Source organism: Antennarius striatus, chromosome 14 (assembly GCF_040054535.1).
Source record: "Antennarius striatus isolate MH-2024 chromosome 14, ASM4005453v1, whole genome shotgun sequence".
NCBI lineage: Eukaryota > Metazoa > Chordata > Actinopteri > Lophiiformes > Antennariidae > Antennarius > Antennarius striatus.
Window position 1 is genome coordinate 11,984,984 of NC_090789.1, and position 72,089 is coordinate 12,057,072.

At 43.4% G+C, this 72,089-nt stretch overlaps 2 protein-coding genes across 2 annotated transcripts; one reads left to right on the top strand and one right to left on the bottom strand.

The window, feature by feature from the left end:
• The first annotated feature begins 400 nt into the window (after positions 1-400).
• On the top strand, positions 401-2,057 carry LOC137607765 (uncharacterized). Its single transcript, XM_068333723.1, has 4 exons — positions 401-423; positions 500-558; positions 633-1,835; positions 1,900-2,057. Exons 1-4 carry the CDS (start codon positions 401-403, stop codon positions 1,923-1,925), a joined length of 1,311 nt encoding a protein of 436 aa, XP_068189824.1. The 3' UTR covers positions 1,926-2,057.
• A 1,651-nt stretch (positions 2,058-3,708) lies between these two features.
• arid1ab (AT-rich interactive domain 1Ab) lies at positions 3,709-54,290 on the bottom strand. The gene is made up of 20 exons (XM_068332636.1): positions 53,033-54,290; positions 35,240-35,461; positions 28,662-29,300; positions 28,035-28,151; positions 16,434-16,674; positions 15,812-15,901; positions 15,171-15,341; positions 14,444-14,744; positions 13,432-13,583; positions 13,213-13,310; positions 12,910-13,119; positions 12,586-12,790; positions 10,749-10,881; positions 9,718-9,893; positions 9,508-9,637; positions 9,162-9,281; positions 8,914-9,010; positions 7,522-8,329; positions 7,176-7,306; positions 3,709-7,090 (listed from the first exon to the last, which is right to left on the bottom strand). The coding sequence occupies exons 1-20, from the start codon at positions 53,930-53,932 to the stop codon at positions 5,174-5,176; spliced, it is 6,858 nt and encodes a 2,285-aa protein (XP_068188737.1). The 5' UTR covers positions 53,933-54,290; the 3' UTR covers positions 3,709-5,173.
• Positions 54,291-72,089: the final 17,799 nt, after the last annotated feature.

The following is a 72,089-nucleotide window of genomic DNA, read 5'->3' on the forward strand; positions in this document are numbered from 1 at the left end:
TCAGGAGATCCAGGAGGCACCATTAATAATATTAACAAGGCTATCAAGACAAACATGATCCTTCTCAAGGGCAAACTTTGTGAAGAGACAAAATTTTTACATAACAAAGCCAACAAATGATGTTAACTTGTGAGAAAAAAGCTCTTTCAAACAAAATAAAAAGCTTTTACCCTCCAGGTCTGACAAGCACAACACAGGGAAACGTGGAATCAGAAAATAGGCAGAACTGTTTTTCTCAGACTCACCCTGAATGCACCACAGCAAGCACCTGTAGACCATCAGGTCATCAAGCAAAAAGGCTACATTAAATGCTAGCGGCAGGCTAGTAGCCAGTAGTGAGTAGCTTCAGAGCAGATGGGCTACTGTTGCTTGGACTAGCTGCATGCTTTGGTACACAGGAATGGCTTGTGGAGTTCATTTGGGGTGAGATTTGTGCAAGTGTTGAGTTGCTGTCAGCTGGCCCATTTTTTTCTGACCTTGATTTCTTCTGTTTGTGCAGGAACGTGTTCATTTGCTTAGTTCTAGCAGAGCATGTGTGCTGTTTATGGGCTACACAAGGTGAGCAGAGCACAAATGAAAGCTATTTATCTTGATAAATTGTCAAGCTTCATTTGCTCTCATTTCTCTCCCAGCTTACAGCTCCCAGAGACAAAACAGCAGAGACTTCTCCCAGCAGAATAGTGGACAAGGAGGATATACCCAGAATCAACTCAGACAGTCCAACACAGAGGCTACGTTTAGCAGAGGTTCTGGCCACAGAATTTCCAGTGTCGGTTACAAATTGGTGCGGAGCAGCTCATCGCCAAAACCTAACTGGGGACTGAAGGAGACAAATGCACAAAAGGTGTCAAAAGGGACATTAGACCTTTCTGCTAACATTGTTGGTTCAAGTTCTTTCAGTCAGCACAATAGGAACCAGAACTACTACACTGGTATCACAAGAAAATTTCCTGTTCTGTTGAGTCCTTTAAGTAAAAAGGAAACTACAGCAGAGAGAAGCCACAGTGCTGCTGTTGTGACTCCAAGCAGTGGTGGACAAAGACTCCATTCTCCCAAGGAGTCTTTCCCGTCTAGTGCAGTTCCTTCCAATTCTGTACAGACTCAAACATCGGCCACTGTCCAAGGTAGAAGAGTGTCCCCGCATCGTCGCACTAAACCTCATTTCTCAAATTTTCTGAATGAGGCTAGAGAACTACACCACAGCAAACAGGCCTCTAGCCATCAATGGCATGCCCAGTCTCTCCCAGTATATGGACAAAACTCTTACATTAACCTTCAGCCGCACGGTTTGGAGAAACCCACAAGGCAGGTCTTGAGTTACAAACCGGGCTCCACTGGTGGCAACTCTGTCCAAACATCCTGGGATGGCAGAAACCCAACCAAGGGAGCTTATTACCCCCCTGCCGATGGTGACTACGGAAATGGAACTGCTGTGCAGCTCTTTGCACCAACAAAAATGTACAGCATCCCTGAACACCTTGGTGGGTTTGCCATCAGGCGGCTTGCAGAGCCTGCTGACCGGAAAGAAGTCGGTGTCACAAAACTACAGCAGGCCTTCGTGGGCCCATCGCTGCAGGCCTCCACGGGGCCCTTGCAGCAGGCCTTCGTGGGCCCATCGCTGCAGGCCTTCGTGGGCCCATCGCTGCAGGCCTCCACGGGGCCCTTGCAGCAGGTCTACGCAGGCCCCTCTCTGCAGGACTACACGTCCCACAAAGACTCTTCACGGCAGACCTACACGGTACCTTTACAGAAGGATGTGATCATCAAGCCACAGGTCCAGAAGGTTCATCCAGAAGCCAAATGGAAGAGATTCAGACCAGCTTCATCTCTCAAAGGTATGTCATTTCTTGCTGTTCTGTTTTTATACCTTGTCACTAATGTGCAAACTTCCTCTTCCAGTACGTCCAGAGGATGTCCGTGGATGAAGAAACGGAATCACTTCAAATCTGGCTCCTTCCTGAAACTTTAATCTTGAGCATATTGATGAGCGTTTGGCGCCATCTAGTGTGAAATATGTGTTGCAAATCTATAGCGCTGAACTAGATTTGTAAATGGGCAGGGCTGTGAAACTTTGTTTAAAACACTTTTGCTTGTCAAACTTGCAAAAAATAAAAAGATCCCTATAAAATAAATTCAATAGAGCTTGTTGTGCTTTAATTAGGTTGGAGAACATCTTCAGAGTGGGATTGGGAGCCCTGAACAAGATTTCCTTTTCAGCTAACATAAACTGACTTAAAAAAAATTGTCTAAAGCTGAGATGACTGGGGTATGGGATATATATAAATCGGGGTGCAATTTTAATGGATTTAAGACCTTGGGTAGATTTGTTGGCTCCAGAGTTTGGATGTGAAGTGAAGGCATTATGTGATGTAGATTCCACTTGCTTTCAGCTGCAGCTCCTGGACGGTCTTTCATCCTGACATTCATTGTCTTGCTTTTCCTTGAAAAGCAGTTTAACCACTGAAGCGTATTGTCCAAGAATTGCATCGATTCTTCATTTTTTTCTACATTTTTTCTGCTAACACTGAATTGGAATTCCCTGTAGGTTCAAGTTTAAAATTGCAACAGATTCAACCATCAGAATTGGATGGCAAACTGTTTTTGGTTACATAGTTGGAATAATTCTATCATCCATTTATACTGACATGTATTTCTATGGCTGCCATTGTTCTTATTGGGCTTGGGGATGGAAATTGTTCGATTGGGTATGGATCACTTCAACATTCAAATACACCAATCAAAATAAACATACCTAGGCATGACGTTCCACCACTAGCCCTACTTCTAACAAAGGAATTAAGACATAACAAAACGGCTATAATAAACAGTTTATACCCAATATGGTAATGACATTAACTATATAATGTTAAGGTTTTATGGAATGAATTCTTCACTTTCTACTTTAATAATCTTGTCGCATGGAAGTGCAGCTGGCCGCCTTTACAACTGTACCATTAGCCCCTATTGTCCTCTAGAGAGTGCCATGGGACAAACAATGAAAACATTACCGTTGCCAGGGGTGATAGAAGAAATTAAAGCTACTGTTTAGAAGAACACGATCTAACGTGAGACATGAAAACAAAGCCACAGAGCTCATCTATCCAACATGTGACTGAGTCTCTAAGGACTGTGATGCAGCTGCTCATTCGTCTCTGTTCCCACAACTAACGTTTAGTTTAAATAGAATCAGATATTTTTACATTTTATTACATACACTTTGATTACGTGTGTGTTTTACCACTCTGCCCGTGGCAAAGTTCAGCCTCTGGTACATGCTGTACGTGTGTGTGTGTGTGTGTGTGTCTGCACACATAAGCATTAGCTGTACTTTGTTGAACATGACAGGGACACCGACATTGAAACATCACATCAGGGCTTTAACAGCTTCCTGTTTGAATTCCTGTAGATAAAATCCACAACGTCAAAGCAACGCAAGTCTCCCCCAAACACAAACTCTGGCGCACAAGTTGACTTGTTCTGAATCCAATTATTGGGTAACTATTGGGAAAACACAGCAACATCACATGACATGTTGATCAATGCACAAAGGAAAATGCTGGGCGTCCCTTAACTTTCTGCACCTGTGTGTTAACATGAGAACATCAGCAGAACATTTCGTTTCTTACTTCAGACACACTGGAACATCTCTGCTGGTGGAGAACGAACTTCTGCCTCAACTGTACAAGAAGGGAGTAATAAAGAAATACACAGCAAACATCTTACGAAGATTTAATGTACATTTATTCTTAACACGTGGAACATATAGTATAAAGATTTCATACTGAATAAATGATATTCATTAAGCCAAAAAAAGGAAAAAAGAGGAATTTACATCAAGTTTTTAGCTACATCATCTGAAATACAAATATGCAGAATCCGCATCACTGGAAAAAAAAAAAAACAAAACAATTAAAATGGTTTCTTCATCAAAGTCTTATTTGTCATTTATGAAGGAGCTCAAATGGAACCGCAGACGTGATTTTTATGATATTCTCTACACCCAGACCAGAGACAAACTGAAACTTGAAGTTGTGTTTGTTGGGGTGGGGGTGGGGGTGGCGTTGGACAGCAGCTAAACTTCCCCCGGAGCGCGATGCGAGCAGGATGAGGCGCCTAAGGAACGGAGAGGGTGGGCGTCAAGTAATCACGTGGCGTACTTGATGCGAGGAAACTTGTCAAAGATTAAAAATGGTGAAGAGCAACAGAAGTTGAGAAAGAGAGAGAAGTGTAATGTACAACATCATATATACACTGCAGCTTGGACTGCATCTAGAGTTGAGGACCAGTCCTAAAGAGGTGACTTTTTAATATAAGGGTCAAGTCATACAATCAAGGGGCAAGAGAAGAGGTCGGGGTGTTGTAGGTTCACCATACTTTGGGGGGAAAGCCGTTTTCTCTCTCGACATTAACTAAAACTGTTTTTAAAAACTACAGTTTGCTGCCAAGCCAGCGTATCTCAGTGTGAAACAGTATTATTACAGTATGTTTACAGTTTTTAAGGTGTACAGTACAGAAAAAGTCCTACAATCTACTGCACAGGCCTCTGTTCACAGCCAATAATGTGGTTCCCGTGGGGCTGAGTATATAGCATCCAAAGTTACAGCAATTATACCACACCACAGTCCATGAAGCCTCCAAACATGAACCATAATATTGTTTAGTCCGTGCCCTCCTCCCCTCCCCCTGCCGACCCCGCGAGGGGGGGAACGTGGGCACATGTAACCCCCAAACTCACTGTAAAAGAGACAGCAACTTTGGTTACAGTTTCTTCTTTTTTTTTTTCTGGAGGTTTTTTTTTCTTTTCATTAAAAAACAAGTTCTTTTTCCGCAGGGAGCGCACTCTGTCCTATGCCTGGGTCCCGATCTGCATCTTGGCTGTCAGCATCTTTCCATTTCAGACGTTTTGAAATCCACAGCTACTTCATGATATTCCTTCCTTTAGTGAGAAGCAGGGGGTAAGAAAGACAGTGGAATCCGAGGTGATTTTGCATAAATTAAAAAAAGGAAAAAAATAAGGAAAAAAGAAAGAGGACAGTCAGTTTTTGCTCTTCTCACTCACACTCGACACGTACGCGCGCATACAAACAAAACAAAAAAAAAGTTAGGGTGTGTGTGGGTGGGTGGGGGGTGATTGGGAACGGAAAGAGGCGGAGCTGAAACCTCCCCACGGCTGTCATGACTGGCCGATCAGAAACAGTACGTCACAGATCACCTGGGACACCAGAGAGTTCATAAGCGGAGACACTGAGATGTCCAGTAGCCGCGACTCGTACAAAGTGAACTCTGAGTGGTTTTCCTCCACCTTGGCCAGGGCGTGCAGCGCCCGGGCCGCCCGCCGCATCATGTCCACACTGGTGGGTTCGAACTGAGGTGCGCCCTGCATTTGCAGCAGAGAGCTCTGGCTCTGCTGGTACTGCGTGGCGGCTAGGCTGTCCTCCAGGAAGCCCAGGAGGTTACCCACACTGCCTTTCTGCACGGCGATGGCTCGCGCCGCCAGGCTGTCACCCTGGGCTAGGTTAGCCAACAGGACGACGGCCATTTCCCGGCAGACGGCCACCTTGCGTTCGCCGACCAGACGCACCAGCGAGCCGTAGAGCTTCTCTAAGCGACTGAACGGAGGCGTGGCCAAAATGAGGTCGACGTTGTTGTCCTGGATGCTGAGCTTGCTGAGGGTCTCGAGGACCAGTCTCTGGGGGGAAAGCGAGCCGTGGGGTCCCAGTGTGGGGAAGGGGTCCAGGGCTTCTGCCGAAGGGCAGACGGCCCAGTGGAGCAGGCCGTCCAGCAGCGGCAGGCATATGCTCTCTGGGTAGATGGAAAGGTCCAGCTGGCCTGAGATGTTGGCCAGAGTCACCAAGCAGTTCTCCCTCAACACCTCCAGGCAGTCCCACCACCACTCGTCTCTCTCGCAGCTCACGCCCTCGTCTTCCTCTTCCTCTTTCTCGTAGGTTACCGGCGCCTGTTTGCGTTCGGGGTGCCTATGGTGGAGCAGCACCAGGCGGCCCAGGAGCAGCAGGAGTCCCGGGTGTTTCGACATCTCCAGGTCATTCCCAGGAACGAAGGAGAGGCTGCGGACTATGTTGGAAATGCAGATGCAGCGTCGAGCTAACGAGTCCTGCCAGTCCGACAGAGTGCTGAGCGGCGTTTCGTCTTTGCTGTGAGGCTCGTCCTCAAGGATCTTGACGTTACGTCGGCTCTGGGCGTCGGGGTTTATACTGAACAGGTACTTGCCGTTCTCTTTCTGCTCTTCGACACCGCCGCGAACCACTTCCTCCGTGACCGACCCGGGGCGAGCAGATAACACGTCGTCGATGGTGGCAGTGACAGGTGCACCAACGGGAAGCGTAGGAGTGGTCTTCTCCCCCAGACACTTCTGAGGTTCCGAGGACTGAGGCTGCTGTCGGGGTTTGCCGTCCCCCCCGTTGGACTTGTATTTCTCGGAGTTTTCCGTCACAGTTGCGATCTGAACCTTCTTGCGGCTCTCAGTGGCGATCGGCGTGTGTTTCCTCTGCTTGAGAAGTTCCATCCGGCTCTCAAAGTGTGTCTGGATGTGTTCGGTTGTGTCCCCACCGCCGATGCTCCAGTGTACCAGGCCGCTGTCGAAGCTCTGCCGCTGCCCATACTTGGACGAGTGGTTCATCAAGAAAGGATTCTTCTTCCTCACCACCTTGATAGGGAGTTTATCAAACTTACTCGCCTGCTTGGGCTTCTCCAAGTGGAGGTTGAGGTCCTGGGAAGACCCTGAGGTAGAGGTATTGGGTTCTTTAGCAGAAGACTCCCTTTCATGCTCCTCTTCCTCATCCTCTGAAAACTTGTGTTTATGTACGCTCTCCTCCTCCTGCTTCACGTGGACCAGTGAGGCGTCGAGATTGGTCTTTGTTTCCTCAACCTCCTCGTCCTCTTCATCCTCTTCATCCACGTCCATGTCCTCGCCCTCGGGCATGGGGATTTCATCGTCGGAGTCGTCGGCAGCGTTGGGGTCTATGAGTGTGCGCTGCCCAGGCTCACCCACTTCGTACTCCTTTAAGATGCCAAAGATCTCAATGAGGCAGCGTCTGAAGTACTCTACCACCAACTCCAGGAATCCAGGGAGCTGAAACAGGAAGAAGAATGAAGGAATCAGACTCATTCACCATGTGACAAGATTTATTCGACTAAAGTGAACAGATATTTCTTACCTGGCACAAGTTAAAAGTAGAAATGCTATTGTCATCATACAATAAAATATTAATGGTGTCCAAGGCCCAGGTGCTTTCAGCTAGTAAACCCGACTTAAGTGACATCATCACTCTCCAGGCCTCAGGAGTGCCTGAAAAAACAATTTATAGTAATTTTTAAAAAAACAAAAAAACTCAAGGGGTCATGATGAGGCATAAAAGCTATTAAATAATTTCATTTCAAATACAGAAAGATACTTGCAGACACACAGCTTTCTGGATTCTGATCTCTTCAAGCTGTTTTTATGTATTTTACTTTCTGTGTTCACAGAAATACAGAATAGGGAATGAAACATCAGTTCCTTACCGATGTCTTTCATGGTGAGCCGTCTGCGGGGCTTCAGGTGGGGTTGGGAGGCCTCCACCGAACCGGGAGGGAAGGCCACATCTCGCCTGATCATGGGCTGCTGTACAGGGGCCTGGCCAATGTGGGAGGCGGGTACTGGGGGCCCGGCTTTCTGCACTTTAATTCCCGGGTGCATGTAGGGAGACTTGCTGGGTGACGTCCTGCTTTCCATGGGGCGGGGCATGGGCGCCGGGCTCGACACCTGAGGAATGTGGTTCTGGGAAGTCTGGTAGGTGGATGGTAGGGGTCTGGTCATGGGAGGGCCCGAACCGCCGGGGCCAAATGGCGGTTGCCGTTGGTTGACGTGGCCGGGCCATTGACCCTCGTGGTTCATGCGCTGGTCTGACGACATAATTTCCTCAGAGCGGTTCATGCCATGGTAGCCGGGCCCCTGGCCCGGCACTGGAGGCCCCTGTCGGTTGGGATAGTTTGGGTAGCCCATCTCATTGCGACCTTGCCAAATTGGGCCCTGGGGGCCATCGGGACCTGAAGGCATGGCACTTCCCATCATCTGGGGAGGCATTGGCGACTGGGAGTTGGGGCCTGCAGAAGATGGGCCCCGTTCCCGACCGAAGGGGAAAGGGAACTGGTTCTGAGGGCCCGGTGGTCTGCGGTCCCCTCCAGGGTAGGCATTATATTGGTTATACATGTCCTGTTGTCCTGAGGACTGTGGGCCCGGCTGCTGACCGGCGTAGGGTACACTATACATTTCTCCTTCGTGGCGTTTGGCTGGAGGACCGTATGCTCCATCGACAGGACGTTTGTAGTTCTGGCAGGAGATGACAGTGAACATGTAAGTGACGGTATCCTAAAAACATAATTCTTAGAACAAATGCTGACACCTGTGAATAACCTTGGCTCCTCTTTATAAAGCCTTTCCTTTATGTTCTATCCAGATCACTTCAGTTTCTTTTTGATGTTCCTCATGAGTTCCATAAAGAAATATCAGACCGAGTACCTTCTGTTTATCAGCAAATGAACTATGGATCTCACGGATGCTTAAATTAGGATGGTAAAATCAGTTTTAAGAACTAGTATAAGACTTGTTCCTTTTCATTTTTATTTTATTTGTTTTAAAGTTTCAATCTTTTCTGATGATTAATTTCACTGACCGTCATTGATGTTCACACCTTAATATTTGCACACAGCAATGTGTGGACCAACTTAATCCGGTATTTTTTGAGGTGGTGGAATTCTGTCTGGGCTCTTTCTGTATTACTAATAGAATCACCTTCGGCTGCGTGATTTACTAAGGATCATTTTAAGCATCCTAAGTCAAGTAAATTCTTCAAAACATGAAGGGAGAATCAAGTTGCTTAACAGGATCAGCAATCCTGAACACAATGTTCTCACCGGTTGCTGCTGTGGATACATTCCTGGCTGCTGATTTGGGAATGGCCCACCAGGGGGAGCTCCTTGGCCAGGAAACTGATTGGTGTAGGAGTCATGTCTGAATAAAACAGAAGTTCACACTGTTACATCTCTTCTTCTCTGCATCACATGGAGTTGTAGCATGAAACTCTGAAGCTGATTCTCTTTTTACGCGAACAAAATGCCTCTAAACAGCGGCCCTCTTTAACGTAACATCAAATGGTACTGACCGCTGCTGTGGTGGAGGGCGGCTAGGTGAGTACATCCCTGTGTCGGCTCCAGAAGGCATCATGTTTGGCTGAGGAGCTCCTGGTCCCATACCACCATCGGGGCCCAAGCCTGGCTCCTGTCTGTAAACCCAACAAACAACACTCATCAACTCTGTGGACCCGGTCACAGTAAACCTCCGAGTGGAATTAAGTCAACTGGACTTATAACAGAATTTTGAAGATCTTCAGATTATTCTTCAATGGATTTGTCTTTGGTGGAATTGAAAGATGGCAACAATACACAACCTTATGACATGTTTCACAGACATACATAATCATTAATCAAAGAGAATAGCATCACATTAACCTTCGGTCATATCCGTAAGGGTACTGTTGTCTCTGGCCCATCTGCATGTTGCTCATAGGGCCTGGGGGGCCTCTGTTGTACTGTTCTCCCATTCCACTGTTAGGGCCAGGCTGCATGAACTGCTCTCCAGCTTAAAAATCAAAATAAAAAAAACATCATTATGTTCAGTTCTAACAGATTTCTACAGCATCCAATTTGGTTGTTGCTCACCTTTTCTCATGCCTCCAAAGGGGTCCTTGTTAGACTCGTAGGGACCCATCCGTGCGATCATCTCAGGGCCACCGATCCCAGGCTGATAGCCTTGTGAGTTGGGAGTCATGGCATTCCTTCTTGAAAATGCTGGGTCCCCACCATCAGCAAAGGGGTCCTGCAGATTGACGCTACTCCTATCGAAGCAAGTAAGACGGTTAGTGATTCAGGGATTGAATTTACAGTTGATTTACAGTATTTTCTTCACTTTAAGACGCACTGGACAATAAGGCGCACCTTCAATGACAGGCCTATTTCAAAACGTTTTTCATATGAAAGGCACACGGGATTATTAGGCGCACTGTCAGTTTTTGAGAAAATTAAAGGCCTTTCGGCGGCCTTATAGTGCAGAAAATACTGTACTGTAAATTGTTGTCTTTTAATTGGAGGATTTTGCCGGCTTGTAAAAGATGTGTAGATTTAATAATAAAAAGTTAAATTTAAGGTATCACGCTCCAACATTTTAAATGTCTGATATAAAGGAACTCTCGTGGTTTTCCTTTTCTATGACATACAAGAAAAGCTTGTCTCATAGTCTATCAGAAATAACTTGTGTTTGACTGAGACATTTTATTTTATTTCATTGTTATTTGACAGATCTGTTTCTGAGTAGCAGCCATTTGCATTTCAGTCATACTCACTACAAAATAAATATTCTCCGACGATTAATTCGGAATAGATAATATCAAGTCATCTGGTGAAAATGTTAATTTATAAATTTGTTTCTTGTATCGCAATAGATAAAGTAATATGACAAATACTGCACTGTCGGTGAGTGTACCTTTAGTTATAACATTTTTCCTGATTTCTTTCTATTTAAAACTGTGAATGAGCTGACTGTCTGGATATCAATCAATAGATGATCAATAATTTAAAGCGTCTTTTGCTGTGTGCTACTTCCTGATGCAATGATCCAACATCTCTGCAGGGATCTTTTTTATTTCACTGTTTTGACATCACAGAAAAGCAATATTGTGACTTTTAACTCATACCTGACGCCAGGCATTGGAGGCATTTGCGTGTGAGGGGTGGACGCCGGGGTGGGGGGCTTTAGGTCTCCTCCCTCAGCCATCGAACTACTGGTGGACTGAGGAGTCTGGGGGCCTTGCAGGGATCCAGAACCAGCTGTAAAACAAGGATACACGTTGAGAACGGGGTAATGACAAAAAAAGTGTTAAAAAAACCCCCAATCTTTTATTCAATTCTGGAGAATTCAAAGTACATCATCATCATCCTCTCTTTTCTCCAGGTAACAGGTGAAAGTTGATAGCTAATAGAAAATCAAGATTGTCTCCTGGATGGGCCTGAGCTCTGCTGGGGCGTTTTCAGGAACACATGCTGCTTTTGGCAATCCTAAATCCCATTAAGAATTTCTGCACAGAGCAACACAGTTTGTGTCGAGCTGACTGGCTTTTGAGCGCACAACTAGCTAGAATGTTGAATCTTCCAGGACATCACAGCATGACCCCCCCCAAACCCCCCCACAATCACCTTTCCTCAACTACCACCGGCTCTCGGAGGCAGCAGGAAACAACGATCTACAGCCGGACTCTGACAGATTACTGTCTGACCCATAGAGACAGCAAGTTGTGTGTGTGTGTGTGTGTGTGTGTGTGTGTGTGTGTGTGTGTGTGTGTGTGTGTGTGTGTGTGTGTGTGTGTGTGTGTGTGTGTGTGTGTGTGTGTGTGTGTGTGCGTGAGAGTGATTGTTTGTGTGACATCACACTGCTCATCCTTAACTTCAGCTTCTTACTATTAGCAAGTCAGACTGATGAGTCACAGGTTTCCATTCATTAAACTGGCACGCACACGCGCACACACACACACACACACACACACACACACGCACACACACACACACACACAACGCCGGGTCACTGGCAGGTCACATTTATTCACATTTTCTCACATCACCCTCTCGCCTCTCTAGCTCTCTCTCTCACACACACACACACCCATTAAAGGCTTCCCCTCCCCCTCCTCCCTCTGGGCAGGGATTTCCCTCTACTAAAGATGAAGGGAGGAAAGGGGAGGGGGTGGGTCTTGTGTGGATGGGGGGGGGGCATGGTAGAGCAGAGTGAGAGAGAGGATCATGTGATTTTTACCCACACACATTCGAGCCTCTTCCCTTCATTCATCATTTCTGGCTCGGTGCTAATCTCCAGGGAGCGACGCCTTGCCTCTGCAGCCCCAGGCCAGGCACCAGGCAGTGAGGACATGCCACTGATGGGGCGCCGCTATCGCCCAATCACCTTTCCCCATGCCTCCCCTCTCTTTCTAATCCCTTCCTTCCTACTAACTAGAGGGCTGACGCCAGCTGACACCCGCATGTCTCCTGTAACAACACCCCGGCGCTGACTCAGCACCCCGTGTCTGACAGCCTGGGCCTCGGCCAGACTGAGGCGACACGTGGTCACTTCCTGGGGCGGTTTGCTCCCGGCACAGAAAGCCCTCCAAAACAAGTAACTTCCAGGCGACACATTGTCAACATACCCCTGGTTTCTGTCTCTGACTGCCGGTTCACACACCGACTTTTACCAAACAGACAGTTCACAGAAAGATTTTGGCGTGCAGGTAGCCTCCCTGTTCAGGGGGAGTCAAGCCTTGTGTCATGTCCTGTGCAAATAGAAAGAAGAGTTTCCAAAAAAAAAGATGTGTTCATGGAAAAGTCCAGAAAATGGGGCCCACTTCTGTGATTTACAGCGATACCGCTGTGACTTAAATCAGCACAAAAATCACACTGCTCCCCAAAAAGAGAAGGAATTAGCTTCCTGTCATTGGTAATAAGGACAAACACAGCGGTGGGGTGGACGAGGATGCTGGCACTCACCTGGGCTTGGAGGCTGGATCTTCGGCTGGTTCTTTTTAGTGTCCGTATTGAAGAAGTCTGGGGGCGGGTCCTCGCCACGCTCGATCTTACACTCGAAGGCATACAAACATTGGATGTATTGTTTCTTGAGCGAACTGGCAGCGCTGCTCGACGTGCCTACGTTCAGGTTGGTGGCCAGCTCCCTCCACTTCTTGTTCTTGTTCACCTAGTGGGCGACGGAAGATGGAGGAGGCTCAGAAATCTGAACACAACAACCTTACAGGAATTCCAGTTGGGTCTGTTTGCCTGATATTCGTATCGTACGCAGGTGAAATCCAGCAATACCTGGGTGAGGCCGCCGATCTCTTTGACAGATATATAAAGTCTGAAGAGATCAAGAGGTTTACGTCCCACCGCGGGCAAGTTGTTCATGCCCATAGCCTTTTCCTCAGCAAACGCCAAATATCGATCTACCCACATCTTCCTCTCTGGCTCTGGGCCAAGTTCGTACAGACGAGTGATTTTCTCGTTGGTGATGGTGGAGGAGCTCGACTTCTACAAACAAATGATGGGATGAAATTATGAGATAGAGAAAAAAAAGGCTTTGATGACTGTACAAAATTTCATCACGTGGGTCTAGAGTTGTACCTTTTTGGATTCAGGCTTGGGAGTCCCATCAACTTTATTGTTCATCTTTTGAGCAGGGTTCATTTTATCCATACCAAACTCTGAACCGGGAGCCATTCCTGGGTAATTAGAAGTAAAATAGCATGCAACATACAAATTACAAGATTATAAGGACATATAATGACAAAGCCGGCATTACTACAGTCACCTGACTAGGATTTCTGGGAAGTTTTTACTCACCAGGGGTGTTGTTGGGCATATTTGCTCCCATTGGGTACGGCCCTGGACCCGGTCCACCCTGGTTCATCATTCCATGCATGCTGTTCATGCCAGGGCCGTATGGAGAGCCTGCTCCCATCATGCCCTGTGACATATTAGGGTAGCCAGGTGGCCTGTAGAAGAAAATGCTTGTTTAGATAGATAGATAGATAGATACTTTATTAATCCCGGAGGAAATTGCATATATCCACTGCTCAGGCATTAAATAACAAATAATACTGGATAAACACCAGGAGAAAAGGAAACATTGACATCACAGGACATACCACAAGACATACATTACACTAACAGACAGACACATGCAGCACTAACAGGACTTATATACTAAACTATAACTAAAATATAAACAGTATAAAATTTAAAAATATTACAGTATTAAAATATAAACAGTATAAAATAAAATCTAAACAGTATAAAATTGAATTAAAATATAAAACAGTAAACTTGTTTAGAAGGAACACAAGCCAATTAGCTGAACAAACTTTTATCATTTGCACCTTTAACATGAACTAAGGTGTCGAATTAAGAACCATGCTTTCCTGTCTTTCTGTTTGGATTCTATTCATAACAGTTCATATCATATGTTTAATCTGCAAGAAATGTCAATTTACATCATGATCCCAACAACTGCAAAACTTAGAAGTCCCTCCCTGGAGGCTGAGCCTGTGTTCTCACTGGGGAAAGATGTGTTTCACTTAGGTTATAGAACATCTCCCGCTGTTTTATTCTATCCTCTTCTTTTGCTCAAAGGTAAGTTTTCTACTCTAAAGGACACTCAGATACCAAAGCACACAAGAAATCGGCTGCCATGTGGAAAAAAAAACAATCTTTTCATGGTCATCCCACCGATGCATGTAAGAAAAAACACACACAAAAAAAACAAAATCGCCACAACAAAATCATCCGTTCTGTCCCTCACAAGTCGATGGCTGTCTTAAGCTTCGCTGAGACTCTAGTGAGTACAACGACCCACCTGTTGTGTATAGAGTTTGCGGGTCCATGGTGCATGGAGGGGCCACCGTCCTTCCTGTTCATACCCGGAGGGGGACCCATTCCGGAGCCCATCTGAGGAGGCATTCCACCCATGTTTGAAGCGATCCCTGGGCCGTAGGGCCGAGAACCCATCTGTCCTGGGCCGATCCTCCCCGGTGGGATGCCACCATAGGGGGCGCCACCGCCCTGACTAGGGATGGGGTTCATGGTACCAGCCATGCCTGGGCCACTGGGATAGTTGGCATTGGGCATCCCTGTGTAGCCAGGCTGCCTGGGGTAACCTGAAAGGTCGCAGATGGAAACATTTATTTTATACCCACAACCATCACACACTCCTGCATTGTTTATGGATGGCTTCATGGCCTCCTACACACCTCTTCCTCTCGTACTAAACAGTTTGAGCAGTCTGACTCTTTATTTCCTGTTCTGACAAGCAGGCGCCCTAAGCTGGCCTTCGCTGTTCACTGCTATGACTCATAGCAGAACTTCTTCAAAGCTCACAGAAACCATCTGAGAATTCCAAGATTTGTGATATTATTTCATAAATTTAAAAGATGAAAGGAAACTTAAAGTTTTCTTTGAAAGTTTGAGATTCATTCTTGTGTAATACAAGAAAACAGTCCACTACAGAATGCTGGACTAATTGTTCTTATTTTGTGTCAAGGCCTTAGAACAACACCAATAACTCTTCTGCTCTTAGCTCTCACCTTGCGGGCCATACTGCCCCCCCTGAGGCCCGTAGTTTCCCATGGAGTTGTTCTGGGGGTAGGGTCCCATTCCACTATGCAGCTGGCCACCTGAAGACTGGCGCGGAGATAAGGCGGAGCCAGGTTGTCCAGGGGACCCGTAAGGGGGTATCTGAGGGTTCCGCATGTACACTGGAGGGACAATAGAGGTGATATTAGATAGAAATGACTTACAGTATTGTCCGCACTATAAGGCCTTTAATTTTCTCAAAAACCAACAGTGCGCCTTATAATCCAGTGCACCTTAAAACGTTTTTAAAATTCGTTGAGGGTGCGCCTTATGGTGTGAAAAATGCTGTACTTTGCATGATATCACTTGAAATCTCTTCATGCTCTTAAATACTACACAAGACATTATGAACCAGAGTGAGGGACCTAGTTCTTCCTCATAACATGTATAGTGTGTCTTTCTGATGTTACTGTCATTTGACGTGTTTCATGGAGAAGGAACGCAGACAAATGCACGCCGTCAGATCTACAGTATAAGCTCTTAAGAATTTGGCACACATTCTTGCACTAATATCAACCAAGCTGAGGAAGGGTTAGATCATTCCTTATTAACACACTCCGTGTACAAAAAGGACTTCTGTATGTATGTTTACCCCTGTCCTGTCCCATGGCTGACTGGTTCAACGACGAGTGCATGATGCTGTCCGACTGGACGCTGGGCGGCCTGGGAGGCATCTGATTACCTGCAGGACGGCAACAACACAGTGGATCAGGAACTCCAAAAGAGATTTGGTGTCTTAATCGTTAACTATCAACTGATAATGAGCCAATTTAATCCAAATATAAAATACAATCAAACAAGGAAAAGCTATGACAGTGGCCCATTGGATGCCTGTTAAACTGCTCTCCACAATGAGTTGTTTGTGGCATCATTGTTTATTCCTCTGGTGTTTGGTTGATTCATTAACATTATTTTAGGAGAAAATGTTCCCATCTGGCAACTCGCTTCATGAAATTCAAATTTGATGGATTGCATCTGTAAACAAGCAAGTTTGGGATTAAAATCCTTCTCTCCTGTTCACAGCATTTTACATAGCATTCAACCACAATAAAATAAATGATCCCCTGGTTAAGCAATATAATGTCCAGATGTATTAGGAATTATGTTTTAGTGGCATTTTGATAGTTTAAAACTGCTTTGTCCTTTCAGACATGCTGTACATCACTAATATCTAGTGCTTCCACACACTTGTTAATGTTTATAACAGTATTTACCTGGCACAGCAGCAGGGGACAGAGGGCCGGTACGGGAGGGGGTGACACTAGCAGGCGAGCCCACAGGTGACGGCGATGGTCCGCGTATGCCTGGCAGGTGGGGTGAAGTGTGTGGAGAAAAGGGCGACTGAGCAGGATTGCTCTGCTCGCCCTGACTGCTGGACACCCCAGAGGTGCTCACACCCGGGCTCAGAGCCCCCTCCGTACCGGTGGGCAGGTCGTCGATGGAGCCCGACAGATCCTGGAACAAGATGAAAGTCAAGTTGGAAGCTTTTTGAACTACTCATTTGAGTGAAAACAATAAATATGTTTAACTTTGCTAAAGTCAAATGCTTTACATTTTTTGCAGTTTGCATCACAAATTACTCATTCACACTACAGTAGCTAATTGAAGCTATTTTATGGACCGTCATTAATGAGATTGGTGAGATGGGACTATGATGGAGAAGTCCAATGGAAGAACAAAAATCTAAGAACACAATAACAAAGACGCACCATGTGTGAGCAGGAAAGTAAACACTACAACCCGATTGGCCTCAGAATCGACATGAAGGGGGTGGGGAAGAAATCTGCTGCATCTAGAGGAAGGTGAGCCCTCTTTATGTTTTGTTTTTTTGCACACACTTTAATCCATGAGGTGAGAGCATTTCATTTCACAGTCAAGCCAAAGCGAGTGAGAGGCAATCATAACTACTGACATCTAGCAGCGATCTTTGCCTTCACCTTAGTGTGTTATTCTCACACAACAATGTCAGCACAGCTATAGTACAAACCCAATCTTTCTCCACCTTTTTAAAAATACCCTTAAAATCACTCCCATGATGCTGATAATGATCCATCTTGGCAAGGAGAACTCTGAGTGGTTTGCAAAGAAAAATAGTGGGGGGAAATACTGAAGGCAAATCATCTCTGGAGGCAGTTGAAATAATTGGTGCTGGGCACCGGCTCTGGTGCCATGTGGTGTTGTTATTGAGCCACGCTGGCGGCGACACAAAGGCAACTAGGAAGGCAAGGAGGTAGGAAGGCAGCCGACAACGATTATGTTTGTGGGAAGGTGAGTGTTTACATGCTGGCCACTCACGTGGAGCCCATGTGCTTCCTCAGAAATGCAAGCTCATCTGCCAGTCACATTGAGGAGGGAAAAAAATGGGAGGGAGGGAGGAGGAGGAGGGAAAATAAGCACATATTGGAAGGTGGCCAACTACTCCCATAGAAATCTCACACTCACACAGACTGGCTGCAGACCCAAAGCCGGCGGTTTTTCACTTGAAACGGCGCCCGTTGCTATTTTTGGGACGTGACCTGATGGAGGAACCCCAGAGGGAGTGACAGGAGCAGAACGCTGATTCAGAATCCAGCCCCCCCACCACCCCCACCCCCACCCCCCTGTTCCCTCTGCCCTCCCTCCATCTTTTCCTCTCACTTCAGTGACAGCATAAACACAGGCCTATCTGACCCACACATAAGATCCAGCAACAACACAATAATCCAAAACTGAGCAGAAAGGTTTAATAAACGAGAATCACAAGAGGGGGATTCACTATTAACTCACTAGTGTAGAAACGGGTCAGAGTGTGTGAATGACGGAGCCTGGGGATCTCAATGCTCTGGAGATCAAACAGCATGACATTCCTCACCAAAACAACCATGACGGGATTCTTTTTCCAGCAGCCAGCAGGATCAGCTGACCTACACCCCGCCCCCCCCTTCTTCCCAAACAGCCCCCCCACCCCCCTACACACACCACTCAGGCATCACAAGACCGGTCATCTGACAGAGAGTTGGGCCTTAAGCTGGATCGCCACCTCAGTCCAATGAATGATCAGAGCTCACTAAAAAGAGCCGCCGCCACCCCACCCCACCCCCCCCAAGATGTCACCCCAACTCAGAGGTCAGTCGTCATAGTTATGCCCATCATCCGTCACGCCTCAATAGAAGATCTGTGACGGTACAGGACGTGCGCTAAAGAGACAGAGGCACGGGGTTCTCCAGGAAAAAGCAAACAAAAATCAGATAAACTACACAATACAAACACTACACACACACACACTACACACTACACACACACACACCATTTATGATAGAGTATTAATGTCATTTAATGTATGTTTACTTCTGTTACAGGAGCACATGCCCCTAATGAGGAACAAAGATTTGACCAGAGATTCCAAAGGACACAGTGGGAACTGTATCCACAATCTAATAATAATGTTTTCATTCTTAGAATTTCTGGAGTTGAGAAGCCAAACAGATTAGGAGTTCTCTGGGAACACACACAAAAAACACACACAAAAAAACAGCCATTGGCGTGAAGATTGAGAACAAGAACCTGAATCAGTTACTGGAATAAGAAGCTGGCTGCTCCTGCAATGAACCCAAATGAATGGATTGTGTGTTGCTTTACATCTTTAAAGCATGGGTTAAACTTGTTAAATGGATGAAGTGACGTTTGTATAGAAAATGCACACTTCAACATTCCATCAACAGAAAATCCATCACTGAATGTGGCAGCTTAATAACAGGATCTGATCAAAATGATGATTTCTTCTTACATCTGATTAGAAATTGGTTAAAAAAAAAGTCAAATACCAATTTGCCTCTATATCTGCCAAACGGAGACGTACGCAGCACAAAGGTGGAGCTCTCCTGTATGTATCTGACAGCTCTGATCCATCAGCCTGGATGGGCAGACACACACACACACACACACACACACACACACACACACACACACACACACACACACTACCAATTCCACTCTGCAGTCATTGATTTTTCCCGGCTCAATACTGCACAGCACCAGCCTGTTCTGCTGACTGCACAAGCCGGACAGCGAGTGAAGGGGGGTGGGGGGTAAGAGAGAGAGAGAGGGGGGGGTGATACTGATGCTGCTGTGGCGTTGCTATCCAACATGCTCATTATCAGAAGTCAAACTACGAGGAGAAGGAGGATGGGGTGCAGGGAGGAATTGAGGGACGGTGGAGCGCCCAGGTAGACGGTTGGGGTTTAGGAGCTCGAACATAAAGTTGCAGCATCCATCTGTGAGAAAAAAACAACTGATAAATGAAAACATTGAAGAAGGTGCTATTTTTATGCATGCAGAAATCGGGTATGACATGGGAGCCGTGTGGTGGAGAGGAGGAGAGAGCAGCCAGCTCTTTCTGTGGGGCTTCAAGCTCCTCTCTACGGCAGCCATTTTGTGTTTTTCCCAGCACTGCCTAACATGGGACTCCAGAGCAGAGAACTGCACAGCAGTGTTCACAATGTTTGCGGCTTGAAAACAGGCAAAAAAGATAGATGAGAACAAAGAGTGGTGTTAAAAACTCAATAAAAAAAATTCCGTGATGAGGTAATTTCTCGTCCATAAATGAAGGAAATTGCAGAAAAGTCTTCACTGGTCCCATTATTCCCATCGTCTTCACAGCTCTTCGGTGTGTCGGAGCTGTCTCAGAGTCTGCTCTGCTCTCCGCTGTGCTAATGTATTCCATTTGCAGATTACTTCACAGAATCAATCAAGCCCAACCAGAGCCATTAGTCTGCCAAGCCAGCCAATTTCTCCTTTTCTTTTTGTAGGTTATGAGAAACCAAGAAAAGGACAGAAAAAAAAAAAACAGAAAAGGCAAAGCTTTGCAGAGCGGCCCTGTGATAATCAAACATATCTGGATTGTGTGACCCTGGCCAGGAGTTTGTAACCAGATCTGGCGGAGGTGGCGAGGGTGTGTGTGTGTGTGTGTGTGAGGGGGCAGAGTTCATGCCTCAGTCACACACTCTGCCTGACCCACACTCTTCTGTCATTCTCAGACCTCAGGGTTTCACCTACCGCCTAGTTGGCAGACTTCCTTGTTCTCAGGCCTCCAGATGCTGAACACAATATACTTTAAGGGAGGAAAGAAAAAAAACAAAACACACACACACACACACACTCCAGACACGTGCTCACACACGCTCTGTGGCGAGGCAGCAGCCCTAGAGGAGGGAGGAGACTGGGAAGAAAGGTAAAAAAAAAAAAAAATAATGACTGCATCTCAAGTGCTGCCATGGTTACTGCGATCCACGTGGTTGACACATTAGAGTCAACTCAGTTATTTCTCCCTCCCCCTCCCCCCTCCCCTCCACCGCCGGTCGCTGCCATCCCTCTCTCTCTCTCTCTCCCAGCAGCCTCCCCGTTCGCCTGGCGGGGGTCACGGTGCAGTCACCGACCACAACAGAAGCAGCCCATCGTTGTTACAGAAAACGCAGACGCACGAAAGCCATGTTCCTACCCCCTCCCATCCACCCCTCCCCCTCCACTCCTGCCCCACCGCTTTAATTACACACACAGCCTCTGGGCCTTTAGCGCCGTGGACGACACGTACACATCCACACGTGGAAAGTGGACACACAGGGGAAGAAGAACCCTCGAACTCTTTGCCGTCTCTCCTGAGTCCCGGTGTTGATGGTGATGTGACGACCTTGTAGGTGAGAACCCCCAGCGCTGCGCATTTACCACATAGTCAGGGCAAAGTAGACTTTTGATATCCAAAGGGGGGGTCATGGGAAAAGTCATCTTTTCTCTTTTAAGCTCAATATCAAGAGAAAATTGAGCACATGTTTTCTAAAAGGGGGGCTTCTCTTCCTCTTTTCTCGGCTCAGCCCCTGAACTTCCCTCGTCCATCCCCCACACCGCTGCTACTGTCCTCAAACACCGATAAGAAGCACACTGCATGCAAGCCTTTCTGACACGTGAAACCACCTGGAACGACAAATGCTGCCACGCCCCAAGGTGACGCCGTTAAATGTTCACGTGTTAAACCAAGAAAAGGACGGACAGGTGGCTGCTGCTGATGCCTCGGTGTCCCGCCCATAATCGTCCCACCTGCAAACAGGAGCCGTGAAGAGCCGTGAGAAGCTTCTAGGAGGTCCACAAAAGGCTTGAAGAGAGGAAGCTCCAGCCCCTGATCATGGTTTGCAGGGCTAAGCTCAACCATAAGGGGGCACTCCCATCCCACTATGAGGAAAACGCTGGAGAAAGGAGGAGAAGCGAGGCCCCTGCCTCACAAAGCAGCAGCAGCCATTACAGGGTTTCTCATCCAGCAGGGCCGACAACAAACTCCACATACAGTAGAACACTGAAGCAGCGGACAAACGCGGATGACACCGCTGTCATCCAATCCACGTCCAATTACACGGCTAGAAGTGAGCAGGATCCATCGAAACGGGGGCGACATTAACATGGATGAGTTTAGTTCTTCCAGAGGACAGTAAACACAACAGGACAAAGCTGAGGGCTCGGTAACACCCTGCCAGGGGCTCCAGATCCCATCTGCAGTATCACTTTCAAACACCTCTACTACCAAACTACATCCGGCTCCCCTGAGATCACCGTCACATCGCTACCTCATCACCAGCAGCCACGTGGGAAGGATAATAACACACGCTGAAAAGCACAGGATGAAAGAGCAAAAGCGGGATTTATTCACAATAACAGTCTCTAAATGTTCGGCGTAAAAATAAAGTCGTAAATATGAAAACAAAACCAAAACAAAAAAACATTTGATGATGAGCAGCACTGTTCTGCTTCAACATTCCTGTGAGGTGGACTCGCAATCAAACAGGAAAATAAAGGCCAAACATGAATCTTCATCAACGAGAGGGGAGTCCTTTTTTTTTTTTTAAAACAGTTCACATTTGCCTAATTGAGCTTCTCTGTAGGGGTAACAAAAAAGGGGGGCGTGCAATGCACACAAAAAACTGCAGCGGTCTGTGTGTAGCTAACAGAGTGGATGAAGGGAGGTGGGAAGCGGGGGGGGGGTCTGATTGCTGTGAATAATGGAGAGATGGTGTGTGCGTGGGGGGCCTTTTGTAGCGATCACAATAGTAGTGGGGAGTCCCAGGGCAGCACACAGATGCCCGAGTGAGACAGGCAGCTGCCCAGCCCGAGGTGAGGGCTGCTGGGATACGGAGGGCGAGGGGGCTGGCGGGGCCTTGGGGTGAGAGTGGGGGGGTTCCAGTCTCCTAAAAACCAGTATGCCTGCTCTCCAAAAGCAGCAATGCCCCTCCCCAACTGTCACCTACACATGAATTGTGTGTACAGGGGAGGGGGGGGCACCACTACAGAAACTGATACCAGTGGAGAATTATCTGGGGACAGGGGGGGGGGGGAATAATATAGAGGTTATTTCAGAGTGAACGTTAATTTCATTGTGGAGTGGGTTTCATCCATCTGTGCTCAGCGGCTGGCTCCAGCGACAGAACAGACAGCGCTGCAGTCAGCCACAGTCTTTGTGCTGAGAAAACTAGCTCAGCCCAGCAGAAATGAAGGCAGAGGGGAGGGGCGTGGAAGAGTGTGAGAGTGTGTGAGTGAGCAGAGAGAGCAAAAGGGAGAGGGAGAGTGCTCTGTGAGTGTGTGTGAGTGTGTGTGTGTGTGTGTGTGTGTGTGTGTGTGTGTGTGTGTGTGTGTGTGTGTGTGTGTGTGTGTGTGTGTGTGTGTGTGTGTGTGTGTGTGTGTGTGCTCACAAGAGCAAAACAGGGCTTGGGGTTTTTTAGCAGACTGGGAAACAATTCACTGAAGCAAATGCAAAACAACACACTTTTGTCAGCAGATTGAATTTTCTCAAGTACATTAATTAAAAATCACATAGAGGAAAGAAAAGGGGGTGAGACTGGGAGGGAGCAGAAGAGAGAAACAGACGAGCCAAAATGGAAGGGAGGGTGGTTGAGAGCGAGCGAGAGGCGCCCTGGAATCTGAATAAGACGTGTCCACGCAGGAAGCAAAGGCCCCAGAATAGCAACAGGAAACCGGCCCCGGACTCTGAATACTGTCAGCGTCAGAGCCTCGCAAAACAAGGCTGCGCTGCACAGCGTTATGAAAGCTGATTTACTGAGAGGAGAGAACGAGGAAGGGAAGAGGTGGAGGAGGAGGCGAGGGAAATAGAAAATCAGAATTTAGATAGAAAGAGGAACGGTAGATAGGCAGAGGGTGATATACATAGAAATATATTTAACAACAGAAAGAATGAAGAAATGCAGCAGAAACAGAATGTACTACTGAAAGGGGAAGGGAGGGGGGTTGGGCTGGGTAGGAGAGGAGAGGAAAAAAGTGGGCCGGCCTTGTCAAGCTGATTGCTCCAGAGCTATGTCGCAAAAACAAGCTTAGCTGCAGGAGGAGAGCAGAGCTGGGCTGGGCTGAGGAGCGAACGGGGATTTCAGGAGGGCGAGTCAAGAGCTGATCAGCACCGAGACTGGAAGATCACTCAGTTCCACATCAAAAGTCTTGCAACATAACAAAAAAGGTTATTTAGAAAGGGTCTGTTGGTGTCATGTGATGGGTCCCTGAGCTTCGACAACGCACTGCATCAGGGTGAATTTATGCAAGGGTGGGGTCGTCATGCTACAGTGGTAAATTTAAAAGTGTGAAACTAGAACTGGTTGGAACTGACAAAACAAACACCGTGAAAGAAATATTCATATTAAAAAGGTTACCACATATACTTAAGGCTTTCAAGTAGGTCTCAATAGCACTTTTTATTCGATTTAATTCAGCTTTTGCTAAAACATCCTCGCCACAAAGTAAATAAGTCTTCAATCCATCTTTTAAGATTTAAACAACTCAAGATCTCTTATTTAGAAAGGCAACAGGAAGATCAAGGACAAAAAAATTCAAGCTGGCTTGTGTGACAAACATGTGACCTTCCACTCAAGTCTTGAGCGTGCAGACACATCAGAAAAGAGGACATCACAACCAGTGGGCGTCCCTCAGAGGGATTAGTGGAGAAAGGGTGTACAAAAGACACGGGAGAGGACAAGGAGGTTGTAGGGAAAAAGGAATAAGGTGAGTGGGGGGGGGGTGCTGGCTCTGGTAGTCCACTCATTCACATGGGCTGATTTGGGGAGGAAGTGTCACTTCCTAGGAGTGTGAGGAGCAGAGATGGGCCCTGCTTTACCTCTGCAGGAGCCACCATATGGAACTCCAGGCTCTGTGTTGGAACCTGTAAGGTGCTTTCATATTTTTACGAGAATTTTATGATTATCTAGTAAAAATGAAAAATTCATTATGAAACCAGTTTACGCACAGATTATTTCATCAAAACACGACTGAAGAGGTCAACATCAAAACCCTGAATGCCACCAAATATCAGAGGCTATCTATCCATCCATCCTCTTGTAAAGGAGACAATTACATATTACTCAGAATGCTAGTGTGTGGCATCATTCGTTCAAATTTCGACATCTTTGTTTTCAGCTCCAATGACTGAAGCAGGATTTTGTTCGAAAAAAGTCAAGCCTAAAATTTAAACAATGATTACATTACTATGACATCATCATATCCTTCATTGTAAAATAAAAAAAAAAGAGTAAACAAGTTTTTGTTGGAAGTTACAATGCACTGCTTATGAGTAATAGAGTTGTTTCTAACTAAATAAATGTAATATCCCTTCAATCAGCAACTATAGGTAATCATTTTAAACATTGATAAGATCAATTTCATAAAGAACTACAAAACATATATATACAACTTTTTCTTTACTAGAACTAATATTATTGTCACCGGGTGAAATTAATTATCTAGTCACCATTTGTTTTGGTTATTGTTCTGTACTGACTGCAGCTACGCAAACAGACTGAAAAAGACTTGCATGAGGAGTTTGAAGGAGCCACCAGCGTGTTAAATAACTCAACAGTTAAACTGTTCATGTGTGTTCTGGAGCCAGAAACCAGCTGAACTTGCTCAGCTAGTTCCTGCTAAGGCTGCCTGTTTTCTCTACTCCCTCCTCCTCTTTTCAGCAAGCAAAATGTTGCTTTTCTACCTGCACCTTCCAGCAGGCGCTGAGCCTCCTGTACTGCTTTATTCCCATCTCGACGGCGGCCTAACAGACGCTAGGTTTTTAACACCTGGTTCAAACAGACCCATCTGTGCGCTGGATGAGGTGATGTCTGGCTGGCTCTATGTGAAAGCTACAAAAGTAGCTGAATGACACTTACCCCCGAGCTGCTGGTGGATCAGGATTCACAAGCATTCTGAGGCAGATTAAAACAAGTACAAACCTCTGGTTTACTTCCTTTGTAGTTTTCTTGGAGCCTATTTGAAAACCATTTTTAAAGTCTGATCCATAAGATAATTTGTCTCATTCCACCAAATTCTTTTGTGAAAGCCTTTGGTAGTCAGTATTAGTGCAGAACAAACATTTCAAAAGTATTACTGTTTGCAATCCTGCTGCAGAGACGAGAGGCATTTTCAGTTTCCTCAAAAAGACAAGCTACAAGACGCCCCTAATGGAGATGTGAAATCAGACAAAAATGAGCTGAAGCTGCCAGCAGGGCAAGATCAGCAGACCATTATCAACAAACTGAAAAGTTTTTGTAGGGTTGTTCAAAGTTGACAAAAAAATTAAATCATAATATCTTGGATTGTCTGCACTCACCTTGTTCAAACAACCATTAAGACATTATCTTAGCAGATTAAAATTGCACACTGCTAGTACGCTTCTGTTAATTATCAATTTTATCATTAAGATTAATAAGTTTATGGCCATTACAGTTACTTAACAATGATGATTAAAAAAAAGTGTTGTCTACTGAAAGTTACATCATGTTTCCGTAGTGACCATATAATCTCATACAAAAATGACTTCATTTCCAGGTACGACAGATACCAGTTGAGCATATATACACTAATAACACAAATAGGAGTCAAAGGAGCTGTTTTGACACAAGCTGTCAGGGTTATAGCCTCTGCTAACAGAGTCGCATCTACACAGACTGCCATGTGCACTCCAGAAGGTGCAGTGGGAAAAGGCGAGAGACGAAGAGAAAAGGGATCAGTTCATCTCAACCTTGCAGCCAATCAAAAAGCACCGATAGGGAATCCCAAGAAGTTGGAGGGAAGTAAATAAAAATAGTCATGGCCGGGCCTGCTTGGCCAATAGCTGAGCCCAGAGAGAGATGTATAAATAAATAAGAGAAATAAATAAAAGAGAGAAACACATCCTGAGGGCATCCCTACTGGCATAGACAGCTCTGCCTCCCCTCCCTTCCTGCATCTCCCACTCCAACCAATCACTCACACTATTTGAAGTTATTTGCTTTCACTCCCTCGCCACCCCCTAACCACCACCACCTCACCGCCGACTCGGCTCTCTCACTTTCATTCTCTCTCATTAATGATCTCATTTCTCACTCTCCTTCCCCAAGGCTCAAAATGAGGTTAGCTCCGCGGTCTGACCTATAAACAGTGCCATGGAAACTGCAACGTGTTACAGCGAGACACCTCTTTCAACAGGGACGACGGGGAGGTGGGCTGAAGGTAGTGGCTTCTCTCACCTTTATCTTGGCCAGAGGGTCATCACAGGCCACATTTGCTCTACATTAGACAATCCATTTTCAGGCAGAAATGTTTATTAGCCCCCTCAGAACTTCTGACAAGTCTACAAACACTTTTGATAGTTGAATGTGCTTGGCTTGCTCTTAACATCTTTTGAGGGTTGTGTATTCTCTCAATGTTGATGTCAACTGCAGTAGAGAAGGGGATTGAATTCAAAGATGAAAGTAGAAGACTGCCTTTTTTAAAATAACAATGCCTCTAACATTTATAATACTATCCTTCAGTCATTCAGTCATTACTCTAAATAATTTGTAGATGTTGATTCAAAAGCATTGCTACATGCCAGTTGGAGGGAAATTTTGAGGGAACGGCATTTAACCATGTTGAATGTCAGTGACCTGACAAAGATGTGAACAGAGAGCAGCAAACAAACCTGGGAATCCATCAGTGTCAGCAGTCCAAAGTACTGAATATTGACTCCCTTCTAGTCAAGCATGCAACACCCAAAGTGGAAATATTGCTGAAAGGGATTAAAAGTCGACCATATTATGCTAAAAATATTGAAGAAGCTGAATTTATGTGTCAATTTGACAGTGGGCCAAACTATCAGTTGCTCGGGCCACATTTTTAGGTATTCTTTTTACGAAGAAGAATCTGGTCACCCCAAAAACTCACTTCTACACGCTGATGCCTGGTACATTAAACAGTAAACTAAAACCAGAAATGAGGCAATGTTGCTGATGGCACTGATTAACTTCGCACTTACTTTTTTAATAGACTTAAACTCAGCAGTGTGTTTGTGTGTGTGTGCGCGCGCGCATGGGGGGTGTCAATAATTCACACCAGGAATAAGGTGACCAATGGAATTGACAGAGACTTTCATCCACACAGCAAAATGAACCACAATGAACCTTTATGCAGATGAGGAAAATTATTCTAAAATCTGTTTTCATCAAACAGCAATATCTATGATAAACTTTAAGTGGTGTGGTTTTCTTAGGCAGCTCTAAGACAATATTTCTACTATAATTGGTTGACAAATCCCTGATTTTCCTTAAATTAAGAAAACTACTTGTAGGTCAACATTACATTTATTAGATGCTCTGATCATAACTACAAGACTGACTCTGGTCTTAAAATTAAAAACTGAAATTCTAAGCTGTATATTCACCGGCTTTTCTGGGAATTTAGCACTGTCTGAGGATTGTAAAATATATATTATGAGAACAAATAATGGAGCCAGTGGATGAAAGCAAACTTCTACAATCAGTGGATGTTAAAAATGAATGACGAGGACTTACCGGCAGACTAGATGGCCGGGCCTGCATGCTGTCTTCCTGACTGCTCTTGTTGGAAGCCATGGGCTGGTTGGAAGGAGGCGCACTGGACTGGGAGCTAAAAGAATCCTGGGAGAGTTCCTGATTATGGGGAGATAATATAATGGATATCACAAAAGCAACCATGTGGTTTCACCAATGCTGAATAGCAAAGCTATGCTGGATGTCCTCCACCTTTCCTTCTATTTATCACCCAGACTGGAGCCTCTTTAATTAAGTAAATAATTGAACATTGATTAAGAAGTTAGCTCTTGATGGCTTTATGTGTAATGTTTGTTAAAACCATCCTTACGCTGCCTCAGAGTCCAAATCTCCAAGGGGACCAAATGCATGCTACTTATTTTAACTGTCAATAACATGAGACAGCCAAATATCCAAAAGTAGTGCAACAAATGAAGGACTTAAAGGTGTTAGCGGTGAAGCAGTGATAGATTTCTTTTTAGAGACTACGTTGAACAACACTACAAAGACAACAAATGCTAAAAGCACGAGTCTCATGTTACAGACAGTAATGGAAACACAGATGGGTCGGTCACGGTACATCACAGCACTGCTAAAAGGCCCTTACATAGTTGTGTGTAGTGTTATTACCTGTGGAGGAGGTGGGAACCTCTGATATGGTGACTGCTGTTGCTGCTGCTGCTGCTGTTGGAGCGGTGGCGTCTGGGAGTAAGGTGACGGCTGACCCTGCTGACCATGCCCTGGAGGTGGCTGCCCTTGAGGTGGTGGACCTCCTGGTTGTTGCTGTTGTTGTTGTTGTTGTTGTTGTTGTTGTTGTTGTTGTGGCGGCCCTTGTTGTTGCTGTTGTGGCGTTTGCTGCTGCGATGGCTGCCCTGGTCCGGCTGGTTGTGGGTAGCCAGACTGACCTTGAGGGCCTTGCTGACTTTGAGGACCTGGTCCCTGCTGCTGCTGCTGAGGCTGCTGCTGTTGGGGAGGGCCGTAGGGTGGTTGACCTGATTGAGACTGTGGAGGCTGGCTATAGGGAGGCTGGCCTGGAGCAGGACCGTGGGAACCTTGGGATTGTTGGTAAGGGGGTCCAGACTGCCCATGTTGGCCAGGAGGTTGTGACGGATGGCCCTGCTGTGGGTAGGGAGTCCCAGAGCTGCCCTGCGCTTGGCCAGGGTACGGTGGCTGCTGCTGACCAGGGAGAGGTGGGGGGCCATGCTGACCATAGTAGCTCTGGCTCTGTTGGCCGTAGCCACCCGGTCCTTGTTGTCCATAGGCTGACATCTAGACGTGAATACACAACATTTGTCCAAGATCAACAACAGGTAATCTTAACAACAGGAAGAACACTCAGGTAATACAGGACTGAGCAAAAAGTGTGTGCGAACATAACCTAACCTTTTTCAATTGAACTTGTGTATTTACTGGATATTTACTATCCAAAACCCCTCCGTGCATATTAATGCCAACCTAAATTCACTCTGTGAATTCAGAAGATACTTTCTGAAGCAAAAAAAAATGCATAAAAATAACCAAATATTCACTTTCACCTCCCTGGTTTTTTTTAGTTTTCATTCTATGTGGAGTAATCAAAGTATCACTTTGTCTTTCTCACAGATTAAAAAAAGGGACAGACAACTGCTCTCTTGGTCTGCAAGAGACGAGTGTGTTCTTTGCTATAATCCAATCAGTCAGTGTGCATAAAAAAAAACATATAAGTGTGGGAATTCAGCCAAGTGCTCCGATCATCAACTAAGTCTGTGGATGAGTGTTGTGGGTTCTTATTTGTGGAAACACGGCTCACTGACAGCGTTCCGGACTGTGCCATTCAGCTGGACCGGCTAACGTGCTACCGGGCTGACAGAGCGCTCGCTGAGGGGGGGGAAGACCCGCGGCGGGGGACTCTATGTTTACATCAGGGATGCTTGGTGCCACGACACTGCTGTGGTTTGCTCACACTGCTCTCCTCTGGTGGAGCTTATGATCATCAGATGCCGGCCATTCTACCTGCCCAGGGAGTTTTCTGCCATATTGCTGGTGGTAGTATATATCCCTCCCACCTCCAGCAACAACAGGAGTGAGGCACTGAATGAACTCTACTACCACATCAGTGAGCAACAGACAGTCCAACCAGATGCCTTCCTCATTCTGACGGGGGACTTTAACCATGCAAACCCCAAGAGTGTGTTTCCAAAATTACATAGACATATCAACTTTGCCACCAGAGGAGCCAACATCCTGGACAATGTCTACACGACACATGAAGATGCCTACAAGGCCCGCGCCTTCCCCCACCTTGGGGCGTCAGACCACACCACTGTTATGCTAACGCCCGCATACACACCGCTTGTTAGAGTCGTTAAACCTGTGAAAAGGCATATACGGGTGTGACCTGATGGGTCGTCAGGCACTCCAGGACTGCTTTTCAACCACGGACTGGAGCGTATTCAAAGACGCAGCCATCCACAACAACACCACAAACCTCCAAGTGTACACGGAGACCGTCACTGCATACATGAGAAAATGCATGGATGATGTCATGGTCACCAGAACAATCTTCGAGCCAACCAGAAGCATTGGCTGACAAGTGAAGTCCACAGGCTGGGGACGAGGTAGGCCTAAGGCAGTCTCCACCACTCTGCTGAATCATCTGAATGACTTCTTTGTGCGCTTTGAGGCAGACAACGGCATTCCGGCACAGGCTCCACCCCTTCCTGGCGACCAGGTGTTGACGCTTTCTCCGGACAGCGTGAGGCAAGTCCTCAGAAGGACCAATGCACGAAAAGCCCCAGGTCCTGACAACATTCCTGGTCGTGTCCTGAGAGACTGTGCTGATGAGCTCAAAGACGTCTTCACAGACATCTTCAACATCTCCCTGAGCCAGGCTGTTGTCCCTACCTGCCTCAAAGCCACCACCATTATCCCAGTCCCAAAGAAGTCGCCCCCATCCAGCTTCAACGACTACCGCCCAGTTGCACTCACTCCCATCCTCATGAGGTGCTTCGAGTGGCTAGTCATGCAGCACATCAAGTCTGCCCTCCCTTCAACCCTGGACCCTTTTCAGTTTGCTTACTGGTCCAACCGTTCGACTGATGATGCCATCTCCATTGCACTACACTCTACCCTCACCCATCTGGAGACCAAAGTCTCATACGCCAGAATGCTGTTCATCGACCTCAGCTCAGCATTCAACACAATCATCCCCCAGCAGCTCATCTATAAACTGGACCAGCTTGGACTCAGCACCTCCATATGCAACTGGCTACTGGACTTCCTGACAGGGAGACCACAGGCAGTTCGAATTGGTAACAACACCTCCAGCACCATCACGCTGAACACGGGAGCCCCCCAAAGATGTGTTCTGAGACCCCTCCTCTTCACTATGTTGACCCACGACTGCACACCAAGTTTCAGCTCCAACCTCTTCGTCAAGTTTGAAGACGACACGGGGTCTCATCAACAACAACGATGAGACAGCCTACAGGAATGAGGTGGGCCTCCTGGCTATGTGGTGCAAGGACAACAATCTGAATGTGGAGAAGACGAAGGAGATTGCTGTGGACTTCAGGAGAGCACGCTCCCAGCATGCTCCACTAACCATCAACGGTGCTGCAGTGGAAAGGGTCAGCAGCACCAAGTTCCTGGGTGTGCACATCTCCCGAGGACCTGTCCTGGGACTGCAACACCGCATCGCTGGCCAAAAAAGCCCAACAACGCCTCTACTTCCTCCGCAAACTGAGGAGAGCAAGAGCCCCACCCCCCATCATGCTGACTTTCTACAGAGGCACCATCGAGAGCATCCTGACCAGCTGCATCACCGTGTGGTACGGCGCCTGTACCGTTTCCTGCCGCAAGACCCTGCAGCACATTGTGAGAGCAGCTGAAAAGATCACTGGTGTCTCTCTCCCACCCCTTACAGACATTTATAACACCCGCCTCACCCGCAAAGCCATCAGCATTGCAGGTGATCCCACCCACCCCTCTCACAGCCTTTTCAGCCTGCTGCCATCAGGTAGGAGACTGCAGAGTCTGCGGGCCAGAACCAGCAGGCTCAAGGACAGTTTCTTTCACCAGGCGGTCAGGAGGTTCAACTCCCTCCCTACTCTGCCCCATTCCATAGCTTTGAACTCTACCCTCACACTGCCCTGCCCTCCTCCCAGCACCTGACTACCTATCTCTCTCTCCCCCCGTCAACTCAGGGATTGCGCATACGTTACTTCCTCTATGAGATTAGAGTGTATAGAGATGTTAACCATGCCTTGTGTTTCGTCTTATACTTTGTGCTGTACTGTCTAATGTACTGTCTGTGTTGTACTGCTTGATGCACTGCCTGTGTTGTACTGCCTGTGTGTCCTGCCTGTGTGTCCTGCCTGTGTTGTCCTGCCTGTGTTGTCCTGTCTGTGTTGTCCCGTGTTGTACTACCTGTGTTGTTCTGCCTGTTGTACTGTCTGTATTGTACTGCCTGTTGTACTGTCTACCGTGGGTCAGAGAGGACTGCAATTTCATCTGTGCTGTATGTCGTGCATATATGGTACATTTGACAATAAAGCTGACTTTGACTTTGAGTTTGACAAGTATCTCTTAAATTATAGACATGAAAATAAAAATTGAATTTTGACTTCATCTCCTTCAAGTTCTGTATGAGGCTTTTTGTATCCTACCAGATCTTGTGTGCAGAAAGCCTTTCAATACAGCATTTTCGTTTCATTACTCTCAAGGAGTATGAAAAGAGAAATCCCTGACCTTGTGAGGAAACACTGCTATATAAAAGAAAACTACAAATACCACCTTGTGATTGTGTATCTCAGCCAATATGTCAAGTTGCCATTTCCATTCTAGTCTGTCCAGACATTCACACATGGAGCAAAGATGTTGAAGGTGTTTAATAAATGGCATAAAGAATACTGTATAAAGTGTAAATATCACTCTATTGGCATGACTCCAGTGAATAACATCTAGTAAGTAGTAAGTCATTCTTTTAGGATGGAACTTCATCGCATGACGCAATACTGATCAAGTCAACCATATCTAGAAATATAGCTGAAATTGTATTACATGTCATAAAAAGTTACATAAATGTATCTGCAAAATACAACAACGACACAGAACATGGAAATTTGTGTTGAATTGATTTTATATTGTTATCACATTAGAAATTTGTACATCAAACAGGACACAGATTTTTCATAATTGGCTTAAGAATTCATGAATTGCAACTAAAGGCGTGTTTTCTGATGGTCAACCTCTAATCAGCTCAGTCTGAGTTCAAGTGGATGTTAGTCTCAATTCTGTCAAAATTCAGTGGTAGCTGGGATACCAGGATGAAACCAAACCATAATGCCTCCAACTACAATGATCACCAGTGCAGCACCATAAAATGAGCCACGTGTTGTTCTGAGGGGTTCTCAGCAACTAGAGCATTCAATGAGAATAAGAGATAGAAACGAATGGCCAAACATTTCAAACAGCATGATGTTGCTATATTATATCTGTCTGAGAAAGAGGGGAAAGCTGTTCTCTTCTCTGCAGGGCACTTATCAAGTCGACGGTCAGACACCAGACAGGCCAGTATGAGATAATCACACCACACAATGGGCACAAGACCACAAACTGCGGACGTGAAGGACTCTATGGGATCCCCTGCATGCATTTTTCTGTTAAGAAGCACTTCCTGGCTGAGAGACTTCAAAAAATATCTCAATCCTGGCTAAAAGTGAGTTGCGATGGCACACTGGATGTTTTATTCAACAGAACAGCATTGTCAGAAAGTGACTAAACTCACAAATTTTGCTTTCAAACATGAAAATAAACCAGATAAAAAGAAGATGTATTGCTCCTTTGAGTCACTTTTTTCCATTCCACCTAGATTATCTAATATGTTAAACTCGGAGGAAACCATTGTCATCCAAATCACCGAATGACTCCTGGTCTTAAGGTCTTAATAAAAAAAAGACTGAGGGATGAAGCTTTATTCTTCACCTGTTCAGAGCTCCTTGGGTTTTGTTAAATGCTGCAGTGAATTGGATGAACTGATCTCTTTTTTTAATTCCTCCATTTCAGGGGTCCACTCCAGTGCGCTTCAGTGTGATGGCATCGTTTATTGTTTCTAATTATTGCTTAATTAACGATATTTAGCAACAGGCATACCTCGATCAAAGCCAATTACTAAATGAAAGACTTCGACATCAACCTAGTTTAGCAACATTGCTAAGCTAGGTTGATGTCAAAGCAAGTTTGTCCTTCCAAACTTGCATCTATTGGAAGGACAATAAAGTTAATCTTTGTGTTAACTCTATACAAAAAACTTAATTGTATGATTTTTAAGATTATATGCAAAAATCCACAACGTACACCTAAACTAAACTGGAAGTGGAATAGAGTTTGTGATCCTCTTCAAGAAAAAGCACATTTGTATGGCAGTTATGTAAAGGCCAGCTACATCAACTTCAAAAGCTACATGAGGGTAATATGTCCACGTCCAGTTTCATCTCAGAAGAAAATAACTTTTCAAAGTCAACAGAAAGACCTGGAAAGACCAAGGCCCTGGGGCCGTGACAACTCTCACTTATCATAATTACTCACAATGTAAGAGCAATTGTTTTTTTTACTTATACAAACTTGTCAATCTCAAAATTCAAATGACTCTGCTTCATTTCACCATTTTTTGTAGTGTATTCTGCTGTTTCTGCCATTCCTGTAAAAGTACATCACAGACTAAATGAATGTTCAAACTAACAAACAGGAATGCATAAAACTTATTAACTTGTGGTCTGTGCTTTCAGTCATGCTCTGCACCATGACTAAGTACCACAGCTCAGAGTATAGTTACATAGATAGTAGGTGGTGTCAAAATCCTTTTTAAAAGTTTAACCCCCACTGTTTGCTGTCAACAGGAAGTAGAAACTCATCATTTTAATAGGCTGCCTTCTTAGGTATAGTAGGTTCTCATCCAAGTTCAAATCCCTCAGACACTGATTTTAATTCGACACTGATAGAGAACGGTTCATCCAGGTTAGAATTTTTAACATGACAGCATGTATTAGATGTCAATGTGTCTCTGGTCCCAGGAAACATGGACTTTGCTTAAGATTTCATTTAACACCATCAAATTGCTGTTAATCATTAAAACTATTTGGCTTTTTTTTGAGTCACGCTTCTAGATTCATTAAAATGTAATCAAATTGACAATAAAGTGAAATTCATCCCCATCAATAACTACTGACCTGTTGTCCATACTGCATGTTGGTCATACCACCAGGTGTTCGGCTCTGCATTCCCATGGGATACCTCTGAGGACCTGTTGGTCCATAGCCTTGGCCTGGATAAGAGCCTCCCTGCTGTGGTCCAGGACCTGAGGGAGGTCCTTGCTGCTGTTGAGAGTAGGGGTTGGGTCCTCCATACGGCTGGCCACGCATTTTGCCTACCTGGTCCATTGGGCTTGGTGGCTGGAGGACACACACACACACACACAGAGAAAATGTTTCAATGAGATGAAACAGTGGATCGATTAACTTTCACGTCTGGCATTAACATTGAAGGGAAAAGGTTTGCTTGCTTGTATGAAACATTACTTCTTATCCACTCTGATGTTAATGATTCAAGTTTGTATATGCACCTAGGCAGTCAGACACCAAGCGCAAGGTAAATAATGATATTCTGACTACAGGGACTACAGACTCAAACGTAGCCCTCAAAACCTTTTGGGGAGTTTTCTTGACAAAGTATTACTCAGCATTGAACACAAAATAATAGCTACCAGTGAAACATGTTGTGCAAGACTCATCTCATAAACCAGTCACAGTATTATGAAGCAAATATAGAAACAAAAAGCAGAAGGGGGGAAGAAAAACAGTAGAGGATTTACTTTACTATTAGAAAGGGAAAGAATTGGCAACGAATGAATGAATGAGCCCACTATATCCGCCAGAAGCGTTTTCCTGCCCAGGAGATCATTGTGCCAGTGGGTGGATACTGTAACAACGAAGACATTGGGGAGGGTTTCTATGAAAATAAGCTTAAGGAAGTGGAAGTGTCTGTGGTGGCTGGAGTTGGGCCCACCCCTCCAGTTGGATTCATGTCAGGACAGCAGCAGGCATGGTGGCGGTGAGGGCTGACCTTGGCTGGCTTAGAATATTGGAGCTCCACGTGGCCCAGGCAGGCAAATGTTACTCAGCCAGACAACCTTCTTGGCTGGAAAGCCGGAGAGGGAAATGGAGAGCGGAAGAGGAAGAGAAGGGGGGATCGTAATGAGGTAGCCTCGCCTGTCAACAGCTGAAGCCAAGGTCATAAAGTGCCTGATGCAGTGTGTGTACATAAGGGGTGAGCTTGGTGGAATTCCCCCAAACACAACAGCCCTCTGGTGTTACAAAAATAAATATGAATAAAAATTTGAAATCAATGATAATGAACTGGTCAGTCCCCTGCAAATCTGGATAAAACACACCCAGACTCTGTATTGGCCTGGTTGGCACAATCCAGTGCCATGAGCTCATCACACCGCTGGCAGCCCCTGTGTGTGTGTTTCCCATCAAACCCACCGCAGCGGCATCTGAAATATGGGTGACAATGGGGGCTTTTGATGTAGCAACACCTCCTGGCCTGTTGACCTCGGGCAGCAGACACAAAGCTTTCATTGCTTCCCACGGTTATTAATCTGTGTGTGTGTGTGTGTGTGTGTGTGTGTGTGTGTGTGTGTGTGTGTGTGTGTGTTTTCCTCCCCCCTTAAACCTCCTTTCCTTGGTTAAGGGAGACAACCACCAGGGCTATTTATAGCAAGTGAGATGGAGAGGGCAGTCTGCCGAAAATGTAACAGGTCCCAGCTGCACTGCTGTTTGAACCTGGGCCAGGCCTTGCTCTTCCTGGGCTTTAATAAAGCAGCAGGCTTTGGCACGCTATGAATGACAGTGTTGCAATGAAATAGAGGAGGTCGGGTGGGGGTGTCTCAGCAGGAGAATGGTGTGTGTGTGTGAAAATGCATGTATATATGTGTGTGTATTGGGCGGAAACCTGTGGGCACTGGGGAGTCTGGGGTGCACGCGAATCAACAGGCTGTCAGGACATTCAACCAGCATTATCCAAGATAAAATATTCCATTCCAGGTTTTCCCTCTAGCCTTCCCCTGACCACACACTCCTGTGTTCTTTCAGGTTCAGGGGAGTATGAATGCGTGTTATGTTGTGAGTGTCTGGAGGGAAGGTTGGGGGAAGGGGTGTGTGTTACTATGTTCCCGAGGGTCATTGCCGACCGCACTGTTGGGGAAGAGGTAACTCTCCTATGACCTCTAATGCACTTTTAACCCCAGTCTGCAAGGCTCCCTCCCCCCACCTGACTTCATGCCATGGTGCTATGTACAACACAAGCTCAGCATTAAGATGAGGGGGGTTTCCAAAGGGAGTCATACAGGTAGCGGCCCTCTTATCAAACCAATCAGATGGCTGTAAACTATTTTGATGCCAAGTTGCACTGATGCTCTTCAGTCTGTATCTACTTATTGACTACATATTCTTCCAAGGTGTTTGTAGAGATTCCTTGTCATTCAGGTCATGATTGATCTCTCCGTTGAATAAAGTCAATTGTACAGAGATATATTCTTCCAAATTTTCAAAACGCCATCCAACTGAGGAGTCAAGATTCTCATGGTCTTGTGACTATTCATTGGAAGCACAATGCAGGTGAAACAAGAACTGTCCAAAGCCTAAGACTAGCATTTTCTTCTGGTACAGGAAGTCTCAGAATGCCAATATTTCAAACTCTGCAACACACCACCATCATCATCATCATCTAACCCTAGCCCAAATGTTTAAGACAAACTCCTGTAGTTGATCATGAAAAACTCTATGTGGATGGGTGGCACCTTGTTAATACCTTTTGATCTATTTCAGACAGGTGTTTTATCCTAATTACAGCAAACAAAGAAAAGCCCACTGACAAAGCGTAAGCTACTTATTCCTCTGCATAAAAATATGCTCCGGCTCTTTCCTAATGAGCTGCTTAGGCAGTTAGAGTCTCTAGTGTCATCTGTAAAGTGTGCCATAGAGGCCTGAATCACTAGCTAACGTTCTCCAATCCACCCAAAAAATGACTAGTACGCTAACGAACTACAGAGCAGCAACACTACAGGTAAAATCTATTTCTCAGCTATGACAGGGGCCGTAGAACAATCAAACTTTTTCCTCACCAATTTTGGTCGATATTTTGCCAACGGTGAGATTGTTTCTACACCAGCTTGTGCACATTTTCTATTAAGAATCCTGACAGCTCAGCCTCCGGCTCAGCATGAGAAGAGCTGGAAAGTACAGCTCTACTATAATCAGGGTTTCCAGCTCCCAGAGCCACGTGGAGAATCAGGGTTGACATTCCCAAAGCAAAACACACGGTACTCTCTTACTCTCATGTCTCATTTAACAACCACTCTAGCAGATTGAGATAGCACACATTTAGTCGGGTGATCGGACAGCAAAGTCCACTGCGATCAAGTGGAAGACCAATATGTACCTTACAAACACAACTACCAGAACAATACTTTAACACATGATTAAATAAAGTCACTGAAAATTTTTGGACAAATACGAAACCTTCATAGGTAATTTGCCTTTCCTTCTAATATTCACAAAGTCAAACTACAACTTTTCATGATTTGCTATTTGGCGGTTTCAATATTAGGAAAAAAATTAAAATGGGATGTGGGAATCTAATGTCGATTAATATAAAATCTGAATTACATTTTTTCTTTTAAAAAAAAGGTTGACTGATCCTTCAATAAGCAAAAAAAGTGTTTCTATACAGATTTGCAGCAAGTAGTAATCTTATCGATGTTTAAAATAAAATGGTCCAATGACAGCTATTATACCAGCAGTGGAAATGTCATCAACAACTATAATAATAATAATAAAACTTTATTGATCCCCCGTAGGAGAAACTATTTTTCATCTCTATTATTATTTGTCACACGTGTATATATGTGTACAGACCCATAAAATACACACACACACACGTGCACACGCGCACTCACACACACACACACACACACAAGTCCTGTAAGCATGCAAATATTGGGAGGTAAAGCCGTGGTGCGTCCAATGAGCAACTTCTAAGGGGACGGTGCCTTGCTCAAGACCATCTTGGCAGAGCTCAGGAGGCAAACTGGCACCTCCCACTGCCAGGTCACACTTCAAATGTTTTTGGTCCACACGGGTCTTGAGCCGGCCAACCTCCAGTCCCCAGCCCAAGACCTAGTGGACTGAGCTACTGCTGCCCCCCTACAATAACATGGCTTAATTTAAAGTTTGACAGGTACACTGAATGAAACAAAAATATTTACCAAACATACCATGGGTAATAAACATCCCATCATGTCACTTTATGAAGGAGCCTGTAGCATGTGCAATCAGCCATCATTTGAATGTGTTGTTTGGCTGCACCATCAGCATGTGACACAACAACAGAAACAGTGTGGACTGGTTAAGCGGGTGCGCTGGTGACAACGCTGGTGTTGATATTTATTTAGCAGATCCACAAATAGGTAGACTTTTTTTTTTGGACATCAACACCTCGAACTAAACCAACATTGGTTCTCGTGTGGTCAGCATACTGCTCAATTTATTATTGATCAGTGTATCATTATTTTTCTTGCAGTGCATCGGTTGTTCACATTTAACTAACGGCTAACCAAGATCCTAGAGAGCTTTGATTGACTACTTTGTGATTTTATGTAAGTGTGTGCACTGTAACCTCACTACACAACCTCCTCTACTGTATCTTGCATGTAGAAGTCATGGATTTCTACAGAATGGTTTGTTCCTTTTTCACTTAGCTGCAGAATGCCTGTTTTTTAAATAGGCAATGTGAAGGCTGGAGCACCACGGCAATTGAGAAAAGACCTTGAGCATCTGAAATTATTTTCCCACTATTGAGAAGAATCAAGACTTCAATTGCGAATATAAGGCTGAGGAAAAAAGACCAACAGAAGTGCTGACATGCACTTAGCTTTTGTAGAAAATGTAGTTTTTCAAGGTGAAATAATATGCGTTAATGTTAAATTTAAGCGGTTTTTCCTCATTGGATAAACCTTAAATAAATAAATCTAACTATTTGTGTGGATATCGGATTGTTCACTTCTTAAGCTCTTCACTGTCCAAAGTAATTTCTTTTACATAGTACGAAAAAATGTCAGAACAAGAGATGTTGAGGGCAAGATGGACAGTGGGAAAACATTTACGCATGCAACACTCGTGTGTTTAAGTCTGAAATGACTATAGCCAAGGTGCAACACAATGACCTACCATTTGTCTAGTAAAATTCACCTTTAGAATTTTACATTATAAGTCAAGATGAATAACGAGTAATGTGTGGAACATCTACGATAATAACTTGTAATTTATGCATGAACAACATCTGTCCATACGTTACAGTTCAAGACTTACAAATTGAAAAGACAATGTCGACTCACCTGCTATGCTTGTCACAATTTAAATATTTTTTAGATGTCCATGCATTTATTTGTCAATAAAACCAGAAGCAGAGCTCCACTGTCAATCATGTTGTCAAACTACATATATACAGTTACAGAGCATTTAATACAATAGCAAAATATCAGAAAATACAAATATATCAGCCTCATGCAAAAACAAGAAAAATGATCTTTGAAAACAATTTACTTGACATGCTTGAGGTTTACTTTTGGCCCTTGAATCATGGGGGTGTGCAGTGCAAATCATCTAAATCACGTATGTGAAACTCAAGGCCCAGGGGCCAAATGTGGCCCGCCACATCATTTTATGTGGCCCTTGAGAGCATAAAAGGTTAGAGTATCTAAAAATAAATAGGTCAAACGTGTGCTCCTTGATTGATGGAGTTCTGTGAGTTCCATAACCTGACAAATTAAAAGGATTTATGTTATAACAGAGCAACAACCAGTTTTTTTTGTGCAACTGTAATGTTTGCAACTTGAATAAGCAGTTATTTAACATTAAGGAGTAGCTACATTTATATTGCATTACATTGAGTTACATTTTGTTACATTTATGTTACATCTGGCCCTCTGAGGACAGCCATTATGCTGATGTGGCCTGCGGTGAAAGAGTTTGACACCCTTGGTCTAATTGTTATGAGTGCGGATGCGTCACAATTACTCTTGAGAGTAAATGATAATTTCTTTTGATAAGGTGACCGTGTTATGTTAATTTATTTACAAAAAATTAGCAAAAAACCTTTACTCTTGATTCAATGGAATGATAACAGGATTTCTGGTGCTTCAGTTTTACCTGGTCTGATATGACTGTTCATCAGGCTAATTATTAGCTACATAGATTCATTACAAATTAAAATTATTGAATGTTAGTGACATGAGGACTCCCTGCCATCAAGAAATAACTACTTTCTTTAGATTAGATTACAAAAGAGGCTGCACTGTAATTTGTGCAATATTTAATATTTAATAAGCTCCAAATAATGATCCAAAATATCACACACACACACACACACACACACACACACACACACACGTCAACAAATCCTAAAAATCTTCATAATGGTAAACTGAATTAATGATTAACTTAATTTTTCCCCAAAAGGCCAAATTACTCTTGGCGTGTTCTTCTCTCCACAGTCCGTTCAACAATTATAACTAACGTTCAGCAATAAAATTTCAAATGGCCAGACTGGATGGCAAGCTCACAACAATGCACTGTCTGACTGGTTTCTGCTCAGTCATCTAATCAATTTCAGGAAGCTCTTCCCCTCCCTTCTCTTCCACAAAAAATAAATAAATAATCACAATTAGCACATGGCTAATCTGCATAGGGGAAACCAGAACACTCTTGGCGGAAATCTTTGCACTGTGTATATTGAATCATGACTGGGCTGCTTGCACCTATTCAAACCTGTGTGCGTACGTGCGTGTATATGAGTGTCATTCAGATAGAGATTTATAAAGGGTTGGGATGTAGGGCTGGGAGGTGGGATTGGGTTGGGGGGGTCTAGAACAGTACCTGAGTGCAGAACCAGAGTCTACAGGGCAGATGGACCGGTGGACAGGAGATAAACAACTGCTGTTAATTTAATCCGCCACGTGGCCACATGTCCTCTGAACAGCGCGCGCACCATTGTCATGTGCTAAAACCCTACGACACGCAAGGCACAAGTGCTAACACGGGCCCTCATACAGAAGCAGACGCACACGTCATAAATGTCAAAGAAGGACAGGATCACTCGCTTTTCACCTCCAGGGTCTGCTTTAGCAATGGGCTTGGAGGAGGATGTCAGATGAACGCTAGTGTCCAAATTCTCAACACAAGCTGCTCAGCATGACCATCCTTTGCTCATGACATGCAACAGCATTCCTCAACTGCTTTCTCCCCTGGTATATTCAAAACGAATGAGAACTTTAAATAAAAAAAAACATTGTGAAGATCCTTGACCATGGTGAACCCACCAATGCTGGCATATTCTTTGTCATAAAGGTAACAGTTCTACAGACTTTAACACATCCTAATCTCAGTGCAGCACTTGATTAATAGACGGATTTTTAAGCATTTAAATGTTACAAAAATGCACCAAGACAAAATATGAAAATAAAAAAATTACTATCCCATTTTTAACTTAAAGTGACATGTCAGTAATTAGTTTTATCATGATAATCACTATGTCTATCAGATTTATTATAACACCTGTTCGAAGAGAAGTCAGGAAACACATGCTACAATGATTTATTTAGTTTATTTTTTTCGGACATGTTGATATAGTAGACTTCACACCTTCATCGTATTTACAACGTCAACAACATCCGGAAAAAAAGGGCAGACGGATAGAAGCCAATAGGCTTGTGAAATTCCCATCCCCCAGAATCAACAAACATCTCTTTACAATATGTAATCAACAAACTCAGACATTAAAACTTTTCAACCAGCTCATACATTGAAAAAATCTGCTTTAGGAAAATAATTGTTTTTCTCTTCAATTAATGTTGTTGAAAGGGAAGTAAATTTAGATTTATTTCTCAAAGGAAGTCCAAAAACTTTTAAGACCCTGAACTTTTCTTTTTGAACGGGAGATGTACAGCCTTCCTTCAGTCACTTTTAAAACAATTTGTTTAGTTTGTTCTCTTTTATTTATTAGTCGATGTCAAATACAATAACAACTATTATTTTTATACCGTGATATTTTTATTATTAGACTTAGAAAATCTCACTGTTGCAGCACTAATGTGTTTTTAGATTTTGCCGAGCCAGCTCATGCAAAGAAAGTCTGACTCTGTCAAATCCTCCCCAGGGTCAGGCGGCAGCTTGTGCCTGCTGTTAGCATCATCCAGGCTGAGACAGAGCAGTAGCACCCCACTCACCCAGGTGTTCATCCAGCTGTTCCCAAGGAATTCAAAAGATGTTCTCAGAGAGGAGAGGGATTATACATGCTCACATGAAGTCCGCTTTCACGTCTCTGGGAGATGAACAAAACCTTCATGCCTAATTTTAAGTCAATACGAGTGACAGAAAAAACATAAAGGAAGTAGACACAAAGCTGAACTTCAATTATAATCAGGCATGTCTCACACAGATTGAAGAAATCCCCAATATCTTCCTACTACTTTCACTCTATTCATCTATAAAGACAATAAACATTTCTATAATACTCCTCATCTAATGGTACTTTTTTGAAAAAAAAAAAAAGAAGAAGAAGACATGGTTACATATTTTGTCACTCCAGCAAAATATGTGTCTACCTGATATGATACATTTTATCATAAATATTATAGCGGATAAAAGTACTACACACATAAAATGGTTTGTGATAAGTGCTGATCTAGAGAAGAGGCGGCAGCCGGCTCATCAGTGTTCTGTGACATTAAGTACATGTTTATAGATGTCTATAGACTGTTGATTTTTCTTGCTTGAGTCATGTCTACACTGCATGTATGATTCTACTGATTTCCTCCACAGGAAAAACAAAGAGTTTAGGTGGGTCTTTCCATCTTGTAAAGTGAGCATAAAACACCCTTTAATTTACCTGAAGTACAGAATCAACACACTCCCATACAGTGAATGAATACAGACATTTACAGACAAATCATCTTTTTAAAAAATGCTTCATTACGCCTAACTATGTCCATCACTTTGGACAAGAGGAGAAAGTAATTACCTGTAATGTTTATTAGCAGTGACTGACAAAAATCTGCATTGAGAATCGCTCCTGGTTAAAAGAGTGTTGACTCACTTTTGAGTGTCTTTTGAAGTAAAGAAAGAACTGACAAAATGTTACAGCAGAAGATTTCCCAAAAGAATTGAATTAAATTTGTCCAACTTGCTGAATGAACTTCTAGGCTCAAACTATTTAGTTTGTTCAGAATGAAACACTCCTTTTGTGGTTAAAACTGACATATTAAGGATCATTAAACTTTTCATTAAACTGGCATGTTGAAAAGTGGTGAAAATCTTCTGTAACTCTAGAATGAGCTTTTGACCTATTTTAAAAACTGGGAGTGAGATAAACAGACTATTGGCTAGATTATGGATACTGCAGGATTAAAAAATTTTCAGAGTTTGACCCGCATCAGGGCAAGGAGACAGAACACGTTGACCTCTGCTGCTTTGATTTTGATTGACCTCGCTCTCTTTTTAGATGTCTCACGCTAAATCACAAAACTACCTCTAAATGTTTAGAGGTTAAACATTTTTGTGGTCTAGAATTTACTTGAGACTGAGGTTTTTCAGGCTTTATTTGTACTGAACTGATTCTAATTTGTGTTAAATGAGTAATTGCCTAATGTAAAAATAAATAAACGTGGTTGTCCGTTCCTGTCTGTCCTGTCATTGTGGTGCTTAGGTTGGAGGTACCAGAGAGAGCCCGTTAGACTGGGCTGCAAGTTGTCAATCTGTCAGACTGAACTTAAATTTCCAGGTAACAGCTTCTGATTCTCAGAGTGAAACAAGCAGGGCCAGGAGCTATGGTGCACACAGTGGTGAGAAACTGAAGAGGGAGAGCCATGACTTCCATGGAACAATAGTAAACTCCAAGTGATGTGTACTGTACCTGCAGACAAAATGCAAAATGCTTCATCTTTTGCACCTGGGGCTTTTGCTCTGAGGGTGTGGGACATGTTTCAGATGAAATTTGTAAAAAGGTGCCTCCCACTCCTCCCTTAGTGTACTCGCTCATTTTCCCTCAGTTCTGTATGCTTGTAGGATCAGAACCGTTATTTGATTTTAAGGACACTTGACAGAAAATATTTAACCAGGGAGGAATAATAATCCTTCAGATAACACTATAAACAAAGTGAGTTTGAACTAACGGTTACTGGTATCTGATGAGGGGCTGCCTGTCACTTAACAGCTCAAATCCTTATTTGGCTTTGTATGACTTCTGAAAGTCTGTAACCAATGACTCTTGAGACAAGTATCTATCTGTGCACCTGTGCTGGACTTTTTAGACAAAATTATCATGTGTGTGTCAATATTTCAGTTTTAAATACTTTATCAATTTTAAAGCACAATAACTATTTCAGTGACATCATAACATCCAAATTTCTCATTCTAAAAAAATAATAAAACCGCAAAATTCACCAAAAATGCTTAGTCTTTGACATTTGACATTTTTTGTTTCATAAAAATACAATTGAAACAGCACTTCGGTAACAGAACTCAAATATTTCACAATTTACTTGACTGTTACTCGTGGACTAATCCATTCCACTGCATCCATTGAGACATTGTGGAAAGAGAATGAAACATCTTACAGCAAACCTCTTATTACTTGTCAAGTTACAGTAGAAACCTTAAGATTGTTTACAGCTACGGTCGACTGACATCACAAAAATACAACAGCCTGGCTTATTTAAGGCCTGATCTGAGTACAGCCAAAGAATGGAAGTGTCACTCAAATTACAGGAGTATTCACCCGGACTTCTCATGGAGGAAACAGCGATCCCTGTTCTCTGCTGCTGCTTTGAGATAAGCCACTTGATGCTAGTGACCAGTGACGTCTAAATCAGTGTCTGAAGGGAAACAATAATCACACATCATGTTGCAGACGTTTGGTTCGCGCAATTGGGAAAGAGGTTTATCCAAGATGACCATGGACACCCTGGACGACCCATGGGGACAAATGTGTCACCAACTACAAAACCAGAAATAACCCTGCTGCTGAATGAAGCGCATGGGTCAATGCCCGGCTCGCAGCCGGAGTCACACCTCTGACATTCTCTTCTGCATCCCAGTTAAATACAGGAGCAGTGAGAATAAAACGAGAGATGCACTGAATTGGAGGACCCCCTTGCAATTGTTACCTTGCACACACCTGCTGACAAACAAATGCACATTAGCGCAGCAATGAAAGTCTTCAGTCGACAACAGTTTCCACTTTCTCCATGGCCATGCTGTCAAACTGAGAAGCATCATAACAAGAGCCCAAGCTCAAAATTATCAGGAAGTGACTACTGTCCAATCACATGTCCAGCAATTCGTTATCGCCTTTGTGTGTAACTTTGTCCCTGCTGACCACTGACAGCCTTTTATGAGCACAGTCGATCAAGTCAAAACTAAACAGTGTCTGCATATCAAACGACCTGCAAACTGGTCACATGGTGCACTGCCTTCCAATCAACTTTTCTAAACTTTGATCAACTTCTACACAGAACGATTCAGGTCATTATTGTATTTTCTTAAAAAGCTCATTGTGGATTCTAAATTTAAAGTTAAAGACAGACATCAGATGTCTTTTCAAATAATGTGAAACTATTGATATAACTGTCTAATACTATCTAATTGTAATTTCCAATCTCTCTCTCTCTCTCTCTCTCTCTCTCTCTCTCTCTCTCTCTCTCTCTCTCTCTCTCTCTCTCTCTCTCTCTCTCTCTCTCTCTCTCTCTCTCTCTCTCTCTCTCTCTCTCTCTCTCTCTCTCTCTCTCTCTCTCTCTCTCTCTCTCTCTCTCTCTCTCTCTCTCTCTCTCTCTCTCTCTCTCATAAACATACAGTATATATACACACACACAAGAGAACTGCAAGGAAGTTCATTTCCCACCTTCTATCATCAACGGCTGCACCAATTTAAAGGTTAACCACTTTATTCCATAAGCACAAACACACCATACGTCATGTAAATGGAGCCTGGAGTCTCACACGGGCTCAGAGACGGATATTACTATGCTAATCTGGAGCATTTTAGGAGGTAAATGTCAAAAGAAATGAATTACCTTTACATTCCAGCCTACCCTGATGCAACAGCCAAAGCATGACATTTGTCCATGGAAGAACTTGTTTTCTCTCAATGCATTTTCAATATGCAACACCGGCTACATAGTTATTCTGATCAATAGCTACGATCTTGTGTGGAATGGATCTTGTGGAATGGGAGGGTGCTCTGTCAAAAGTGTTTGATCCTCTTTTGTATGCTGTCATTACGGTCCTCACAGATGATGCAGCCCAGGATGAAACAGAGGTTTACATCAAAAAGGCTGAGTTGGAAAATGCTATGCCGTCTGTAGCTGTCAGCAGATTGAAAAAAGTTCAATGCCGCTTGCAAACGATGGATGGATGGCTGGTGACACGTAGAGCATAGAGCAGGTCACAGAGGCTCCTGAGGCGGCAACGAGCACACACAAATACACCCACAAACACACATGCACACACACAGCCACGCCAGACACAAATACACACAGCTGTCAGGGGCAGACGAAGATCATTCACAAAACACCCACCCCACCCCTCCTCCCTCCGTTCCTCCCTCCCTCCCTCCCTCGGGTATCACTGACACCGTTTCTCAGTCATACACACACACACCATCCAGTCTCACACACAGACACACACACAAAGTTGCCGGGAGGCAGCATGCTGTCCATGTGGCCTGTGGAGAATCATTACTCAGCAGAGCAGACTGAAGAGCCCAGAGTGAACTTCCTTTCTGAGTGCTCCGTTTCCTCTTATTCACGGCACCACCCCAACCAAACGGTCAAAACGATAGCTGGAAGTTGTTCCCTGGGTCGTTCGAGAAAAATGTACTGCGTTGTGTGACTGAGGAGGATCAGAAAGCCCATGGCCTGCTGTCACAGACCTGCATATCACCGTTTAGTGAATGCATCCACGATACACTCAGTGTGGTCCACTGAGTCAATCCTGATCCAAGAGGAAACAGTCATTTAGCATCACTTCAGTTACAAAAACAGCCAGTCAGAGCTGCTCTAGGAATCATTCTCACTGATCGTTCAGCCATTAGTTATCAGATTGTATAAAAGCATCAAAATAATGACGTCACTTTTTCACTACACAACTGCAACTACACTTATTATCATAATGAGTGATCAACAAACTTTTAAGTGGAGTATATATCTATTAAATGTTAAAACTGTGTCTGTGACAGCATCCGCCAGCACGTGTTGATTTCTTCGAATGACTTGTAAATGTAAAACACAAAGAAGAAAATGCCGCCTCATCACATCAGACAAATTAACAACAGAAGAAATGTTGGTTTGATAGTCACAAACACAAAGACTAGCTGTCAAAATAGTTGTCAATTGATTTTCTGTTATTTTGATAATAAATTAATCAGCAAATAATATGAACTTCAACTACAATACTAGGTAACAATGATGCAATCTATTCATCACAAGAAATGGTGTCTGTCTTGTCTAACCAACAGTTTAAAACCAGTTCTAAATAAAACAGACTAAAATGAAAAAAAAATTAAGTCTACGCATTTCAGAAGGTCAAACCAAATTAAATAATACAATAGAGTAACTTCTTAATGATTTTCTATTCATGTAATACAAATCATGAAACAAACACTAAATTTGCAAACGAAACATCTAATCGTTTCCGCATTAATATAGCAGGTAATTTTGGTGGTTTGGTGGTGAATAAATCATCAGACGTGTCCTCAAAAAATTATTTGGTCTAAAAAAATGTATGAAACTCTCAAAAAGTCCCCTTTTACAGACAATATAGGTTAGATAAACATTTTTTGAATATTAACTTAAATAACCTGCAGATAACGTGATAATAAATTTAATTTCTACTGATCTTCCTTCAGCTTTTTCCCCCCTGTGAGATGACTTCAAATCCCATGTTGAAAAAAACACTTTTAAACAAATGCCAAATTTTCCCAAACTCAACATTTCTGTGTATGTAAATCCATTTGCTGTGTTATTCCATATTGACACTGTTTTGGCACCGTCTTTCCAGTTTGGGGTTTTTCTTGTTCAGCTGCAGCAGAGCTGTGTGTCTATTAGCAGCAATCAATTTAAAACAGTAGCTTCTGTGTTTTGTCATTATGTTTTCCACTGTTGGAATTCCTCAATGAAATAACAACCAAGTGCGTTTGATTATGACTCGATCCCAACTCAATTTGGGAAGTTAGCCTTGCGGAGCTGAGAGGGCATCCCTGGTGGCTCCTTCCCATGTTCTCACGTGAAGGTAAACACCTGGTGTTACAGCATCCTGAACAAACCCACTACCATCTACTTCAGGGGATTTCTTTGCATGCAAGTCACAATAAAATTGATAATAGTATCCCTCAGCCACTGCTCAGTTAACACATTAATTCATCTGCAGCAGGTGCCCCAAGGCAGGTGGAGTGGCCCCAGGAAAATAAACGAAAATCCATGCCATCGTTATAGGGTGCTATATTTGCAAATTAAAAATCCTATAGTGTTGCTGCTAATGAATGTAGAGTAGTGTTTCACAAAAGTACAGCCAACAACACTCATCACAGACAACTCTCCACCTGAATATGTTTACCAGCTGCCAGAGGTTCTCTGAATAAAGACCATGTGTGCAGTCAGAGACATTTCCATACCATGATCCAACATGTTCCAAAAATAGAAACTGTACATTTCATTCCTCTGTCCATTTGCCCTCCCCAAGATACCTATCCTCCATGTCCCATGTCTGGGATCATACCCATTCAGGTGATGGGTCTCTGCAACATGCGCACCCAAAACAAGTACGCTTCAATCATTTCAAATATTCCAAACTGAGCAACAATTGAACACAGCCTATTTACCGACAGAAAAAATAAAACGGTTTCTCCTTTAAACAACAATTCATTAACCAAACCATTCTTAATAATTAAAAATAAAAATTAAACATTCCTTAGCAAAAAACTGTCTGTGATGAAATGGGAAGCAGAATAATCCATAGGAAAAACATGCATGGAAGAAAACACAGGGTATTGTAATGACACCCTTGTGTGAATCTGTGCTTGAAATTTAATTCAGATCTGTTACCTAACTGCCCCCACAACAGATACTATACACATACTTTGGGCCTAATTGTAGTGGATTTATCTGCACCCAGCTCTGGTCTACATTTACCCGGTACACCAAATATAAAACTCTCACTTTTCATTCTGTCGATGGTCCAACCACAAATAAAAACTCAAACCAGTCCGAGTCCACGTTCTCACTCAGTAAATGAGTATCGAGTCTGGTCCAAACCAACAACTGACTGTTAAGAAACTACATAAACTAAACGCTACATACAAATGATTAGCAAATGAGGTTGTTGTTTAAATAAGCCAATGTGTGCGTCACAATAAATAATAACTTCTCAGTAATAACATGACCTGCAATAGATGCATGATGGTTAAAATCCTCCTGGTGATTTAAAGCTTGACTGTGAAAAATATCTGTATAAAAGGACCAAAAGTAGTTTCAAATGAAGAATCCATCCAGACAACCTGCGATGTATTATTTGACTCTGGTTACCTATAGTACACCTCACACTGGAATTGGTTATTGGAATACTATTCAAGAGAGAAGAAATGGAAAACAGAAATGATAAAGAGAAATCCAAACTGCCCCCTCAGCAGCAGTGAGAGGCACTACAGGGAACAAAAAAAAGAAATGAAATGTGACATTTCTCATCTCCTTAGGTACATTTTTGTCAGAATCAAAAATCGCTCCAGTTTGTGTCGTCTATAGCCACTGACGTCAAAAAGATCCAGGAATTAGCATTAAAGCACTTTGCACCAATACCTTCGAGAGCACAGTCTATGATTCCCACTGCTGTGACACAGCAAAGGATCTGTCAAAATGTGTGAAAAGCCCTAAGTTTTATGCAACAAGTGGTGGAATCACTTCTCTAGATGAGCAGTCACGTTTTCTTTCAAGTCTTTCTATCTAGAAACGAAGTACGGCGATAGAGATGTTCCACCTTCCTGTAGAAATAAACCAATATCCCAACAAACTTACCGTCTGACATTTGTCTCTAAAGGTCATTTATATTTGAAAGTAGGTGCCTTGTGTAAAATAAAAAACATCATGCAGTGCCAAAATTATTCAAATATTAGGAGAATGCTTGTACAAAACTGCAATTTGATGAGTGTGAAACAAAAACTTGAAATCACAGATTAAAATTCAAAATGATAAAAACAGCTATTTGACAACACATGCTTCCTGACACATGACACTGTAGAATAGAAACATCACACATGTGGCTGTTGTCACTGGAGAGAAACGTTAGTAAGCACTGCTGACAAGGTTACACTCTGCATGTGGAAGCAAATTCGTACAATTGCAAGCCTGCTTTAAAAAAAAAAAAACCTGCTGTGACATTTCACTGACACCTTTGTTTGCTTGTAAACAGAACTGCAACCCATCCGACTGTCTCACACACGTCTTCTCAATTCCTGATCTGGAAACAGTGGAAAACACAGTTTTACATGGGGGCTACATGACCACACCTACTCTATCTGCTGTACCAGAATCAGTTTTATTGAATGAGAAGAACACAGTCTCCCTAACGGCCAAAAACTTCATGTACATGTCTAGAGTTGTAAAAATGACAGTAAAAATGTGACTCAGGACAGGACAGCTTAGGGTTAAAAGAAATATAAAAATAAATATACATGGTGGATATACTCGAGTACTATCATGCAAATTACTGCAGGGAAAGGAGGAACACAATGTGTTTTCATATGCTTTCAATGATTATAAGTAGTAGCGAGTTATTATTCTGAAATTTACATTGTGGTTTCTTGCGTATATTTCTGTTCATTTGACGTTTTTTTTTATTACGCAGATATTACAATTTCACAAATGCATCAAATGTTGTCAAATTAAATAAAAACTCCACACACACCAGGCTGTGTGTGTCTTAACCAGGTGAAGGATGGAGGCTGGCAGAGGGGGCTGTTTTTCTGCAGCCTTCCATTAGATGCAATTATAAAAGGCCGAGAGCAGAGGGATGGGGAGCCAATCAGATCTCGGCTCGCATGTCAACCTAAGACCAACTGTCTCCTGGCTCTGACAGGAGGATTTTACCTCCATAATTCAAATCCCAAAGCAAAGGCAATCTGCACTTTGCCAACTCCAAACAACGGGGTCGTGTTTACCAGCAGGAACGACCGGATCGAACCGAACCCGAATGAATGAAACCCTCCGCTGGAGGTGAATCAGTCGCGGTCACAATCACACCGATATGAGAGTAAACACTTGTAATTGTTCCCATTTAGTGGACAGTAAGACACACACATTCTGCTTCAGCAGTGCAGCAGCGTTCTAACAGGAAGAAGGGTCTTTCCTTAATGATTATGCAAATGTCATTTAACGGCCATCGCTGTCATTTGCATCTTGTTTATAGCCCGACAGGCGGTGACACAACTTTGATAGCACGAAGTGTGTGGGGGGGGGGGAGCCCAGCATCGAAAAAAGAAGCTGTGTTCTCACGGGAATAACTGCACTTCAATCTACAACGAGAATGGAGAAATAAATATCAGCTCATCTCCCTCTGCACGCACTTTCTCCTGACAAACTCTGGCTCTACTTAGTCAAACTCCTGCCCTGCACCGATCAGGGGACACACACCAACACCCACAACTCGGAAAGTTATTTCAAACACAATATAAGGCTTCCTTCTCTGTCTAAACACTATTGCAGGGGGTGGTATTGGGAGAAAGAGAGAGGCAGCCATTTTAGAGCTCTTGCTACATAGACAATGGCTGGTCCAATGCAATCTAACCTCTAAGAGCTCCTCCAGAGCTGCTGAGAGACTCTAACTCAGTCAAAGTCTGCCAGAGCAAGACGTGAAGTTTACCTGGTTTCTGCTGGGAGGTTGTCCAGTGTTTCCCGGGCTCATAGGAGGTGGATGATGGGTCCTTTGTTGCCAACCCGGATGGACCCCTCCATACTGACTACTGCCCACATCTCCTGGTCCCTTGTTGGCCCCTTCCTGATTGTTATAGTCTCCTTGGGGGTAATTCGGGTAGCTCCTGGCAGAGCTGGGGGATGTCAAAAGCTGATTTAAAGTTGGCGTGGATGTAGGTTGTTGGTTTCCCATGTTATACCTCTGATTATTGTAAGAGGCAGCCATAGCTGTGGTTCCTCCTGCTGGCTGTTGCTTGCCTGGCTGCCCCCCAGCCGCCGGAGGCTGGTTGTTACGCGGGGAATTCATGGCCGCGTATCCTTGGCCCTGATAAGAAGTCCTGTTCTGGAACGGGCTGTAGTTGTTGTAATGGTTAGGGTAGCCGTGTTCGTGTGAATTTGGAGGGTAAGGGTCCATCATGCCCGGCCCCGATGCAGCTGCCATGCCAGGGCTTTGTTGTCCGCCATGTTGATGAAAAGGGGCCCGGCTGTAGTGCTGGTTGTAACCGTAAGGAGGTGGAGGAAAGGGGCCCGAGTGGTGGTGTCCCATCCCGGGATGGTTATTCCCTTCGGGCCCGCCGGTATCATTCTGATTACTGCTATTATTATTTACCCTAGGCAAATTCCCGTTGCCGTTCTTCATGTCAGGATCCCCTCCTCCCCCAGCATTTCCAGTATCGGTCCCGTCCTGCAGCTCCTTCTGGCCAGGAGATCCACCGTCAGGTCCCGGTTCCTTATTTTCATGCTGTTTCTCTCCCGGTACCGACTCCTCCTGTGAGTCCCGATCCGGCTTTTTGAGTTCGGATGGCGGGCTAGTGTTGAGAGTGGCGACGCTGGCGACCTGAGCGGCCATGATATCCCTCTCTCTCTCCCCCACTCGTTCTCTACCTCTCTCTCTCTCAGCACGGCGACTCACTCACAATCAAACTCCGAAAAACCATTGAATATAAATACAATTATATTTATAACAACGTACCCGTCGTCCCGGTTCATTCCCCCCTTTGCCCTCCGCCCGGACCGGTATCCGGTAATCCACCGCGACTCCGTTTAAAGTTAAAACAGAGAGGGAAAGTTTGTGAAAGAAAAAATATATAAATACAGAAGCGGGGAAATGAATTTCACCGACACAAGTGAATGTGAGTGTGTTGGAGGGGGGGCTTCTGTTACAGAACGAGAGCGCGAGCTAGAAATCAACCAAACCAGCACGAGGCTCCGCGAGACACAGCCATCTTACCGACCTGTCGCGAGAACACGAAAACCTGGAACGGAGTTTCAGCGAGAACTGGATCCGGACTGAGCCGAACGGCCGCAACATTGTTTATACAGACATTAGAGCCATTGTTGTGCTGTAAAAGAGAGCTAATGCTTACGCTACGTTCGCTACAGCAAATAGAATCGAATCATTTCGGGGTTTTCTCTTTAAATTTTACTCATATTTGATGCTTTTTCGAGCTTTACTGAACACAAACCACATTTGAGTCTATTTGGATTATGTTCGCATTCACAAATCCTCACTGTTCTTTTGAGAGCTTTTGCAAATCTTTACAGCTTTCTTTTATGATTACAAAATTAACTTAATCTAATTTAAAGACATCTGTCCCCAGAAATGGCTGGATATACATACAATGATACTATTTCAGAACTCATCTGCACCCCCACCAACAACAAAACATCATATTTGTAAGATGACTTGTGCTGTTCAAAGCACAATGGGCATGCCAGCAGCAAATGTTTGAATGTATGGTTTGCTCTTGAAGATGGCAAACAGTCGTTGTGAGCCGGTCATGGTTCGTGGGGCAAAAGAAGAGCTGATTTTGAGAAAGATTTGGGTAAATATTTAGATTGTGGATCGCAGTCTTACTTTCCTTGTTAGTAAAACATGTTATATCATATATTACGGATAAGCACTGTTAAAATGCTGGTACAATGACAGAACAGACCACCTCTTTAGGCGATACAAACAGGAATATATACTCTCAAGAATGTTTTTTTCAGAGACTGACTGGTAAACAGTTGTTACAGGGTTTGATGTGATACAACCTGGAAACTATTTTCCAATTGTGCAGATTTTAATTCCAAGGGCAGTATTGGAGGTATGCTCTGAGTGCTTCCTAGTTATAAAATGTTCTCTTTGTTAGTTAGTTTATTTCATTTTTGGATGGCAGGTAAAGCTGTAAAAGACTAAATTCTAAATCGTGCGCTTGGATTTATCTTATTCTTGCTATTTGTTAAGAGCATCAACTTAATAAATAGCTGGAATACTGTATATATTTGTCCGTATAACTAAATGGACTTTCTTCTGTTCATTACTTGTAATTCAAATAGAATTTTTATCTGAATAACTTTCATTCACAAGGCCTCTGTCTACATCCTCTAAATGGGAGACTTTGTGTATATGGTTTTCACTTATTAAACAATCAGAATGGTCCTTCGTAGACCATAATACTCTGCCTTGAAGTCAACCATAACTATTTACCCATGCAGAAATAGCTTCATGCATGACTGTGTGTTTCTCTTTGTTACTCATGTGTGCACTTTATCATCTTAATCCGTTAAAGGAGTGGAACAAAATAGGCTTCTTCTGTTTAAAGTGAGCTAACTGTTGGAAGTGACTGCTTCCATACTGCATCTGTGTCTTACAACAGCAAATAAGAGATGTGAGTGGAATGGAGGAAAGTCAAGTAAAAGCATGAAATCACAGCCTTTCCATGTCTGTGAAAAAGAGAGATAGAGAATGTAGAGAGATAGAGGATAGAAGAGGAAGAAAGATGGGGGATGGAGAGAGCCAGACAGAGCAGGAAGTGAAGATACTAAAAGAGAAACAGTGATGGTGGAAAGGTATGAGAGACTATAATTCAACATGCTATAAGTTAAAAGTCAAATCTCTCAGAAGCACTCGAGAACAGATTCAGTGCATGCATAAAGTCGTCCTTTACAATTATTGAAAAAGACATCGGATGTCTCTCCACCACTCTCTCTCTCCCTCCCCACCCCCTTCCTTCGTGCGCTCTGCCTGCCTGCCTCGCACTCTCCTAGCAGCAGCAGCAGCCTTCATGTTGCTTTCAAAGACTGTCGTAATTTTTGCCACTTAAAACGAACCAGTCGCTGAGTGTGGAATTTAAAACTAAACGTCCAAGGAAAGTCTGAAATGACCGGACTAGTTTAGCTGCTGTCACTTTCATCACAGCTCGTTATATGTATAAATCCTGAATGTATTTATCAAATCACAGTGATAGACAAAGCAGTGTGCATTGCATTATGTAGTCTATTTCCGTAGCAACCAGTAATCAAAAGGATTTATGTTATAAAATACATATTTTAAAATACAAACAATTGGATTGTCTTGTCGTGGAATATGGCAAAAACAATTTTAGAATTAACAACAACTTAGTTCCTGTAAACATCTATTCCGTTAAAGTAACAATTGTGCTTTTGGAAATAAATTAACAGAATGTTCACTCATTTTGACAAATAGGAAGAAATGTAACCAAACACTCTTCGTGCTTGTTCATATGGTAAGATACTGTGTAGATTTGTGTTTTCTTTCCTTTCACATATTTTCCATTTTTGACTTCATGATAGCCATAAGATACAAAGCATAGCTTTAAAAAAAATTGTGACTACAAACAGCTACTGGTGCAACAGCGTACTGTTTATTTTATTATCGAAAATACTTTGTCAATGCTGCGACATTGTACATTTACGAGCCTCGGGTGTAGCAAGTGAAGGCAGCATCGTCGCTTGCAAAAGCAGCAGAACTTTGCTATGTGAATGTGGGGGATGGGAAGCAGCAGCTCTCTGCTCTGCTCAGCCCTGCACGGCGTTCTGCTCACATTGCTCACTCTGTACGTGGAAAAGAGGTCTCCTTTCACTTTGGGTTTAGCTTAGAAACCAACAAAATATAAAAATATATTATAGAACTGCAACTGCAGCTTGTATGTGTGTGTGTGTGTGTGTGTGTGTGTGTGTGTGTGTGTAATAAAGGAGAGTTTGCAGGGTGGAGGGGGTCAGCTCAGCTGCTGTCTGCTTATATAGGCTAAAGGAGGTGTGTGAGCAGAAAGCGCAGAGACTAGGCTGTTAGGAGGAGGGGGTAGGGAGCTGATTTTTTCTTTTTAGCATAAACTTGCTGTTCATTATACGGGGTGCTGTCTCTCTTATTCCCCTTTTCAAATGTTTTCAAAAGAGTATTGTCATCTGCTTTATGTGCATTGTTTTCCAGGTATGATTTTTAGGAGTAGTTTTGAATTTAGCTTTTACCTTGAAAAATATTTTGTTGTTCACTCATGTGCAGAGCCACAAACTCACTTGAAAAAGATCATATAGCATGTTAAATCTCCGAGGAAGAGCAACAACATGATACTAAAAAAAAAAAACCCTCCTGAACAGCTTAGAGTCATGCATTTATTTATGTGATTCTTGTTTTACACAGATATGGTGTACTCAAAATGCCATGCTGCCTGTCTAGACAAGTTCAGAAGCAAGTATAAGGACCTAAACACGGAATTAACAGGGGCGCTTTGATGCTTGAAAATGAACTTGGAGAGTGGAGTATTTTATTCTGAAAGCCTGATACTGAATCAGGAAGAGCGTATTCCAATAGTTTGCATTCAGTATTTGTTCCTCATGAGGTCACTGCCCATAACTGTTACCTACCACCCACAAACAAAGCATGACATGACAAAAAGATGTTATCATAAGAAAGCCCTTATTATAGCCTTGCTTGATGTAGAATTTGTTTAACTGAGTCACAGAGTGAACTCCAAATGTGAGTTAGACCAAACATGGATCTTTAAATAGATGAGAAGTTATCTTGTAAAGCGTTTAGAAGAGATAAAAAAGGACTGCTCTAATACAACAATACATGACTCAAGAAGACTAGAAAACTAAAGAAAGGAAATGCTTTTGAACACGCATGAAAAACTTTAATTCCTCATTTGTATTTAATAAAGTGAAAATAAAAGGGGAGAAAAAGAACTATCAATGGACGATTGTAAAGACTCCTTGAGCAAAAACTTTAAACAACGCAATGTAAATACCTGAGGGAATTGCCTGGAAATACACACGGAAATTTCAAGAAAATCTTAAAATACATTTTGACATGACCACTTTTAATTGAAAGGGTGTCTATTATGAAAGATTTAACCAACAGACACTGTTTTTTCACACATTATGTGTGTCAGTTTTAAGTGATGTTCAATGGTAGGATGTGAGCTGAAGGAGAAGGAGAAATTCTGATTGGGCTGCGATGAAGTGATGCAGAGCATACCTAGAAGTGAGAGAGTTGTCATTGGTGCAAACTTCAATGGACATGTTGGTGCAGGAAACAGAGGTGATGAGGAGGTGATGGGCAGGTTTGGTATCCAGGACAGGAATGCAGAAGGACAGATGGTAGTTGACTTTGCAAAAAGGATGGAAATGGCTATAGTATATACTTTCTTCCAGAAGAGGCAGGAAAATAGGGTGACCTATAAGAGTGGAGGTAGGAGCACACAGGTAGACTACATCTTGTAGAGACAGTGTAACCTGAAGGAGATCAGTGACTGCAAAGTAGTGGTACGTGAGAGTGTAGCCAAACAGCATAGGATGGTGGTGTGTAGGATGACTCTGGTGGTGAGGAAGATGAAGAGGGCAAAGGCAGAGCAGACAAAATGGTGGGAGCCAAAAAAGGAAGAGTGTTGCATGACTTTTAAAAAGGAGTTACGACAGGCTCTGGGTGGTCAGGAGGTGCTTCCAGATGACTGGACAACAACAGCTAATGTGATCAGGGAGATAGGTAGGAGAGTACTTGGTCTGTCCTCTGGAAGGAAAGTAGATAAGGAGACTTGGTGGTGGAATGAGGAGGTACAGGAGTGTACACATAGAAAGAAGTTAGGTAAGAAGAAGTGAGACACTGAGAGGACTGAGGAGAGTAGACAGGAGTACAGGGAGATGCAGCGTAAGGTGAAAGTAGAGGTAGCAAAGGCCCAACAAGGGGCTTATGATGACTTGTATGCTGGGTTGACAGGTGACAGTTGATGAACGAGGAAAATGAGAGAAAACAAAGGCTAGAAGAGGTGACTGTTGTGGACCAGGAAGTCGCAAAGATTAGTCACGATGAAGTGAGGAGGGCATTGAAGAGGATGAAGAGTGGAAAGGCACTCAGTCCTGATGATATACCAGTGGAGGTATGGAAGTGTCTAGGAGAGGTGGCAATAGAGTTTCTGACTGGGTTGTTCAACAGGATCTTAGATAGTGAGAAGATGCCTGAGGAATGGAGGAGAAGTGTGCTGGTGCCCATTTTTAAGAACAAGGGAGATGTGGAGTGTTGTGGGAACTACAGGAATAAAGCTGATGAGCCATACAATAAAGTTATGGGAAAGAGAAGTGGAAGCTAGACTAACGGCAGAAGTGAGTGTTTGTGAGCAGCAGCATGGTTTCATGCCAAAAATGAATACTACAGATGCAGTATTTGCTTTGAGAATGTTGAGGGCCGGAGGGGAGCTGCGTTGCGTTTTTGTAGATCTGGAGAACACTGATGACAGGGTGCCCAGAGAAGAACTGTGGTATTGTATGAGGAAGTCTGGAGTGGCAAAGAAGTATGTTAGAGCTGTGCAGGACATGTATGAGGACTGTAAGACAGTGGTGAGGTGTGTTATAGGTGTGATAGAGGAGTTCAAGGTGGAGGTGGGACTGCATCGGGGATCAGCTCTGAGCCCCTTCTTGTTTGCCATGGTGATGGACAGGCTGACAGACGAGGTTAGACAGGAATCTCCATGGACTATGATGTTTACATTGTGATCTGTAGTGAGAGCAGGGAGCAGGTAGAGAAGAAGATAGATAGATAGATAGATAGATAGATAGATATTCATTCATTCATTCATTCATTCATTCATTCATTCATTCATTCATTCATTTTCTAACGTTTCATCCGCTGCAGCGGGTCACGGGGAGCTGGAGCCTAACTCAGCTAACATAGGGCGTGAGGCTGGGGACACTCCAGGTACCACACCAGTGCACATTGTGGACATGAAGAGATTAACATTTATGTTTAGAGTTCATGCCAAACTATGGGAGAATGATTATCCCCAAAAGCATTCTCTGTTAAATAACATGTTCAATAGAAAGCATAATCTACAATAATCCATTAATATGCTGTAGTCCATATACCATCTCCCCACTTCAGATCTTTTTTTTCATTGATGTTTGGTGAAGTTGGTTATTCATTCATTCATTCATTTTTTGCCGCTTTATCCGCTGTAGCGGGTCATGGGGAGTTTGAGCCTATCTCAGCTGGCATAGGGCGTGAGGCGGGGGACACTCCGGGCATGACGCCACTGCACTGCAGAGCCACACACACAGACAGACAACCATGCACACACACACTCAATCCTACGGGCAATTCGGGACCGGCCAATGCATGCAAACATGCAAACTCCGCACGGAGCAGGACTCAAACCCGGAACCGCCGTGTTGTGAGGCGACAGCGCTACCCACAGCGCCACCGTGCTGCCCTTAGTTGGTTAATTGACATTTTAAAATATGTTGGTTCACCCCCTGTAAATAGTTTATAAAATATGCAAGACTTCTAAGTAAAATAAAGATTTTTTTATTGATGATTAAAGAAACACTGGCATTTCGTTTCAAAGGAGGCATTCAAAGAAAAAAGAGAATGTTGACTTATTTTCAAATGTTGTGTGTACTCACATTTGTCTTTTCTGTTTGATGTTTGATAGTGTGTTTAAAGGGAGAGGCAGAAGGGATGGGGACTGAAGGCCCATGTGACACCCCTCATCTGTCCCAGTGTGATGATTTAAGAGTGTTTACTTGTGGCCCTCCACCACCTCCCTGTGAGGATGGCCGTGATGCATCACCTTCAGCCCACGCTATTGTTTCCCCAGCCGTCACTAAGGCAGCAGTTTGGACTTCATCCAGTGGTGCCCTTGTCCTGTGATCACTATCAAATAGGGCTTGATTACAAGAAGAAAGTAAATTGTAGAAGCCACTGTGAAAAATGAAAAAAAAAATTGTGAGAGTTTATGTTTCATATTATTAAAATCTACAAACATTTCACATAGTCTAGGATCATGAATAGTTTACTAATTTTACTGATGCTCTCATTTTCTCATATTTTATTTTAGACTTTGCTTTTCTTAACTATGTATATATAACTTTTTAAAATAATTCTCAGCTCTGGGGAAAAAAAGTGTCACTCTTGTTAAGCGAGTTAAGTGATGAGTGATCATTCAGGAGTTTTTCTGTTACTTTAATCCCTTGGGATACAGCCTGGGAATGGAGCCATACAATCACCAAGACAACCCATTAATGTGGCATGGAATCCCCTAACAAGAGTGGAGTAGAATTCAGAGAAACACGTACAGATGCACGAAGCATGCCCATGTCTGTACCTGTCATACACACAGCACATATCAATACTATAAACTGCACATTGGAACTTAATGGCCGTCAAGAGTCCGTCATTAATTCATACCTACAGCAAACATCTGAGGAAATCCTGCAGTGACGTTGTCCTGGCCACACACGAGCAATCACAACAGTTGGGTCCTGTCCAGATGGTTGCCAGGCAGTAGTTCAACACATAGTCTGGAGTGTGTAGAGGAAGGAAGTGCCACTTTGCGAAGTGCAATGGGCATCCGGCTTGTTCCCAGACGCAGTGTGTGCGTGTGTGGAACCTGCCGTATAAACTTACACCTGACAAACACACACCCACTACTTTGTACACACAGCGCAGGGACAAGGAATGTGTCCCAAAAGTCCTGCATGAGTTCCTTAATAAACACAATCAATTTCATATTGGTTAAAAAAAAAACAACCTCTGTCTTGAGTATGAATGTAATCCAAAGATAAAGCTTTGATAGATTAAATGATATTTAAAAAGCACTTGCTGGAATATCATCCTGCCCAGGTCATATTTCAGCTAATCTTTCTTCCATTGTTCCTGATTTGATCAAATGGAATTAAAACTTTTTCAAGAGACAAAACTCACCTTGAATTGCTTAGCAGACTCCTCTCTTCTTCTGTTATTCTCTCTTAAATCCTCTGTTCCTTAGGTGAAAATAGACTAGGGGCCCTCATTGCCCCGTGACAGGCTTCCAAATCAAAGCTGATAGGACATATTCAGGTGACACAGGGGCACTTTTATCTACTTTTGTGCGTATGTGTGGAGGAGTAATTTGCCAAGAGAATTTTTTTTTGGAATTCATAAAAGCCACAGTCACACAAGCACTGGTGCCGAATTCTAACCACTCCATTTTCAAGCGAACTAAAGGAAAGACCCCTGATCTCAACAAAGCCAGGCAAGGTTAAGAGCTCTCAAAATTACAGTGTCCACCCTGCAAGGACAGAAAAGTGCTCACTCTCTTTTCAATGGGGATGAAAAGAAACCATGTGGAGAATCATCTCGGCAGTAAGGGAACTCATCACTGCAAGCACACTGGGAGCTACTACATTGTGGGTCACAGATCCCAGTATGCTAGCTCCTGCTCACTGACAAACAACCCAATTCCTATAAACCACACAGAATCGTCAGCATTTCAGTTGTGAGGTAGAGCTAAGAAAAGAGAAGAAAAAAATGCTTTGGTTTTACTGGTGAAAACATAATCTGGCCTTGTCAAGACAAAAATCACCATGTCAGCTCTGAAACCAAAGCTAATTTGTCTCCAAAGTATCAATGTTGTATCATTTTAGTTTACCTGTGTCTCTTCTTTGAATAAGCTGCAGCTATTGTGACGTTGTCCTCACACAACATCACACAAGTTTGTTCTCCACGATAAACATTTTAACCTCTTACAAACACCTGAATAACACCAACTTCATTGTGTAACAATGTAAAATCATGGCAACTCATGGCTTTGCATTGACTTTGTATGTAATTGGAAAATATGAAAATACAGTTATCCCTCGCGTATTCGTGCTTCAAGATGCCTGGCTTCACCTCATCACAGATTTTTAGTAGGTAGTCTCATGATACCATATGCACAATTTATTGTCTGACAGCATCCGGAAGTGCGCTGCGTTTGGAGACTCACAGATTGCAGCGTACATCTGTGTATTAAAGACACACTTAAAAACACTTTAAACAATCTATAAGTGTGGGAAAAGGTAATACAGATAGAAGGTGGTTTGATATCAGTATGGGGAGGCATCATAAATGTTTAAATTACCTTAAATAATAAGATATATAGTTTGTTGCTTTATCGCGGAATTACATTTATTGCAGGTGGTCCTGGAACACATTAACCTCTGGTCACGAGGGATCACTGTACACTATTATTCAAATAGCTAGCATGTCAGCAAGCTAGTAATTTGCTGCAACTAGTTAGACATACCAGCATTCCTAGCTTGCTGCTCTAACTTGTGCTGTGGACTCATCACTGGTATTTTATTCCCCAAAATATATACCATTTAATCCAATAATGTGTTATCTAGCATGTTATTTGTCAGATAGTGAGATAAGTTTCTAGTGAGACGACAATTTCACAAAAAAGCTAGACTCATTTGTGCCAAAACAGTTGAGTAGAAATCCGAATCAGGTAGCAAACCTATTTTAGCTTGGCAAAATGAGAAAAATTAACAATACAATGACAATAATTTGGCAATAATGTAGCAGTACAGTAGCAATAAGAGCATTCCAAGAGGATAAAAGAGACGGACTTGACACCGTACAGTTTGATGCTTACCACCTTATAACTGTATTACCTTTTCCCACACTCTTATGGACTGTTTAAATCACTATTGTGTGTTATGGAAGTGCGCTGCGTTTTGTGAGTCTCGGAACGCAGCGCACACACAGTGGCTGTCAGCCAATAGCATGCGCATATGGTATCACATGACTACCTACTAAAAATATGCGATGTAGTGAAGCCGCGCATCTCGAAGCACAAACAAGTGAGGGATTACTATATACTGGAGCCCCTTATGTAATGTGTATATGATAGATGGAGATTTAGTTTATTATCATAGAGTACATTCAGACAGAAAAATAGTCCAGGCTATGAATATTTAAAACTAGAATTGAACCAAATATGCTTGTTTTAATTAGTGATTTGAAGCCATAGGTTTGAAATCACGGCAATCAGGGGACCTGCATTTATTTAGAGGTGAAACAGCAATCTGTAACGCAGATGTGATGAAAGACATAGTGGGATGGAGGAGAGATGGACGAAATTGACATGTTGAAGATGGAGTGATTAAGTTACCTGTTACAGAACAGCTCCTGAGCCTATATCAATATGAACTGTGGCAGGCTGCAAAGATGAATTGGATGCGAATGAATGGATTTGAAAAAAATCGTGAGCAGCTGTACTTATCCAGAGCAGAAAATAGACTCTGTGTAGAAACCAAAGGAGCATTTTATAGAGAAACCATTTTCCATGTGTAATATCAGTATGTTGATACAAGGCATTATATTGAAAAACGGCTGATGTAATTCACTCCCTGGGCCACTGAGATGCTCAAGAGACCAATCTTCTCATATATTGAAATTGGATGTATTTCAGCTGTTACCGGCTGAATCATTTTCTTGTCCCACTCTCTCAGCCTATTGTTTACAGATGCGCCTTTTGTTGTGCCTGAACTCTTCATTCTTATGGGGGCTGATGTTTGTTCTTTTTCAAGCATGAGTGCCTTAACTTACAAAGGCCAACGATGAAGCGAAATTGAAAAGAAAGGGAATACATTAACAGCGTGGTTGGATATGAGGTAGGTGGTAGTGTCAATGTTGGAATAGAATGAGGAGTCCTCTTTGAAGGGTGATAATCATAAACCCAATACTGCCTGGGAAAATGGGGAGTAAACTTTGGAATAATAATCTTTGAGTGTCGACAACATCAGGATGAAACAAGTTTGATGGGAAAGCAGCTAGATAGTCAGGAGGGGCCTGCAATTAGAGGCTCCACCAGTATGTAGCCAAATTAAGGGCCCCTCTGTTGAGGTGGGAATTGTCTCCATGTAGGGTAGCACAGTTCTGAAATGACCTTTTGCAACTATGCTAGAACATTTGGTGAGGGATAAAGGGGTCTAGACCCACCCACCAGTCAACTGTGAAAACAAAACTTTATCTGAAGTACATTGGGAGGTTGCAAGATAGAGGCTACAAGGCTTCTGGAGGGCAGAGACTATTCTTTGGGGTTGATAATCAGCAAGAAGCTGCAGGGCAAGGTTGAAGATAGGTGTGGTACCAGCTGGGGGTCAGATCTAAAATCTTTGCATTGAAATGCGGATGAAAGAGAGGTCATTCAGCTGAAATTGCTCTGTTGCAGTGAGTCTGGTTGACACACCTCCAAACTGAATACCAAGAAAAAACAAACCATAAAAGCTGATATTCTGGTCTGCCACCTTTTTTCAGTTGTAGAGCGAGTAGGATGCTGAGATTAACAAACAAATCTCCCATAATGTGTGAAAATAAAGAAAAATTAGGCTCTGCATTTGACTTTCCAGTTTTTTCCCATCTGTTGCCAGTTGAGTTGATAAAACATAATCCACATTTTCCTCTGAATACGATATGAGAGCTTACAATTTGGAACGCGTAATTTGGATCATTTAGGATTTGGATCAGGTTCACATCTGAAGAGGGTATTTGAACCAGAACCTTAAGAGACACTGCTGGGCACAGCTCTTGCCAAATAGGGCATTTATAAAAGGCTGGCACAGGCCCTACAGAGTGAAGGCTGGCAAAGGCAGAATGCCCACATCATGATGCCAACCAAGGTTTTTTGTTTGGCATATGTCACTGTAGCATGGCCTGTCTCCTCTAGACTACTGGCCCAAACACAATTTAGCATTAGGTTACAGAAGCAGTACAAACTGAAAGGGATTTGTTAAAAACACCGTGAGATGAAAGGTGTAAAAATGAGGATAAATTCAAAACAAACAGTCAAGTGGGTGCTTTCCATATAGCTCCCTTTAGTCTCAGCAGTCTGTCTCTATTGGATTTTCATAAGGAAAATCAATAAGTAATAACAGCTTTTATTATGTCAGTGGATTAATAAAAATAAATGTATCCTGTATTTGTGGCTTCTTCACTTTTATACCCACTATTCCAAATAAGGAAAACTAAATTAAGTACACATGATTGTCTCTTTCTTCACCATCAACTTTCCCAGTGAAGGATTTGGTTGAATGGCTCTCTGAGAGATTTTGACATCCCTTGTCTGATAGTGCCAGGTGCCACATGCACAATCCCCAATGAAACCTGTTATGATATAAAGGGCTCTCCTAACATCGTCAGGGACAACAGCAATGTTTAATTTCAGGCACCGAGGAGAGCAATTTCAGTCCTGCAACTGTACAAATCAAGACAGTAGGGGAAGAACGGTAGAATATAGCTGAGGTAATTTATTCTGCCTCATTTTAACCTGCCAGAGAGGCCTATTTTAAGAGGAATAAAAAAGGGAGGAGGTGCTGAAGACAATACATCCTGAAAGAGACTCTTCTCCCAGCGTGCCTTTATCTGTCTGTCAAACCCAGCAACGTAAACTTGTATTAAGCGGGAAGACAGAGGGGTTTCCATAGCCACAGTTTTTAAACGGCAACATGCCGTACACAGCAACCCCCCGCCTCCTTTTGCAACAGCCCTTGTTTGCTGTTGTGTTGGAAGAATTCGGCTTGTGCAGAAAGTGCTGATAGTGAGGCACTGGGAGGCTTGGCTTCCGCTAATTCTACTGCAAGGGAGAGAGGAGAGAGACAAGAGAGGGCCCAGCAGACTGAGAAAAAAACATAGGAGGCCGCTTATGCAGAAGCACAGATTTAATGTAAGGCTTGGCTCTCTTAGAGGAACTGGAGAGAGGAAAAAACTGGTCTGGAGTTCAGGACGAGGGAGATGGCAAGCAGTGGAGGAGGAGGAGGAAGCAGCTGCTTCCAACTGATGGAACGGGTTCAGTCCAGTAGAGATAGCAGTTTCTGGGATGACAGGATGGTCTCTCTGGGAGGACTACCTCAGAGGACCCCAGTGGATGGAACCGCTGCCCCCTTTTAAGATAAACAGTGCTGTAACACACTGAATTAACAACAGAAGCCCTAGGGAAATCAGGTATCCACAATAAATTGGCAACCCCCGTTTGCCCCCACCCACCACCCACTGCCTATCCATTATTTTATGGTCTCAAGCTCAATAACACATTTATTATTAAATCATGTTTACTGGGATCACATGCCTGTCCTTGTCGTTGCTTTATAGCTGTTGGTTTGGGATTTCAAATGTATATTTTTTTTCCCCTTGTGGGTGAATTCATTACATGGCATGATATTTCGGTATGCAGGAATTGTGTTGCAGGTTTAAATTCATCTAACGTAGCACGTTTAACATAGCACTTCTGGACCCTTCGTTCACTGGCTGCCCGTGCAGCCAAGCTTTCGCCTTGCATGTCTTTACTTTGGCGACAACAAGCAACTTCAAGCATGTAAGCAAGAAACGCCGCTCCTCAACACAATAGGTGGTGTGAAAAAGGGATACGATTCTTGCTGAGCCACATTAAAGCACTTGCTAAAACCTCTGATCCTGTTTGTTCTGTCATCTCCGCTGGGGACCAGGTAGAAACCCCTTAACTGTGGCTTCTCACCCGCCGCTTAATCTTACCCACAATCACATTCACTGACAGGCACACAAAGCAGTCCAGCGAGTCCAACAAGGCTCAGCTATTATGTAACCACTGACAGCTGGGCTTTCAAGGGACGGGTGAACCCCCATCCGTGTGGCAGCACTTTGTATCAACCAGACGTGACAGTCAAGAAAGGGTCTGGGTAGAAAGGGTATATCAAGCCAGGCAGAGGCACATAGACAAACAATTCCTTCCGAATCTTTATCAAACATTGTGTAACATGCTGTATTTGTCACACATGACATCTATAACAAAATCATAATGAACATTATAATACTATTATGTTCTTGGAAATGACATGACTATACACCACCTCAGCGGTGAGTGACTTTGTAGCTTCCTATGATGCAGAAATAGATAAGAGGATTTCAGTCTCTTTTATTTGCACGCAACCATGTTCGTGGTTACAATTCAACAAAGCATCTCAATGCAGATTTCCTTAAAAAAGTTGGAAAGCGCATATGTGGAAGTCTCCTTGCTCCAAGGGAGGTTGTGTCTCCCTATTGTTCCCTTAATATGTAATTTATTTGAGATTGTGGCACATGAACCTGAACACAAAGGCCCCAAAATGTTTGATTAAACTGTGCATGGCTTCCCTTTAGGCCGACATCTCTGACGGGTGTTTGATGCTCTGAACACACAGTGGAGCCAAAAAACTGAGACTAGCAGGGGCATAATCAACATACGGTGCGTTGGTTTTGCCACCCTTTCTAAATAATTCCCTGTTGTTCCAGGAAAAAGAATCGCTGTCAGTGACAGCATTCCAGTGCAGACAGACTATAGAGATTGCATAGAATGAGGGCCACCATCTAGATACAGTAGAACTAAACATGTCTGGGGTCGCCCAGGCCTGGCCATCAACATGCTGTTTAGCCAAACTGGCTGTGGTTTTGTTATATTCCTGCCTGAGCAGCTTGCCATGCATATAACCTTGTATATAACAAGCAGAATTTATGACCTACACTCCTGTTTGTCCATAAAATACTTTATATGCTGCAGCAAAAGGATTCTAATTCAAATGAAGGACAAAAAACACAAAAATCACATAAACAATTGTTATGTGGAGTGAAGGGAAAGTGAAATCAACATTAAAATATAAAACAGCATAAAATATGGTTAAAATGCAAGGATACCACTTAAATTGAGATTGTATAAGGTACACATTTTATAGGGAGATGTGAAAACATAATAACCTTACAAGTATACTTCTCTCAACACTTATTTTTAAGGTTTGATATGACCACGCTACAAAAATAAAATCATTTTAATTGTTTAAAACATACTGTCTTGGACTTATCCTTGTGACATAATGCATGAAGTTTCTTGGTTAAAATTGTAATTGCATTAACATGCAATACTGAGAGGTATTTTCTGTCTGAACAGTGGTAACATAAGATAAACAGTAATGTCTTGTAAAGACTTTTATTCTGAAAAAAAAAATCTGTTAAATATAAATGCAATATTTTCAAAAGCTGGTTGGTGTATAACTGCAGTAATGATGAAGAAATCATTACATTATTCAGTAAAAGATTGGTCTAGATGATAGATTTGGTCATTTATTGATACATTTTTATGACTGCGCTGAGACCAACGTCGTGCTTCCTCCTCCACACATTCCAACATGTCTGCCTTGGTGCAGTGGCTTCAGAGGTGTGTATACTCATTCAAACACACACACACACACACACACACACACACACAAAACCCTCCATTTTATTCCATTTTAAATAACGTTAACTGACTTTATTGGTCAGTCTTGACACAAAGATGTCCCAATTTACCACCACCAGTATGACTAATTGCAATGTGTGGCTGGTGTCTGTCACAGTTGATCCAGAGACAGTGAAGTCTGTATGGAGGTCATAGTACAGCAACAAGCTCCCTCCAACATTCAGGCAGATCATGAGCACACATAGGCTGAAAACAATACTATGTCTAAAAATAAGGAAGAATTGACAATCACACTTTATCGTAACATAACATTTTAGCAACAATTAAGCTGTATTATACTTTTATCGTCTTAATTTTACTTCTAAAATGTGTTTTTTGCTTCAGATTTAAATCAAATCCAGTCCACGTTTTAAATGTAGCCGGAGCCTCAATTTACTGTGTGTGCTTTCAGTGCCGCAGCACTCACTGGCAACCTTAACGATTCTTCCGCGGCTCACTTGTGTGTGCGTGTGTGAGTCTTGTTTTACAGGACAAAAACGCATATAATGTCCACCATATCACTGCATAAAATATAGTATTATAATTATTTTTTATGGTATTTTCACACTACAGTAAATATGACGTGTTTCCACACCAATAGGCTGGATTTAGGGAACTTATAGTACTATTTTGCCCCAGCTGTCCTGTCTTTCTAACGCATACAATACATTCCTGTGTTGGTCCGCGGTGTGACAAGGCTCTGCCTGCCTGCTGTTCCTGTAAACTCCCGCCTTGACTCGATGACTGAGAGAGGCAGAGATACGGAGAGGGTAAAGCCCAATAAAACAACCAGTCTCAGTTCATAGTCATTATAGAGCTCACAGTAAGTTTGCAGGGAGTAATCACAATAATAGAATAATAAATCAACCATATCAGTGTGGGCAAATTCATAAAAATTAAATATGAAAAGTCTACGGTACTTGATATAGAGGCAAGTATCCTACCAGCCCCCCTTTTTAACTGGGATATGTAACCTTGCAATGATAAAATATGTTTTTTGGTGGAAATACCACACTATATAGTTAAAATATCCCTTTTAACAAACATTTTTGGCAATAGCTGTTAAAATAGTTAATTCCTGTTTAGATTGATACTTCAACCCTAACTATAGTAATAAAATTAGGCTCTCAAATAAAAAAGACTTAATATTATGATGACTTTCCTGAATGGTTTTTAAAACACATATGTGCTGCCCCAAAGTGTCACAGCCTTATCTTAATATATATTCTATCACTGAAATATACCCATAAGATGGAATTCAAATCTAGTTGTGCATCTACGTGACTTTTGTGCTTTCCTTGGGAAACATCCAAAAGAAGCAGCTCTGTATTGACTTTGCATCTAAACCATCTATTAATTGCTGACCAGGTTCTGAGTTGTGTGATGTGGTTGAACGATGACTGATGCTTTCGCAGTCAGATGGCTTGCAAAACCAGATTCCACTGCCCCTAAGTGACAGTTTATGGTCTTTGATTTGGTTTGGCTGGGAACTGCCAAGCAACAAAACTACCCTGAGTCCTGAATGAAACAGCCATCTGTTCTGTAGCCCGGTAAAACTGAATTAATTTTACTCAGGGACTAATCCTGGAATTCAGCTAATGATTCATTTTTTGGACCAAGATTATATTAAAAAAATGGGTTATATGAAAGAGCATGGTGAGATTCGGTGAGGATACCGACATTGTTTTGGTCACTCACATCCAAAATTTATTTGTATACTGCAAAAACACACTAAATCAAAAGTGGGATGCATGAAACATTTGAGAAGACAAGGAAAAAGCTATTGTTCAACTGACTGTAAAGCAGGCCATACCATAGTAATCCCCTTGTCTGGCCTGGCCATTCCTTGCTATTCACTTAAACATGACTGCAGAACCCAAAGATTTTATTAAACTGAGCCAGACATGGAAGATTCAGCCAAATAAGATTGGAGCCGAGGCAGAAACTAAATACCCAACATGTGATCTTCGTTTATTCAGGTGACTGGGGTTCAGGCACTTCCTGTCTGCACGCCAGTGACCTTTTCCCCCGCAGATTACCCAGCTGCCCTTGACCTGCGGCACATTGAGGGCAAGGACCTTTGGCTCAGACATCAGCTTGTCCCCCCAGCATCCCCCAGCTTTATCCGTCCTGCTTCATGCCTGTTAAACCTATATGGATTGTTTTACCCTCCAATCTGTGGGACCAAACAATGCCCATTGAGAGAGAGAGGTCAGAGGCTCGCCGGAGCGACCCGAGCACCGGGTGCTTTTGTATGGAGCCAAGCTTGTATCCCATTCTCCACCCCAGCTCAAATCATGTAGCTGAGTAGCAGACACACTTCTGGGCTCACACTAAATCAGCTTCATAAAGGGTTTGATGACAAAGGAAACAGAGCAGATCATCCGGCTGGTGCTTCATCCCTTCCCACACAGTTGTAGGGTTAACTCTAATGGATCACACCTTTTTCTCCATGATATTGAACTGACGCTCAGGGAGTGGGACTGACACTGACAAATCTACTAATACTTGCCACAGTGTCAGACATACTTCCAGGCTATCTCTAAGTCACAGCTGGTGAAAGTGCGTGATAACCTCCATAGACCCCTTTCGTCTCAGACCTATGCAGGTCATGAGGTGTAGCAGTAGAAGCCAGCCTTGAATAGCGATTGTGATTCTTTTGGTTTACCTGCAGAATGAATAACACAACCCTGTCCTTGCCTTGGT

Coding starts and splice junctions, on each gene's coding strand:
- LOC137607765 (XM_068333723.1), top strand. CDS start 401: ATGGCTTGTGGAGTTCATTTGGG. Junction 559..632: donor CTGTTTATGGGCTACACAAG/GTGAGCAGAGCA, acceptor TTTCTCTCCCAG/CTTACAGCTCCCAGAGACAA. Junction 1,836..1,899: donor ACCAGCTTCATCTCTCAAAG/GTATGTCATTTC, acceptor TTCCTCTTCCAG/TACGTCCAGAGGATGTCCGT.
- arid1ab (XM_068332636.1), bottom strand. CDS start 53,932: ATGGCCGCTCAGGTCGCCAGCGTCGCCACTCTCAACACTAGCCCGCCA. Junction 15,902..16,433: donor GTCCCCTGCTGCTGTGCCAG/GTAAATACTGTT, acceptor GCCGTCCTGCAG/GTAATCAGATGCCTCCCAGG. Junction 8,330..8,913: donor TGTATCCACAGCAGCAACCG/GTGAGAACATTG, acceptor ATCTCCTGCCAG/AACTACAAACGTCCTGTCGA.